This window comes from Motacilla alba, chromosome 1A (assembly GCF_015832195.1).
Source record: "Motacilla alba alba isolate MOTALB_02 chromosome 1A, Motacilla_alba_V1.0_pri, whole genome shotgun sequence".
Taxonomy (NCBI): Eukaryota; Metazoa; Chordata; class Aves; order Passeriformes; family Motacillidae; genus Motacilla; species Motacilla alba.
In genome coordinates, this window is record NC_052031.1 from 41,385,298 (window position 1) to 41,457,386 (window position 72,089).

At 35.4% G+C, this 72,089-nt stretch overlaps 1 long non-coding RNA gene across 1 annotated transcript; it reads right to left on the reverse strand.

Moving 5' to 3' along the window:
- Positions 1–3,210: 3,210 nt before the first annotated feature.
- On the reverse strand, positions 3,211–33,885 carry LOC119708329. The gene is made up of 3 exons (XR_005259052.1): positions 33,750–33,885; positions 6,776–6,831; positions 3,211–5,350 (listed from the first exon to the last, which is right to left on the reverse strand). It is a non-coding gene; the product is annotated as an uncharacterized LOC119708329 (long non-coding RNA).
- Between the last annotated feature and the right edge of the window lie 38,204 nt (positions 33,886–72,089).

Here is a 72,089-nt window from a genome sequence, read left to right on the forward strand (position 1 = left end):
GCTAAAGAAGATGCAAAGCACTATATTGAATTCATATGCTGAGAGTGCTTTCAGAACTGCACAGTTCTAGAAATTAACAATTCACTCCTTTAGATGAATTAAGCTAGTCTAGTAGTCTACTTGCAGTTTCAGAGAAAGGTTCAAATTTCAGGGGTTAATATACCCTGCATTGTCCCCAAAAACTGGGAACGGTTCTGGACAATTATGTATGAAGTTGGAACTATGTAAATGTTATGTAATGAGGCCAAAATAATCAAATATGTCAGTTGTCATGTGATGCAATAGGCGACAGAAAGCACCAGAAGGGTAAAGAATCTCAATGCCAGAGATGAAGTGGCTCAGAGGCACAAAATCTAAATATCTGTACATGACTAAGTAAATTAGCTTGTTCTTTTATTGTTTAAACCACTTGTACTCTATCACTTTATAAAGAATGCAAATGTTTTTCCCTAAATTTTTCTGAAATATGTGAATTTAAAACCATTACTGATTTAAACATATATTTATATATTTAATATTATTATATTTACCTATTACAAAATCTCTGGGAAGTCATTAACAGACTCAAGAATGGGCAGTTACACAGAAGTGTCAACCCATGGGATGGTACATATTCATAATTTCAACCAAAGAAAGAAATCCAGATTTCTACTGTCGTCATGAAACTCCACCTTATGCCCTCAAGCACAGGAAATGCTCTCCATTTTTACTAGTTTGGTAGTAGACCTAAAAGTAGATACTACCCTGTGCAATTTGCTGTGACACACATATCTACCGCTCATAATAGTTTTTTTCAGATTTAACCTCTACCGTAGTCCATACTCCTGTACCTCTGGAGAAGGTTACTGAAAGGTTATTTGCAGGGCTGTAATTTTACTCATTTTGAAAACTTAAACAGATTCAGCATGTAACCAACTTAAATACCCCTTCAATGTCACAGCAACTGTTACTTCTCTGACATCTCCTATGAGCACTCTGAATGTAAGCTTTTTTCCCTAATGTGCTGGGTGTCAAATGACTAGGAATCAGGAAATTAGATACTCACACTTGCCTCATACAAAGCAAATATACTTGCCAGAAGCAGCATCCTAAGCCTGGCAGATCGATTACTCTTTGATTTGAAGAAAGAGTAATGCCAAGGAGTAATGCCACAGAGTAATGCCAAGGAGAAACCATCTGAGTCCAAATGCTACTTCCAAGGACATTGGTTCAAACATTTTTCAGTCAATTTTCTTGTACAGTCTTATTTTTCAGGAAAACCAGATATATGAGAGGAAGTAAATAGGAAATAATTTCAAAATATTTTTTACAACTAGACATTCTGCTTTAATTGCCAATGAAAATGACGTCAGCAAGATATACTTACCAATGAGGTACTGGAGCAAGATTAGAAAAAATGCAAAGATTTTAGGAAAATTATTTTTGAAGAGGAAGAGTCAATGTGCCCACAAACTGATTAAATATTATCATAAAGCAGTATCAGAAAAAAAGTTATTTTCTCTTTGGATTTGAGAATGTTTCTCAAAGATGTCTCAGAAAACTCCACAGCCCTCAGTCTTGTACATCTTCCTCATAGGAACACAGCTAAAAAATGTTGACTCAGTTTTTGCTGCTTGAAGTCACTAAAAAGGTGATGACAGCCTCTTGAAAAATGAAGCCATAGATGAAAATAGGTAACAATAACTTTTATTTATTTATTTATTTGATATGTACATGTAAATAGATTTTACAGATGAAAACCCAACTCGTAAAACCATGCATTCAGTAACATTTGTGGACAATCTCTGTAAAATATAGCAGTCTTTTATTTTAAATTAAATTATCAAAGCTGAAATGAACTCAACAAATTAATGTAGTTTTAATCCATTGTGCCTTTTTATTCAGAACATTATGTCTGAGCAGCTCTGGTCATGTTCTGCTGCAGACAGCCAGAACTACAGTGTACACTGAGAAGACAAATTTTCATTCTGCCCTCATCTAGAATGTACTTGACAGCAATTTAGGAAAAGCAGCAGAGCTTTGAACATTATAATGAGAAAGGAAGATCATTTGTGTAATATTTGTAATGTTGAGCACTACCACTGGGCTCTCACCATTGACATAATTTCTGCACTTTGCAATGAATTGTCACCACCACTGCTCTTTGAGCCATAATTAAGGTAAAGTTACTGTGAAAATGTTGCACTTTCAGATCTTCAGATTTTAATTTCTGAGGTTTATATTTTGATGAAATTCCTTCTTATCAGCCCAAAGCTGTAAGCTAATAGACTATAACAAATCAAAATACCACATATACTGAAAATATAGCAAATGGAAAGCGGGCAAAAAGCACAGCTAGTTCTAACTTCACAAGTACTGAAAGTTAATCAGCCATCCCTGGATTTACAGAACATGTCATTCTATTCCCTTTTCCACAAATTCTCTCTCAGGACCAAGTAGTCCCAGATTCCTAATAAAACGCTAAAGAATTATATCTAGACTAATTTGAAAAAATTCATATTTTATCTCTTCATTTCTACCGTAAATTTAATTTATTTGAAAGTATGATTGTATCAAAAGTTATAAAACCCAACACATTAAAAAAAACTACTAAAACAGATCACAAAATTATCTGCAGCTTTTAAAAGCTAACTTAACTTCTAGTCTAACTTTTTATGCAAAAAAAATTAAGGCTGTCATTGATATTTTAGCAGAATGAATATGATGGTTTTATCCTTAAATTTTCATGCACAGTATGTATTCACATTTCTCATAAATTTTGATTCTTGTAGAACTTTTCTTGTTATGCTTAATAAATAATTTTCCTGTTTTGCTTAAATTTTTCAGCTAACACTATTCTATTTCTATTCTAATAGTAATCTAGTATGGATAAATTTTCTTTACAATATAACAATAATAAATTAGCTATTAAAACTCATACATTCTTGCCAATTCAAATAAAGACTCAATAGAATAAAAACAAACATACAAACCAGACACAAAATAGAAATATTCCATAATATATGCTGTATGAAAAGTTTGTAATAATTTCTGGATCTCCCAATTATTCATCAGATAAAATGGACAGCCACCATGTTCTTTTCCAGCTACTCTGATCCACTTCATGTATATAAAACTACACTTCATGCACTACAATAGTGCATGAAGATGGAAGATTTTTTATTGAAGATGCATTTATACTCCAAAGTACACCACTTGATGTATTTGCAGCATTTAGGTATGCCAGTTGTTTGGAAACAATCAATACTAGATGTGATAAGTGCAATTTTTTTTTTCTATTTACTGATATTATCCAAATCAAAATCCAAATGTACACTGCTCCAGAATAGTCCATCAGCTGAACATTTGAATGCACAGGATTAATGGTTAAATTTTGCACAAATAGTGTTGTCTTGACACTTGTGTTTCTTTTGACAGATAAATTTATCTCTTTAACTATAAAGTTGCCTGTTTCAGCTCTATCCTTTAAGAGAATAACAGAGTGAAATAATAACACTGTAGGCACTACCTGGATGTGAAAGTCTTAGCAAATGTCCTTGGCAATTGTATTCCAACAAGCTCTCTGGAGACAGGTTAATGAACATTAGAAGTTTTCAAAGGACTTGTCTGTAACTATATGAAAAGACATTATGCTTGTTTACATTACCTAAAGATATATACTAATCATATAGGCTGGCAGAATTTTTAGTAAACCATATTAATCTTTTTTTTTGATCATTCTGTGATAGGTGGCCAATTATCTGTGTTGTTTTGTTTTCTTTACATAACTTTCAATTTGATCCCAGAAGATGGACCTGTGACTAATTATTCCTATGGGCATGTGAAAACCCACCTTCCTTATTTCTTCTTAAAAGATTTCTGAGACTAATATTATTTTAATTCTTTGAGGATTTTCAATGACTAGAAAATTAATAACACACAGACAAGGAAATCTAGAATTCTTCATAAATATGTTTTATAAAATGACAAGATCTGAAACTGACTTATCTTTCTGCTAAATAATATAAAGTGTATGGAAATTAAAGAATTTCTGGCTGGATTTTTTTAATGATGTCTGAGCAAACAGACCAACTAAAAATTTTGTCTGAGTGAAATCAAAGGGAATTTGCTGTTAACATCAAGGAAGCCGGAATATAACCCTTTATTTTTATGTTCTAGTTTTCTATCAGTATGAGGAGGCTAAAACCACTCAATTTCCCATTCCATTTGCCTATTTGAATTGCTTGTTCTTCAGCATAAAAATAGTATCTCACTACACGCATCAGAAGGTACTGATCTTGAGCAAAGCTTCTAGTGTTACCCTTATGGATACAGTTCAAAGTATAAAAAGATATAGATTAGTGGATTATATTTTAGTTAACTTCAAAAAGAACATTCTTTGAATTTATTTACTAGTACACATTCACAGTAACAACAATATATGTTTTTGCCTGAAGAAAAAAAAAAAATCAAATATAATGTGTTATATACTTCTCATGCCTTTGCCCTGATCCAAAGCCCCTTTGATATTAATAAATATATGATAGGTCTTGATATTTAAAGAGATTTCTGAAACAGAAAGGAGACCCTATTTATTTTATGAACATTCAAGAATATTTATAGATCTAAATTTATAAAATAACAGATCTGACTTGGGGAAAAAAATTAATTTATTAATCTAAGAGAGTAAAATAATGAGAAATAAGAAAAAAAAACTAAAAAACACCTTGCTCCCACCCCTCCCTTCTTCCCAAGATCAACTTAATTCCCAACATCTCTACCTTGTCATAGAGTAGGACAGGGAATGGGGGTTTTAGCCAAGTCATATTACTTTGTCTCTGTTGCTCCTCCTCTTCATGCTCTTTCCCTGTTCCAACATAGGGTCCCCTTCCACGGGAAACAGTCATTTATTCTAAACTGGATCCTTCCCATGGGCTGCAGCCCTTCACAAACTGCCCCACTGGGTCCTTTCCATGGAGTTCATGGAAATAAACTGCTTCAATCTGAGAACTGCAGAGGTTGCTAGTGCCAGCAAGCCTGCTCCAGTATGGGATCCTTCCTCTTCACAACCTTTGAGGAGCCTTCTCCTGCATGGACTGTCCATGCAGTCATAGCTTCCTTCAGGACAGATTGACCCACTCCAGTATGGAGTTTCCCACAGGCTGCTGATGGATCTCAGTTCCCCTGTGGATCTCCATGGGCTGCAGGCACAGCTGCCTCACCATGGCCTGGACCACCGGCTGCTCCAGTGCCTGAAGCACATTCCATCCTTCTTCCACCTCTACCTTGCTGTCAGCAGAGCTCTTTCTCTTACGTATTTGCAGTCCTCTCTCCAGCTGTGGTTTTCACATGCCCTCTGAACAGAGAGAAGCTGTGAGAGAATTAGAGAAAAGAATGATCAAAACAATTCTTACCTCGTTTGCTGCTCCTGTGTTTGTGACCATGTGGAATGTATTCTGGAGACCCACAAGGTGATCCCGAGGTGATCGCTTGACTGGATTCTGGTGATGGTATTTTGGATTCATTGACCAATTGGATCCATGTATGTGTTTCGGGACTCTCAGACAGAGAGTCACAGGTTTTCTAGTTAGTTAGTGATAATTCCTGTTAGTGTAATATTCTGTAATATAGTTATAGTATAATATAGAGTATAATATAGTATAATAAAGTAATTAATTAGCCTTCTGCACATAATTCTGCTCATCATTCTTCCCAGATGTCATAGCACCAATACTCCAGCTTCTGTGGCCCAAAAGTTTTTTCTCCTTAAATCTGTTACATGGAGGCACTACTGCCATTATTAATGGGCCCAGCCTTGGCCCACAGAGAGTCTGTCTTGGAGTCTGCTGCAAATGGCTCTATCAGACAGATGGGATGTTTCTGGCATTTTTTCATCTCTCCAAGCCACACTTGGAGTCCGCCTGACTACCTAAAACCTTGTAACAATAGATATTAGTTTTGAAATTTGCGTTATTAACATTTTAGAAAGTCAAGATAACACAACTGAAGAAACAACTGATGATTTCTGTATTGTAAATGACATTTTATTTTTGCCCTTATTTTGGAGTACTTCCTTTCTCCTTCTAAATTATAATATAGCTTGATAGTAAGATTTTATGTCTAATGCCAAAGGAAATGCAGACAATTTTAAAGTGGTATTAAGAGCAGAAATTTTTGACCAGCAATGGCTCATACATATTTTGCTTCATCTAAGGTAGACAGACATGCTATTATCATTCTGCATTTTTTTTCTGTCCTTTTTTTATTGTACATTTCTGTTACCTATTTCATACTGCTGTTACAGTCTAATTGATGATGTTTATCAAACTGGAAATCTTTTATTCTTTCTCTGTGCCTCACTTTGGTTTTTATTGCCAGATTTTTCCAGAAATTATGTGTTATTGCTATATAGATGCCCTTCAAATAATGGATTAGATTAAATGATCTGTAAAGTCCTTTCCAGTCCAGTGCATTGTAGTTTTAGGTTTAGAAAAAAATCAGTCATGGTAACAGCTATATGAGGTTTGTGCCTGTGATAGTTGGTCTATGTCAAGCACTCCGGCAATCTTCAGGCTCAGGGAGTATTAGGAGAATGGACATAGGTGCAATTGGATTTGAGTTAAACATGTTCTAAACATGCTTTATTGACACAGCATGAGATTTCTATTCACGTGATAGACATATGCGGGAATACTTTGAAAAAAATCTAGAAAAGGAAACATATATAAAAGATGAGAAATATGATCACTCTAGTAAAGGTTTGTCACTTAAAGCAGTCTTTTAACACCTTCCATACCCAGTAAAAAGAAATAGTCACTTCCACACTGTGAGTCTCCTGAGTGTAAAGTAGATCTGTGAGAAAAAGAAATAAAAAAAAAAGGAAGTCAAAACCTTTAGAGAAACAGACTTCAGTTTAATTAATTAAGATCTAGATTTCCACACTGAAATCACTAAGTAGATCTAGTGAATCTCATGATAGATAAATATCAAAGTATGTCACTTCAAGTCTCAAAATTTACTATCAAGTCCATGTTGGCTGAAGCATGTGAATTTCAGTGTTTAGAATAGAAGACTACTGTTGAACTAGTGTAATTTGGAAAAACTGATATGATTTTCCTTTCTCTTTATATATTATATATTCAAACTATACATGTCACAAAAGCAACTGTAACTAAGATCATGTCATGTCTTTAACTCATTAATAACTGCTTTCCTGACTGAATACTTGAGTTGGGAAGGAATGTTCTTCGTGAATGACTAAATGCCTTTTCAATTTCTGAGCATTGCAGGGAAATAAACCAAACAAATGAACCCATAGACAGTCTTCTAATCTGTAGTTAATTAAAATAGACCTAGACACTTGGTGCAATGCAGTATTTTACAGCAACATTGTTTCACTTTTCAAATGTCTTCCATACACATACAGAGCCACAAAATGAAGTGACCTCACAGACAAGGTCAATTACACAGACAAGAAACAAGCAGTTTCAAAACAAGAATACAAATTTCATTTTTACACCTTTGAAAAGGAAATTATTGCAAGAGTGATGTCTATGGATTTTTAAGCACAATTCAAATATTCACTTTTGAGAATTTTTCCAACGTATAGAATGATGAGGTATTCATATGTTGGGCTAAAAATATTTGCTAGATATCTATTGAAATGCAATAAAGACTGTGCAATAGAGAGAATCAGGATGAGAACAAAACTGAATATATTTTCTGCAGAGAAATAACCTTCCTTTCACACAGATACTTTCCTATTAGCTGCTGCCTCTGACCCTTATCCTTTAAAAATCACCTCCTGTGAGCAATGTGTATAACAAGTCTTATGCTGAAATTACCTCAGAATGTGTACAAGCATGCCAGGAAGTAAAGTATATTACTGACTATAGCTGCAGTATTTATATTCAATAAGCAAATAATAAACATGACATTAAATTTCTAAAATTAAAAAGAGTAGAAGCCATCCATGAAATTGTCAATTATCTGACTCTCCCTGTAGTGTTGAAAGGATAAAGCAAAGGTTCAAATCACACTTTGCTCTGCATCAATCTCCAATTTATACGTTCCCTCTAGCTCAGCCTCTTTAACCTCTCAGAACCAGTTCTCCCCATGCTCATTATCTTTAAGAATAAAATTTGATCTATACACTTAACCCAAATGTAAGTTCATCTCAAATATGCATTTTAGACCAGGTTCCCAACATCTATTGTTCTCTTTCAGAAATATTTTCTAGTATTGTAGGAAATGGTAGGATCAAGGCTACCTAAAACATAAGTATTGCTGTTTACCTTCTCAGATTGATTCTTTCATTCTTATCTGAGTTTATCAATGCTGAAAAGCATGAATATCTGGAGTAAAGGTACAAATATCAAGATACTGAACTTTCTTTCTTTGCCTTGAGTAATAATTATCTGCATACAACTAGTACTTCAGCCCAGACAAAACACTGACTAATTAAGGAGCTAGAATTAGACAGATATTTAGAATTGGTTTTAGAAAACCTCTACTATTTCATCATTCAACAGCTTTTTTTTTTTAAGGAGGGGCAGTGGTAGTCAAAATTTGTTAATTCATCAAGATTAAATTTTGCCGTAATAAATATATCATTCATGAAAGTTGACTTACTGACAAAGAGTCTCTGAAAACAGGCTGGAATTTCTCACCAAAATAGAAGGAAAAAAAGGTGATGTGATACACATTAATTCTATTTTAACCACATTGTCTCCCTTCTTCTTCATCTTTTGGTAAATGACCACATCCCAAAGTAAATTCCACAAGTCCAGCAAAATAGCTGCTTTTCCTGAACTTTTGCAAGTATTTCCTACTTGTGTTTGAAGAGTCGTCACAGTAAGGGAATGTTGAAACATGTAAATCACTCCTTGAAAATGCCATATTGCTGCTAACTGTTTTGCTGCTATTGTGTGTTTACTATTACCAGAGTTAATAATGATTTTTTTTGTTTATAAAGGCTTCATTACAGAAGTCCTTTAGAGAGTATCTGCTAGTCTTTAAAAATAAATAGCATAATCTCAGAGGAATGTGTCTACCTAAGGTTAGATGGACAATGACTAATTATCATTATTAAAAAGACTAATTATCATCCTGAATAACCATTTAGCCATCTGTTATATAAGAAGAGAAATATGACTCATTAAAAAATAATAAGAACCTTGTGAGAAAAGTCTAAATGTGTTTTGATAGAGTACTTAGAGATGTAATAGCAGTTGTATAGTAAACAAATTTAATTTTCAAGCAATGAACATTTTCAAGTTTCTTCTCTAAATGTTTGTAGAAGGAATGTATGGACAGAGATGGGTAGATGGTAAATTATGTCAGTATCATTCCGTATTCATTTCCCCTTGCATAGGAAGACCAGAGGAAATCAAAGCATATGTTAAACACAAAAAGCTTCACAAGAGGCTTGAAAGAAATTACACGGGTTTGATACAAATTATTTTATAGCTTATGAGTTCTGCATTAAGTTGCAAGCATGTATAAACACATTGTGTGGGGTTTTTTTTTCCTATGGAGAATTATATATATTATTTGAAATTTGGGGATCTATGCATATAAACATACATAATATGCACAGCATGGCAGTTATTCACAGTTGATTCAAAATATCCAGCTCATCCAAAACTCTCTTAAGAGAGGTTAGGAACTTCAAGTAATTTACAATATCATCTACAATATTGCAATCAAGAAAATTGTCAAGTTCACATTTTTATTTCCAACAAGAATTTCACTTGTTTTCAATTTTCTTGTTTTTCTGTGTTAGTTATTGACTATCTCTTATCATGTTAAATTTTACATCAAAATGCTGAAATTGGACCAATTTACTCCTTCTGGCAACTGTCTGTGGGGCTGGTGAGAGGGAGTGATGTCCTGTTCCCTGATAGTAATTAAGCATGGTTGAAGAGAATAAGCTCCTGGACTGAGGCTTTGAATGAGAGAATGAAGTAAGAAGCCTGCAGTGCAAAAGGAACAACAAGCAGAGTTTTTTAGGACTGCTGAAAGGCTCTCTTGTTGGAAACTCCTGTTTCTCATGACAAACACCCCAGGCTGTGCCTCCAGTAGCATGGCCCAATAACTGCAGACCTGTAGAGAAAACTGCTGCTAAGGACATGGTGACCGCAGGATACATACTTCATCAGGATTTACTCCAGCTTAAATTTAGTCTGGTTCATGGGCTCAAAGTACCTTAGCAATAGGAGAATACACTTCTGAAATGCATTTTCCAATTTAACATTATTGAAGAAAAAAAAAATACAACTAACTAGTTTGTATGCTTGCTGAGACCACTCTGTGAATAAACCAAAGCATAATAAATAGTGGCACTGGGGAGAGCTGCTCTAAAAATGTAGTCCTGATCCAAATTAAAATGACAATGTAGAAAAAAATCCTTGGAGGTAAATGCAAAGCAATTTTTTTCTTAGAAGATAAAATGTGCAGGTGGTGAAAGTTAACATGACGTAGACAATTGCTGGAGAGATGGAGCCATTCTGCAATAAATGGTAGAACATAGACAGATTTCAGACTTCTCTATTTCTTTTTTGTCTTCTACAAAAGATCCCAGTCTTCTCTGTAGGCAGTGTCACTTCATTGTGGATTGTAAATTAACCCACCTTAACAGGAAGTTGAGATAAGAAAAAGATTATACTGTTGTCCAAGTGTTATCTCAGACCTAGGGGGGAGGTTAACAGGCTGGGGGAGAAGAATCTACAACTGGTAATGGACGCGAAGAATGGAGAATTGATGGAGTTCAAAGAAAGCCATCTCAGCAACTCTGCTGAAATCAGCTCAGACTGGGTAAAAGGTAATTTCAGCAAGAGGAGATAGTGACCAACTCACAGCCCACTGACTCAAGAAACCTACCAACTCAAAAGAAGAGAAAGACTGTGCCTGGGACAAATTAGCATTAGAAGTGAGGGAATAATTTAACCAGGAGATTAAGAGAACTTTGTAGCCAATGAGTATTAATTCTTTTATTTGCTAAAATGTATAAATAGCGAAAACTTTTCAACAACATCGGGACCCTCACCACCTAAAAGCACTGGCTGAAGAAGAACCAACAGGAGCCCACAGAATCCACGGGTGGTGACTAGATTCTTCTTGATTTCTCTCTTCCTCTCTCCCTTTCCACCACTGTTCTTTCTATTTCTCTGGTAAATAATGCCTGTATTATTGACTTCAGCCTATGATCTCATTTGCACAGCAGAGACATCTCTCACAAATCAGATCTTAATACAAGGTTCCCAAAGGTAAAAGTACAGGATGTTAACAGAGTTCTTCAAAATAAAAGCACAGAAAAATATAGAGGCTGCAAGACTATAATCATCATCACAAATGAGTAATTACTTGCCATTAAAAGATTGCAACTTTTTGACGAGGGTGAAACTGATCTTAGGAATCAGACAGAGAAAAGACATCAGATATCCAGGAAATACAAAATACCATGTGTGTAGTAAAACTAGAATGTAAAATGAAAACGTGAATTAATGAAGAGCAAGAGGATTGTGTTTAAAAAAAGAAAAAGAACAAACTCAAGTAGATCCACAAGTGGGGAAAAAACTCCTTCCACAAGCATCGTATCCCTCCTGATGCTCCTGATGACTGCATAAAAGGAATTTAAAGAATAAATATTTGAAATTACAATGTGGTCTCTACATTTCTGTTCCACTTCAGGTTCATCTGTAGTGAAGTTATCTACTTCAGCCACAGATTAGGCTGTACCTTAAAATAACAACCTATACTTGATTCCAGGTTAAGAAAAATTATATAAATCATTCAAACCAGTTCTTTATTAGGGTTTAGTACAAAAGTGTTAAACCAAAGTCTGCAGCGAAACTTAGGTTACTGATAGCCAGATCATCCCAGAGCTGTGTTTATTGTTTGAAAATTGCAGTAGGTCCTGTTACACTGTGCAGACAGAAGGTGCTGAACAAAACAAATCCAGCAATGTATGATAGCTTTTTTTCTGCTTCTCAATTGCTTCAACTTATCCTAGGACTAAAAATTAAAAATCAACCCATTTATAGTATTGTTTGCATCCTGCTTAAAGTACAGCTGAGAATATACTGCTAGGGTTGTTCTTTCAGGAGAAAAAGAGATAATCTCCTGAGTAAAACCCTGATTTTTTCTGATTTGTGAATCTGTAAGAGCAGACAGTGTTTTTCTTAGACGATTAGGATCTGCACTACTGGAAAGTTGTGCCAAGATAGATGAGAGTGACCACTGGAGTGTTCCTATAGTGTGCCTCCTCCTTTTTGCACGACTTTAAGACATCTGTTTCACTGAATATAGTAGAATAAGAATGTTTTATAAAGGTCAGATGAAAGACAATCATGACTGGTTTTTTGCTTTTCCTTGGTTTGTTTGCTTACCAGGTTTTACTGTATGTTTTTATAAAGGAATGATTGGGCAGCTGCTTATTTGTCTTTCCTGGCTGCTGTAATTCAATCAGATAGAAATTTCTATTTTCTGGGAAGATGGAATATTGTTTTTTCTGCAAAAGTCTGAACTTCTCAGGGTGAGTCTTCTGATGGGCATATGAAAAATGAGCCAAAGGATACCATGGGCAAGCAGAGGCTGGGAAACCATTGAAAAGAGGACAGAGGTGACCAGCCAAGTGTGTAAGGTAATAGGCAGAACAGAGATTCAGAGTGCATCAGCTGAAGTCTGGTGCCACTCAGCTGTTGTCTTGTATTGCTGTAAAAGACAAAAAGAATGGAGCAAATACTCATCCTGAAAAGACAGAGTAGAAGAAGTAGAGACTGTGTACAAATCTCCCTACTTTCACTCTCTGAGGCAGCAGGTCTGAGATTTTACAATTTAAAAATATCTGTTTGCCTCAGATTCTAAGAAACCTAGCTTTATAAGTTTAATGTTCTCCTGGTATTTTGCATTTACTCTCTTAAGAGATAGAATTCTCAAAATCCTAGCCAAATTCTGATGTAATTTATGAACGCTGATAAAAAAAAAAAAAAAAAAAAAAAGATGTTCAAGGAGGAAATGATAGGAAAAAAAATTGAATGAAATTTGGAAATTAGAAAAAAATTGTGATGAAAAAGGGAGACAGAACATATGGCAAGAGCAAACCTAAAGTATTCCAGATTGTCTTGTTCACATTTCAAAAAACTGAGAAACCTAATTTGCTCTGAAAGGCCACATTATGTCCTCACGCTCCCCTGCATACATATTAACCATGCAATTTTAGAAAACCACTATGTCACATCATGCCATCATGTTCACCCCATATTCACTATTAGACTAAGTACCTGGGAAGATGAGTGAGCATGATAATTATTACCTTCATCTGACATTTCAGAGGGTCAGTACATTAAGACTGTGGTTGAAAACTGGGCAAACAGCAATTCTTTTTCAGTTCAGGCAACCTCAAAAATGGAAAAGAAGTATTTTTATTATTTTTCAGTGCTCAGTTTTGCTGTATAAAATCAAAGCACAAAAATAAGTCTTTTCACTTTGCTTACTGTTAAATGTACAGATACCAATTTAGTTTCTACCATAAAAATTTCCACAGGCCAAAAAATAACACCAAAAGTTACTCTCCTACACAAGCAATGTTACATGATCTCAATCCTATGATTAGAAACCAATTCAGAGCCTGTACAATAAAGCTTAGCTTCTTTGTAAGTTTTCAGCAGACCCACAATTCTAATTCCCTTGTCATTTCTCAGTCATACTCTTTTTTTTTTTCCCTCATCTCTCAAAAAAACCTCAAATAGTTAAAGTAGCCCTAAGACATTATACCTTGGTTGAGCTACTTGGCTGCATTTATGTCCTCTCATTATTTATAGCACTAGGCTACAAGTACTTGAAGCAGGAATGTCATTATCCAAAAGCCAGTCACAAAAACACTGATAATACTTCTTAGTTTGAGTTCTAAGACATAGACTCTTACGTATTATTGTCTGCTGTTTGCAATTGCCTCAAGATAATGGTTATACTTCATAGGGTCCCCTTCACAATCTTTCTCTTCCTGTTTATAATAAAGCATAACTAAGGATGATTTTGGAATATTAAAAACTTCAAACATTGTTAAGCTGTATTGACTGAGCTAAAAGAAGAATGGAAGAATTCAGAATCATCACATTCTTTTTATTGTTTTAATCTTTTCTGCCCTATTGACACAATAAAGGGCTTCATAACAACTGCTATCTGAACTGCTGTGGCGCTCCAAGCTATGCATTAATCTTCAAAGCTGGAGCATTTTGAGTTGTATTTCCAAGAATGATAGTGTGGTATTAGTAAATCAATGGTTCCAGTTACATAAACACCCTTATATAATACTTTTTATTTTTGTCCATGACAAAGGAACATGGAAAAATTTTTGTTTGTCAGTTTTTTCCTATGCTTCAAGCTTCACCATCATCTGCAAATTGAGATTAAAAAAGATAAGCATCAGATATTTACAGCCTTTTTAAAGTTATAAAACTGAAATAGCTATTGTTTTATAAATAAAAAATTCATGTCATGGTTCAGTACATTTCAATAACTGTTACTTATAATACGTGCAGTACAGTATTAGACTATTCATAATTTAGATTCATGCTTTCCTGACAGGAATAGAATTGAAACTAGCAATAAAACAACAAAACTCACTGCAGGCTGACAGAATAATTTAGTGCAATTTTTTTTAAGCAATAAATATTTTCAATTATTACTCAGATTGCATTAGTAATTAAATGTATCATGATTAAATATGGAGAATAAAACAAAAAATTGGAGATCTTGTCAGCAGAGAAAAAAATGTAAAGAAAGGAAAGTGATTCTATATGAATGTTATTCAAGAAATTATAGTAAAAAAAGAATGGATGACAGAAAACTAGAGAATCACAGCAATGATGACAAAAAAAATGTCGGAATGAAGGTTCTGAAATAGCTCAATATATAGGGTACATATTCCTGTGAATAAGACATTGCTTTCTCTAAAAACAGGGTCAGAAACTTTGTATTAACAATGCAAATACTCAGGACTTTTTTGTTTTTCAGGATTCCCAGAGAATCACAGATTTCTTATAACCAGGTGACAGCTATTGACCTGATATTACCTTTTACTTAGCTTTGTGCAACTATATATTTGAACATTTATTGTTAGAATACTATCTGTGCATTTTTGTATCTATTATATAGCAACTACAGATAATTGTTCTGTGGGAGTGAGTTATCTACGATCTTAGATAAAAGAAGTGATATCTAGAAGTACAGGATATTACTAGTGTTTGAAAATACAAACACGGCATGATGCCAGAGACCCTACGGGCTCTAAAAATAATTTACCAGTAATTGCAGAAAAACAGCCTTGTGAGATGTGTTAAACTTGGTTTAGGGAAGACAACGAAAATAAAGAATTATACATGTGAAATACCATGTACAAAAAAAAAAAACAACAAAAAAATCAGCTTTGTGAGTAAATAAGAAAATAAATAAGACCAGGTCTGATAAATTAGACCATGTCTGCAAACTTACAAGATCAACTCCAGTTAAGGCCACAAGTGAGGGGAAGGAATCTCTTCCATGGATGTCATACCTTTTTCAACAATGATTTCATGACACTGTGGCCATATTTTGGAATGAAGGTCAGCACAAGGCTAGAGAAAGGGGTGGAAGGTCAGTATATAACAATCTTATAGTTTATCTGTTTTTTATATATAATGAGCTGCACTTAACTGGTCCTTAAATGCTTATATCGCTGTAAGGGGACTGTTAGCATCTTCTTGGCAATCTTCTTTGTTTGGGTTTTTAAAAAGAAATTTGATTGTCTAATAATAAAAGTTTGCTGTCTCTGCACATCAATTGTGGGTTTTTTGTTACAAAAATTACAAAAATGTTCCTGGGTGTAGTGCAAGAGGAAGAAAGCAGTTCTGTCTCTCCAGTGGGACTGCATAAGATGGATTTGATATGTTAAGTATTTCTCTCCTTGAGTCATCTGCCTGAAAAAGACTTGCAGGAATTTTAGACACAAGTGAAGTTTTCTCTGTTCTACATGAATAGAAAGGGAAAACAAATTGGTCCTGCTGAGACAAAAAGCATCCCGGTAATCTCTTCCATTCCCACTAGAATTTATGTGTATAGGTGACATAAAAAAGAAGGCACCAGGTTTAATTCTTTCTAATTTGAACTGACCTACAATGATGCCCAGTACACCCACATGCCTTATTAAAAAAACTATCATATGCAACAGCTCTCCTTGTGGATATGCAATGAAATGACCATTCTGACACAACTACCTCATTATTTAAGGCATCCTGAACTTAAAATAAAAACCACAAGAAAACTTCAAAGCCAGCTACAGCAAAACTCCACCAAAACAAAGAACACATACACAAATTAATTCTGTTTCATAGCTCATGGGTGAAGTTCTATGCATGTTGAAGACAGAAAACACAATCCAGGGAAAAAGATGGGGCTTCAAAGCAGTGACAGCAACTAAAATCTTAGCAACCCACTGTGTTTAAATTGATTGAAATTGTTGAAATATTTGAAATATTCATCAGATAAATTTTGAAGACAGTCCTTAGAGTGGAATCTGGAAACCTAGTTGCAGAATCACCTCTAAAGGTGATTCTGCTTCACAAGGGAAGAGTAACAGACTTCAACCAAGGTTTGATGGATAAAAATCAGAAGTTGCTGCTTGTTTTGGACACTCTCTAAGGCTACTTGCTGCTTTGAGCCCTTTAGGCAAGAAAAATGGAAAAGCATGGATTTGGAGAGGTTGATGTAATCTACTTAATATAGGAACGGCTGTGGTGTTTCCAAGTAGTATTGGTTCATAAGTAGTGACTTAGCGGCTTCAGGAAACCATGTCTATAGAATAAAAAATTGAGAATCTGTGCTTAAAACTTCTGGGGCTATATGGCACCTGCAACTCATTTTGGGATTCTCAGTGTGCCTGCCATTCTGAACAATTTATAAAAAGGGACTGATTTAGATTTCAAAAAGGAAAAAAGGTAGGAAATCTGTATGAAAGGATTCTATAGTTACAGAAATAAAGATTAAAAAAGAGGCATAAATAAGTTTTGTATTGAGGATAAGGCTACATATTGTTAATCGTAGTCTTTCTCTCAGCTTTGATCAGGAGCATAGTAGAATATAAGTGGAACTGTGGGAAAATTAATTAAAATGCATATATAGAAATGGATCAAAGAATTTAGTTAACTTTAAATAGAAGTTAGAAGCATATCCTATGATAAAGACTTAAAATATTTAATCAACCAAAATTAAGACTGACTGAAAATGTACTTGTCCTTAACAAATACTCAAGAACTTGAATAGTAGGGAGGCAGGATTTCTATTCAAGTTCAAGGACAAAGTTGTCACAACAAATGGATTTAAGTTGACAGTAAATACCGTTGACCAGAAGTGAGGAGATTTATAATGCTAAAAGAGAAGAGCAACCTTGCCCTCAAAAACAGAGGAAAAACCACAAAAAAAGTTAATTTAGCTACCCTATGAAATAGAGTAATATTATATGGCGTAATTGTGTTTAGGCACTACGCTCTGTTTTAGATGCTCCCTTTCAAATATTTGTACTGTATTCTTAAAAAAAAATCCATTTGCTGATTTCATATATGTCACACTTATGAAATATCTAGATTGCTTCTATTTTTTTCTGTCAATCACTCTTTTACCCTACTTTAGACAGCATTTAACTGATTCCATGTTTTTCAAGGCTTAGAGCTCAGCTTAAAATGAGGTTTTACTGTATTTGAGCTGATGTGTTTGTCACCTTAAAAGCAGGTACTATGTGAATAATTAGCAAAAGTTCTCATTAGGTATCTGAAGCAGATATACTTGGTATATTGTTATGATTATCTGTAAATTTAAAAGGATATTTATACCAGCATTTATAAAAAAATAAACATTTGCCTCAAGATGTATTTAGGGGAAAAGTGTGAGCAGGAATTCACCTTAATATTTATATTGGAATTTAAAAAATACTCTGCACACAGAAGTCATCTCTTTTCTTCCTCTACAAAATTAAGATGCTCAGTTTTCTTGTAAGTAGATTGTCTGGCTATACACACTGATAGCTTTCCTTCACTGAGATGTGTCATCTGTGTGACTGTCCCGCTATCAGTATGCACCAGTTAGTACTGTTGGAAAACATCTGTGTAAGTGTTGTCCTTCCTGGTGCTCCCCTCCTTGAAGGTTAACCATACAGACAGGGCACAGCTTTTCCCTTCCTTTCAGTTTCTCTTAAAACATACAGCAAATTAAGTAATACTTCGGGAGAAAGAGAGCAATGGAAGGGAGTGTTGTAAACATCTTTGAAGCAATTCTCTATATGTTCACTCACACTGTGGGTGACTGAGAAGAGGAGGAACTAACAATTACCTGGAGGAGGACCCTTAGAGTTCTTAATTAAACAAAGATTGAAGGATAACTGCCAAAGGCAGCATGATCACAGAATGCATCAGCAAGTGCATAATGCTTAGTATAAGTGTGAATAGAGCTCCAGGTGGCCTCTGCAAAGGCCAAGTGTGCAATGTTCCACAGAGAAGCTGCTGTCACTGCTTAAAATGGCCAAATGAGCCCTTGCAAAGAAGGGAGGTTCTCTGCCAGCAGTTTGATAGCATTCATTTGCATGTTTATGATATCCAGGATGGTAACTTTTGTGAGGACACTGTCACCCCCTGAGGTCTTTCAGCCTTTACACAAGGACATTGAGAAACATCCTGAAGGAGGTTTTCCAGTGTAAAAAGACAGTGAGAATTTATACTCTAGTGTGCAGAAGGTTGTGTTTACTGAGAAATCATGAGACTCAGGAGAGGCATGGCAGTCAGAAAACTCCTCTGGTAAAGCCTTGAAAAGCCTGTTAAGGGTTTCTTTTTCCTTCTGGAAATGACACAAGGGGAATTAGCCTTAATACCCTGTATCTGATCTAAGCTTTCCTGTAGAAATCATAGCTATAGAAAATTCCTTTAATAGATAAATGAGAAGATATAAAATTTAAGGTTAGCAGAGTCTGCTCTTTTGAACTGAAAGAGCCCGTTGATGTCATACTGGAAAGCACATCTTTAACTGTAATAAAGCCTATTAGAACTTTCAAAAATTTCTCCTGGGGAGTGAGAATGCTGATTAATCTGTTACCTGAGGACATAAAACCACAATGACTGCTAAATTGGCTGTAACAGAAGAAAATTACAAGTTGCAAATCTTTAGTTTTGAATTGGGAAATTCACTGAGTCTGGGAAACACGACTTATGACAGTACCAGTGTGCAACTATTTAATGTGGCAAGTAGATGTACTAAAATTTCTTCTACTGTCTATAAGAGTATTCTTCTCTAGAGAACAGGTATGCTCTAAGAAAAAATTCATCCAGTATTTTACTCTGAAACAAACTAAATTTTTTCTCATGGGAAAGAGGTCTTGGGAAGGACAAAGCCAGGTAGTATCTTAAATACAACAACAACAAAAAAAAAAGGCAGAATCCTTGCCTATGATAGCCATAACTCAGTCACCAGAAATTTTAAATTGGGATTTTTAATCTAAGTTTAACTCTTAGTCACTTGAAAGAGGCTGGGATGAAAAATTTGATAGTGAATCCAAGGGAGGCAACCATTATGCACTTCACCATACTTTCAAAATACTGTCATAATTCCATCAACCCTGTCTCCCAGATGATTCGTGCAAAGACAGGCCTGCAGGTAGAGGGCCTGTGTGTAAAATAAATAGTGTCTGTGTGGACATGGAGTTGAATAAAGACTGAAGCAAATTTAAAGATTTCAAGATGTTCATCAAATGTTTGTGGGATGCAGTTCATGTCAGTACCTACACTAAATACGACCCTTGCCCTTGGAACTACAATTCCTGGGAGATATCTGTGGCCACACCTATGTGCTTTTTCAGGACTGTTCTCATCATTATGGACCTAGCTGTGATATCCAAAGAAGCAGATCCTACATACAACTTTCTCAACTAGGATATTTATATTATATACATTATATATATGTAATTATTTATATTTTCTAGTTGTTCTGCATGGGAAAAAATTCACACATTAAGTTATATCACATTTTAAACTAGCAGTTTTCCAGATTACAACACATAATCCTAGATTCTGTATTATCATCAGTGAATGGAAACAAGGTCAAGGCCTCACAGCTTACTTATTTCCCTTTTGAATGATGTGCATGATGTGCTTCACACTTCTAATAATTATAATCAGGAGTAGAATCATGCCAGCTTTCTCTCACTGCACAGTGGAACAGGAAGTACAATAGTAAATTTTTATTTCTTTCTGCAGAGCAGAATGGTTTCGATGTCTTCACTTTGGGTGAGTCTACATTTCAGCTCAACAGCATGCTTTCAGTAAAAATTTCTGAATTTTTGTGACAATCTCCAGCCCTGGACAATGAGAGATGCATTGTAGCAACATTGATCATAAAACAGAAAAATACTAGCTTAATACAGGTTGAATAAAAAATACTTCTTTAGAAAACAGGGGAAAAAAAGCAGTATGAATAATTTTTTTTTTAAATCATGGATGTACTTTGTCAAGGCTGAAGACATTTGTTTACGGCTAGTGAATGTATATAGATGAAAGCAAGGAAATGAGAATATATTGACTCCCAATGGCAAGTAACGATAGCAGAACTACTCTTTTAATAGTTGCTGTGGTGCAGTGCATTATGAAGGCAACAATAGCTGTTTCTGAATGACTGTTCATTAAAAGTATTTGTACAAACTTCTATTTTCACCCGATGGGTGCAATTGAGGGGAGAAGAACTGATACCTCCCCCAACAGCTGATGTATACTTCTATCTTCCCCATAAAATGTCTATGCCTTCCCTGTCTCCAAGCATTCACAACTGCAAGAGAAAAGCTATAAGTTTTACAAAATATTAATTCTACCGCTGGAAAACAGATGCAGCATACTGGACTAGTGACAGAAATAAAACAATAACCTGCAATCACCACTAAATATCCAGCAGTTTTTATTTGTACTGCTGGCATTGAGCAGACCTAGACTGAATGTGTCATCTTAATACTGACAATAGTTATTGACTTTAACTAATTAAAAATACTTCCACATTTTTTCTAATTTGTATACCATTTCCATTGTCCACAAACTCACTTTGTAAATTTCCCAGAGAATTCAGAAAGTTACTGGCTATCCAAATAGCAAACAAACATGAAGCAAGTCAACTTCAGATTTTCACACATCAATAGACATAAAAAACCTTCCTGTCTCTCCACAACATAAGGGCATACTGTGAGCAGCCCTATGTGAGCAGTAAATGTCAATTGGTGGATCTTTTACTAAATAACTAAAGCCACTTTATCTGTCCAGGAAATTGCAGAGGCTATTTTGTGAGGTAAGACATGCCCCACAGGTTCAGAAAGACAAAATGCAGGATCTTGTACAGAAGTATTTATTTCTGGGTTAATTTGCTGTTTTTATTTTAGGGAAGCTATGATGAAGACTGAGAACTCTATGACATATAAAAATATCATGGAAAAAACTGTTTGATATAGAATTTCAGAGTTGAGTCAGAATTCACTTGTTTGATTCAACATGCCAGATAAATTGAATGTAAAACAAAATACTGCATTTGCTAAAATAAATACTCATTAAAATGAATATAACTATAGATAGCTACAGTGCTTAGAAAAATAAATTGAGCTCAAACTGAAATAAATGTAGCACATTGAAAAAAGCTTGCAACTTTTACAGAACATGATAAATTGAACACTGCACTATTTAAAACTGATTGACAGGTAATGAACTATAAAATCTATACTGAAATGGAAATGACAGAGGAAGAATAGCACAAGGCATCAAAGCAATAGTCACAGAGCTAAAAGATGGGAAAATTTCTGAGACAACAACTCACTGAAATTAAGCAAATTAAAGAATGATGAAAAATCTTCGTGTTCTGATTGAATTAACCAGTTGCTGAGAGACAGAACAGCACCGTAATTTAACAGGACTCTTAAATGGTTTCTCCTGCTCCCAGCAAACATCCTCTACAGCTGAAAATGTGGCACCAGTAAACCACAAAACACATTCCTTCATATCCAGCCTGTCCCTGATTGTAGCAACATATCTTAAACATGTTATCAGTTTACTATCCAAGTATCAATATGACAAGTGCCTAATGAAGCAAACATCAGTTTTCTTCTGGACTTTCAATGCAGGACTAATTTGCTTTGCACCTCTTTTGAATTTGTTTCAAAGCAAATCTCCTGAACTATTTGATAAGCAAAATTCAGACAGTAATATTTACTTGTAACATTTTCTGGGAATCCAGAATGGTTTCTTTGGTTTCTTTTTCCCTAAGGGTTCCTATGGTTCCTCTCCTGCACAGAACATCACCTTTCAATATTTGTAGTTTGCATTCAGTGGACCACAATCCAAAGCAGCAGTCTCCAGCTCTAGTCTCATTAGCAGCCTCTAGCTAATCTGCGGAATATATCACTTCGAAAATGTTTTCCAATAAACACTGTGATAAGAACTCATTGAAATCATGTTAAAATTTGTTACTTAAAAGTGATCTGTACTCAGCTAAAAGTCTGAAGATTACTTTCCAAACCATTCATTTTATTACAACTCTCTGCTTTAAATCAAACAAGGAGCCACTTTTTTGTTTGATTGTTTTTTTTTCTGTCTAAGCAGGAAAAGTATCAATTTGAGAAAAGACCTACCTTCAAGAAAATCAAGGAACATATTTCAAAATTGATCAGTTCTTTAGGCACATTCTTAAAACATCCAATCTGCACACAAGTTGATTTTTACATGAACCATTCTACATCCTAATCCATTCTACATCCCAATATACTCCCTGTAGAGACAGTCAACAAGCAAACAGGAATTTTCCTGAAGTCTAAGCAACAACTGAAAGAATATGAAATATATTCTAGCTATTATATTAGAGGACTTTGATTTCAAGATTTCAGTGACTTTGACACCATTAGCCAGAAAGCTCTATTAGGTTGGATGTTAATAATCTTCATACTAGTTAGTCATTCAATTTTGCCTTGCATTGAGTTTGTTTAAACGGGTTTTCAGTATACAATTTATTCTTGCTTAGAAATCATCAATATATATCCACTGGTTTTTTTAGGGATGTACTATACAATTCCCGGGATTTCTCCCTGTTCATGAATATGCTCAAAGATTTAACCCTTAAGTTTGTCATAAATTAATGGAGAAATTTAGGTGCTCTGTATCTTCTTAACATAGTCTAAAAGTCTCACCCAAATAGGTACACTGACAATTTCAACTTATCAATCATCAAGAGGACTTTTTTAATCACAACCCTAGTGAATTTTTGCCTCTTATATCTCGCTATTTTCTGTTAAGGATTTTTAATGTTCTGTTCTTCAACTTAATGAAGAAGTAAATTTTAAATACCAAAGATCATGATATTCCTTCAAGAGGCACTCTAGATAACACCTGAATATAACAGATTCCCAGTTTTCCTGGCCCTTTTCACCCTGCACAGTATGTGGGTAGCATGAAAAGGAGCTACCTATCCCCATTGTTAAGCTCCTTTTCTCTATTTTTGAAATTCTGAAATTGTGAAACCATCTGGCTATATTCATCTCTGAATCAGATGGTATTTTTTTTTATTTCCTGTATGATTTAATTTTATATTTATTTGTCATGGAACACTCAGTATGATTGCATTTTATGTCACTCTCAGAGCATTTCCCCATTTCCATTCATCCTGCACACATTTAATGCTTTTAATGTCAGGCTTATGATAATTTTTCCACAAGTTTAAAGTTCAAACTAATCTCTACTGTGTTTAAAGTATTTAAGAAAAGTAACTATTTTGAATAATATATACTTCAAATAAGAAAAAAAAATACATTTTCTTCATAACATCTGCTTCAGCGTTAGTCATACTAATTTTTCTTTCAAGAATTTTAATGTATTTCTACTCAGATTATAAAGAGGGGAGTACATTTTCTTGAAGAATAGGACATGACTGTAAGTATGGTGAGAAAGAGTAAAATCCATCTTTCTGTCACTATGCAAGGGATTAGTTTTAACTACCTATGGTTTTTTCCTTGTCATTAGTAGCCTGAAAATACATGTGTCAAATAAACCACTGAATAAGGAGGAATGAAATGGAACAGATCTATTAAAAAGGTATAGTGAAGTGTGTTCACTGCTCTAGTGCACTGAGAAAATTTAGTTTGAATTAGTTTTACTACGCTATTTTGTTGGAATACTAAACACAAGACTGTAGGCGATTTGAAAAAGTAACTGAATAATGCACTGGGAAAAATTGCAGATCTATATGGACAGATCTCCATCTTCAAAACACTCCTCAGAATAATAAGTAACTGGATCTTCAGCTGCTAAAATCTCCAGGTAGAGATATTCCATCAATTACTGAAAAAATAAAGTTATTTTTATCACCATGTGAAATGTAAATTCCTGAAGTTTCTGTGTAACGAAAACTTCACAGTTAGATACAGATCTAAGAATATTGTCAAGAAATGTCAAAATTTGGAATAGCTGAAGTGTTCCTTCAGTGATACAATATATTAAGGCAGTCTGTACAATAGTTTTGTTCAGGAGTAATTTTGTCAAGGACAAAGTATGCGTCTGGTTAGTATAGGAAATTTATAACACAATACTCAAGGAAATCTGAAACATTTAAACTACTTCTAAAGGAAAAAAACAAAGGTATTAAACATATATACACAGCCACACAGCTAAACTACATTTTGATTTTGTACTCTCCAGTATGCAAGGTGAAATTCATCCTAAAGGAGTCACCATAAGAACAGTACACTACCTAAACATTAAGTGATAAAAATTTCAGAAAAAGAAAAAAAAGTCAAATTGGTACAGAGGTGATACCAAAGATATCTAAGAAAGACATTTTTCACAGACTAAGTCTGAGCTAGAATTGTGTGATATGGAACTGAACTGAAATATGCTACATGGAAATTCAGTTGTTTTTTTTTTTTTTTAACAAGCTTTTAAAAAAGAAAAGGAACAAAACCAAGCCTTGCTTATTCATCCAGCTTTAACAAAGAAACTCAAGATACAATGTTAGGATGGCACCTAAAATGCCAATTATTTGGGCTTTTCAATCAGAAATTGACAAAGATTTTGTTAAAGGAAGAAAGAAAGAAAGAAGGAAGATGAACTTCAGACTTTAATATAGGGGTAATGGAATGGTAAAAAAAAGAAGCTCTGATTTCCTATTGTTACTGTTCCATCAGTCATTAACTGCTAGAAAATTATCTAAACAGCATCACATAGGGAGCACGAGATGCAGCAGATGTAGAGAAATAGTGCTTTATATATTCTTAATTTTGCATGATTTATAAATAATGGCCTCTGGGATTATTATTTTCTCACAGTTAATGGCTTTGGGGCAAACTCCTCTGGATTGTCATTAATTGTCAAGAAATGCTGACCTCAGAGGTCATTCTTATGAAAGTGTTGCATAATGTATATAATAGTTATGTAAATTCTGAGTATTACTGCAATAAATATTCAAATTAGGTGCTTACAGAATGATTATAGGTTATTCTTGAGTAAATGCTTTGGCTGGATGTGGGAGGTGGGCAAAGGGAGGTTGTGTGAACACTTACACTCAATGGCAACCAAGCCTAGATGTTTTTATTCTCTGATGAGATGGATCTGGGTTTAAGGTTTGGTACTATCAAAAATAAAGGATACTTAGGCTGCAGGATAAACTCCAGTTTGGAGCTCTGCCCTTTATGGTATTTGGCTGTAATCAGAGGAATTTTGCATTGCACTGCAAAATAAATAGAATCTACTGCCAGATATTCTCAGTGTGTCACAAAGGCACATGTTCAGAATCAGAGCATTTTGTCTTGCTCATCCTCCTTAGATGTGGATGGCTAGTTCAGACACCTCCCTTAGGAGCATAACCATTATTGTCTCTAGTGAAAGCTATGCATCACCAAAGAGTATCCCTGAATTTTAAGCACTGAGCCTCTTTGAGTTTGCCAGTCAGACACTGATGGAGGAGGAAGTTTTCCCTCATGAATTTAGACAGCAAAGAAAGAGGTTGCTATCAAGTGTGTCTACTCTGAATTCAGAGTTCTGGATTCTGTACTGTGGTAGACACATAACTACCACTAGTTATAGTGGGCAGCTGTCACTCTTTTTGAAATTATTATGTCCGCAGTGTCCACTTTTTACAAAATAATGGCCACTAAATATAGAGAGCACATGTTGGAAATCAGTGTTCATGGATCATTTCCTTCCTCAGTATGAGAGGAATTCAAATTACTTTACCCTCTTTGTAAGTATTCTACCTTCTAGATTATAACATAGACAGGACTACAATCGATGTCCACAATTCCTATGGAAGGAGGAATCCTACTTCCTGCATAGGAAAAACCCCCAAGAAATGAGTTCCTAGAATTCAAATACTTAGCAAACTCTTCAAGCTTTTAGGTAGAACATTATTCATGAAAAGAAATGTTTGTTTATCTGATCCACAACCCAGGTTCTGTTATGGTTTCTATGTTCAATCAAACACAAAATAAAAAAGAAAATGCTCAAAAAGATCTCCCTATCTCAAAACCTAAATTATTTAAATGCTACTTCTGTGAAGAAAAATACTGTCCCTCTCTAAGATGTGGGGTGTCTGCTCATAATTTATCTGAAATGCAGTGAAGTTTGAGCAAAAACAATAACACTAACCTCTTACAATGATGCACTTCTGTAAAACATTAGACACTACTGAACATGACAATTGGGTCACTGCATAGGATTAGTTAGAACGCAACTGAATATCCAGTTCTTCAGGATTAGGGTAAAAATATCCAAATCACTAAATTACTTTGATAGGCACCAGAAACCTGTTTTATACATCAAATAACCCACTTCTAGATGACTTAGGGCCAGCTGTCCCAGCTGTGTGCCCTCCCAGCACCTTGTGCACCCCCAGGCTCCTCGCCAGTGGTGTGGAATGAGAGGCAGAAAAGGCCTCGACTCTGTGTGAGAACTGCTCAGCAATAACTAAAACATCCATGTGACATCAATGCCATAGTCACCAAAAATCCAAAACACAGCCCCATACTAGCTACTATGAAGATTAACTCTTAATCAGCCAAAATCATCATATTGTCCTAGATTTCAAAATTTATCCACAGTACACACTAAGAGGGATCAGCCTTAATTACTAGATTATTTGCTTTGCCAGAGTGAAATAACCAAAACTTTAATTGAATCAAACAAGATCTGTATTGATCTTGAGTTCCACAAAATAAAATAGGAAAATAAATGCATTTTTATTTAAACATTTTTAAATTAAAATAAGATTCAAAATTCAGTGTGATGTGTTTAATTGTTATAAATGTAAATCCTTGTAACATTGCCAAAAATTAATAAACCTTATTCATTATTTTATAATTATTGTGTAATCTGCCTAAATATACAGACAGCATGAATACAAAATACAACATATCAATGGAGGTATCTCATTACTAAAAACAATCTAGTACTGTTTTGTTTGAAAGACAAGGTTGTCTGCAAGAGCATAGCCCGTTGATTTATCTCTGGAATTGTAAATCGTGTCACAGAGTAAGAGTCACTCCATGAAAAAAAGCAGTAACAGCATTCCTCCCTTTCCTTCTGACAAATAATTTTCTGCAGCACCATAATTTTAAATGCATCATTGGAAATAATGTTTGATTGTCCCTTAAAATTCACCTCACACAAAAAAAAAAAATAGGAGAAAATAGGACTGGTGTCCTGTCTAACTAAACCATCTTGGAATTTTTGTGAAGAAAAAGCCTTGAATTGCCAGCAAGAAAACAGTTCATTCTCTTTAAAACACTTTTGCTTTTTCTTTATTCGATTTAGAGGATTGAGCAAGATCAACTGACGAGTAGTAGGGCAAGAAACATGGACAAGTTTTGAGAGGAGGTCTTGACTAGAAGTTAGTGATGTCAGATATTACAGAAGTTAACAAGCTTGAAGGGTTAGGGATTGTGTAGATTTATGCAGATGTAAAGGAATCAAGTTACTGATTGAATCACAGGGCAGGTAGGAAGGAGGAAAGATCTCTACAATCATGTTAATCCTGAAGAAGACTTAAAACTTCAAGCTCTTTGGGACAGAATACAACAGAGAGTTCTGGGCTTATAAATCTGTCTTATAAACACAACATTTTAATATAAATCCTTGTCTCTCATGCAGAAGTCATCCATTTTGGTTTTTGACATGAGACAGGAGTTTTTTTCTGTTGGATTAGATTTCTTCCAGTTTGGCATTTTGAATCCATTTACAAAAGGATGAAAAAGCACTAATACTAGTACAAGAAAAAGAGAAGGCACTTGCAGATGGAGGTGGAATTGCACTGGGGAGTGAAAGTAGGAAGCAGCTCAGGCTGGTTCAGACTGTGTTACAAGTAATACTAACTAGCTAGTAAAGATACTGTCTAATTGAAGACAAAGTCTGCCTCTCCTGGCTCCTCAGTCTTAAAAAGTTGCCAGCAAGGCTTTCCTAAAAGCCCCTGAAACCCTCTGACAGGTTTTCTCTCTGGCTGAAAACAAAACTGAAATGCACATTTAACTGAAGTGAGAATTTTAACATTGACTGGTGATATGGTTTTAAACCTCAGTCAGTACCTGTGAGTGCATGAAAAAGAGGGGTAGATAGACCAGACAATTCTGGTAAAATCTTGGTGCTGAACACATGCAAGGATGGTGGAACAAGGCTGCCACGTAAATAATGCATCACACAACCCTGTAACTTTTTTTACAGACTGATATCATCAATATATTAGGTATATTTAATAATTCTTTATTTTTCAAATTCAATTCAAAAATTCGATTTTCTGCCATGAGTGCTGGAAACAATAAATATTTTACTGCATGACTCATGCTGTCTGGAACAAATTTTAATGATTTATATATTAATGCTGCAATTTGAGCACTAAAGTTGTGATTAATAGAATTGCATTTTAACAAAGGAAAAAAGGGTCTATAAGAGAAGAATATAATGTTTATAATTACAATGACAGTGGCATGATAATGATATTGTATCATCAAACATTTTCTAATAATAGAAATGTAGAGAAAATATGTTTTATGGAAGTAGAGCTGAACCACTTTTGAAAAATCATACTTGATGCACTACACAGTAACAAATGTATTAATATTGTCACTGCAATAAAAAGGAGGAACAAATATCTGCACTAAGTACATAGAAGGGCTACTGGCTAAACAAAACACAAATTTTTAGGGCATAATTGAACTATACAGTAATTATTTCAAGATTATCAAATATTTAATATGTTTAAAACTTTTTTTTTGTTTTCAGTGTGAAAACCCAAACCATTAAACCTGATTGTTTCCACTTTTTTTTCATTCAGCCAATGAACCAAAAAAATCAATTAGTTGCACAGCCTTGTTTTGATGGTACTTTTCTTACTTGACTAGTCTCAAGGAGAGTAAACAGCATAATGATCCAAAGAGTATTCTACTATCTAAGCCAAATAAAAGTTCTACAACTAAATATATTAACATATACAGAGAACTCTTACTTCAGACTGGTATCTTCTGAAGATAGTTAATTATGTATATAGGACTATGGATCAACCATAATTAATTTTCTTTTCATCACTTCTAGATACTTTGAAAAGTTCAAACACGAATCAAAGTATATTCCATCTCCAGATTAGAGAAATAATGCAGATTACATTTCCAGAACTTCAATGAAGTATTGTCCTAGGGTGACTTTATGATGCTTGTATCCCCAGCTATCTGTTCTGTTTATGCTGGATATTACATTCTGTGCCTTCAAGACTGGCTCTGAAAAGCTAAGTTTTGTTTTATCAGCCTCCTTGCTCCCCCGCAGTCGGCGGGACACAGACGGGGCAGTACATAGGGCTGCTATTGCTTTTTGCTCTTGCTTTCTCTTTGCTCTTGCTCCTGCTTTTGCTCTTGCTTTTGCTTGTTAATTAGTTTAGCTAGGCAGTCCAAATTTTCCCTGGACTGTTTTTCTTTCCCTTTTCTTGGAACCACTCGAACCTGCTCTGGACTGGGACCTGAGAAACACCGAGAGTTTGCACCCTGTGGCCTGCGGCAGCTATTCCCAGCACTGGAGGGACTGACAGCAGAGCGACCACTCCCAAGAGAGACTTTCTGAATTTGTCATATTTTTCAGAGCGGTGAAAGAGTTTTGTCATCTGGTATTGTTCATTTTGTGTGCTGGGAGGTGCTGTGCCTGTTAAATAAACAGGTTCTTTCCACTTCTCTCCTAGGAATCCTTCCCAAACCAGTTGGGAGAGGGGCTGTGTGGGTTTGCTTTCTGGAGGAGCCACCTTTGGAGGTTTTCTCCCAAATTTGCCCTAAACCAGGACAAGTATCCATACAATTTATTGGTTGTACTGAAGAAAAATAGAGTCATAGAAATGAGATTTGAAGTATTTTATCATTTAGATCTAAAAGACTTCTCAGGTGGGAATTGTGACTTGAGATTTGTGCAAGACATCCTTGAGGTTTAGTTAGTTGTGACCCAAGTAGAAGTGCTTCTCTAATGTGTCCTGGTTTACTCTTTACTTTGTGATTTGGTATCAGTTCTATTGCTGTGAGGGAGTTTGGAGCAGAGTACACACACAAAGACAAAGGCACACTCTTTGAGTCCCAATTTACTTAGCCTATAAATAATTTAACGGTAATTTACTTAATAGCAAAAGATAGTGCTTTTAATTTTACTAATGAGTCTGCAGTAATAAAATATGTTTGATAGCAAATTAAATGCAAGGGTTTTTTTTAATCTAAAGAAGGTGACAGAGATCCTGCTACAAATAAGTAGCGACATTGCTTTTACAGTCATTAGAAAAGTTAAGAAGCAAGAACTAGACTTACTATACTAGAGTTTACCAACTATAAGGCAGGTATTTGCATATTGTTCAAATTAGTATTCACATGAAATAACTGTAGAACAAATTTTGTATTTTAAAGAACTATAAAGAAGATCACAAAGAATTCTTGTTAAATTTAACCATAAACTGTGTAGCCATTTTTCTCAAGAACAGGCCATGATTAACTGCTTTGGTCTTAACAGAGGGTAACAATAACTGAAGATAATTTTTCCTCCCTCCTAGAGTACAATGCTTATTAAAAGCAGTGTATTTTTTTCCATATTAACAAACATAGCTTAAAATCACTGTAAAAATGTACTGAACATTAAATGCATGTAAACAGCTACTTCATTAGTGAAGCAGGTTAAAGGCAGAACCATTTTTGTCTCTAACTAAGCTGTTCAGACACAATGCCCACTCATCATTAGCATATCAGTTTCTGATACCTTAAGGTCCTGACTGTTTCTACGCAGCTGAGCTCAATGCTTGGTGAAGCAAATCAAACTCTAAGATTTTTCATAGATATTTAACACTCATTTTACCCATTTGACAATATTAAAGCAATACATACACCAAACACCATACTCATAGATGGTGTAAACAAACATCTTTTCTGTGTTGCTCTATAAAATAAAAGAATCATCAATCCTGTAAGCCTAAAGTTACATTTACTAGCTAACCTCTGACTTCCTGAGAAAGAAAAAGCTCTTGAAACCACATGTGTATGTGTATATATAGATACACACATACATACAAACAGACATATATTGTTTTAACAGTACAATATGACTCCTAAGGTCTCCAAGACACTACCTGTGGGTATTTTTTGGGGGAAAAAAATGATCCTCTGTTGTGCTCTATGAAAAACATCCTGTTCATGGCCTTTTTTTTGTACACATATTAATTTGTATTTAAAAAGTATTACTATTTTTTTGCAATTCTTACAAATACTTATATCAAATTTCACTCAATCAGAGGATTTTTCATATTTTTACTTTTCTTCTCCTTTTTACTTCTCCTCCAGTCTAAGGCAGAAATCTTGACATAACAATGTAAATTATTTTTTGGTAACTTGACTGAAAAAATTGATACCACACTCATTGCCTCATTTATTCAGATCCTGCAGAACTTTAAGTGCATACCACCACCAAAATTAGAGATCACTTGCTGACTCATTCTTGAAATTACAAAGTAACTTCAGTAAAGTGAACAAAAGCAACACAGTCTTTAATTTTTTTTTGCTTGAAAAAATAAATGGTGGCTGTTAGCTCCACATTGTAACTTCTTTTCATTATTAACACACAGATTTTAAGTATTTTGGATTATTTAACAAAATATGTCAAAAAGAAGACTTTTGCCATCTTGCATTTTCAATTATCCTGAAAGATTGGCATCATAAGCATCAGGACACAGGGAGTTTGCTGTCAAAAACAGACTCAGATTTTTCAAGTATTGCTAAGCTCATAGTCTGAGCTTCAACACAGAACATTTATCAAATCATCCTGCCACACTTGACTTTTCCCAGCAGAAATCTTTAACATGATTAAAATTATAAAAAAGCCAATAAAGAAAAAAAAGAGTCAACCAAACGCATGTTTCTCTCCCAGCTGATATTTTTGCCTCATGATCTACATTTTGCAAACATAGGTTTGTTAAACTTGCCAAGTGATGGATGAATTACTCAACATCTTTAATGCACATATGGCCAAAGAGATGAAAAAAGAGGAGGCAAAAGCATTTGATTTTAAAACATGAATATTTACAACAATCTCTATTTGAATGTATTGCATTTTAATTCAGAGCTTCCTACACTTCGCACAATATATTATCCTTTACCTAAGCTTGTCATTCTTTTTTAAAAATGCTCTCTTAAACCAACCAAAAAAGTTGAGACAAAGCTAAGATGAATGAGGTCATCACTCACATTTCTTTATTTTTTTTAAATTTGGTAAATATACCTGTTGTTACCATTTAAAAAATTTAATTAATGTATACCCATTCACTTAGTTGGACTTTTTAAAGTATCCTAATTTGTATACATTAAAAAGTTACCATTGAGGATAAAACTGTCAGCTCATAATCACATTGTTTCTGTAATAGAAGTATTTTCTATCTCGCATGTCAACACAGTCAATGAAAAATGTTGCCAGACATCCCAAATTAATGCCTTCTTGTATGTTGCCTCCTTTTAAATAAAACACAGACTACATCAAGCAAATAATTCAAATGTTTGAGGATTCCAAACAGATATGGCAGGAGAAACTCAAGAAAAGTTACAAAGCTTCTTTCTATCCTGTCACTTGCAGTTACTCACTGGACTTAGTCATTGCCACGTTACATCAAAATAACTTCAGAAGCAGCCCATATGCTTCATTGCAAAGCAGAAAGATGGAAAAGGTTTCCCAGTTTGTTGGGTTTTTCAATACTCAAGTTCCAGGTGTACCAGCAGGAGCCACAAGTACTGATTTACAAATGTGCCACCAAGACTAGCAAAGACATTTGGGAGTTACCGGCTTTGTGCTGATAGCCATGTGCAGGCTGGAGGCGGCACTTGTTTCTCCCTTCTGCTTGCCTAAACCTCCCATTCCTGCAAAGGTGCATTTTCAGTTTTAATGTTTCCTTGCTCTCCTGGCATTGCTCAGCCTACTTTCCTCACCATCACAAAAGAGGCCCCTCTCACACCACAGCCGTGCTGACCCATCAGAGCGCCCAATACATCCCTGCCTTGGCCTTGATCGCATCTATGGGACAGGTACAGCCAGTCTCAATGTCACTGGAGGTTCCTCAACATTGGCAAATCAATTAATCTGAAGTTACTTTTGTGTACGATAGTTAATTAATACCAAACATACAACTAGTAACTGGCTGGTAAATTCAGGTCAGTGATTGCATTATTATTGTTATTCATGCATTCAAGGTACCTGATCACGTGAAGACAGTCAACCACGCCCTCATGCAGGGTTGCTGTTTTTCCTTGGGCCGGTGCTGCCAGGCTACCTCTTGCTCCAGGAGCGTCTCCTCCACGGTGCCGTCCGGTATCACCCTCAGCCCACCTTCCACCCAAGCCCGGATGTCGTAATATAAAAATGCCTCACCACCGAATGAAGAGCAGGTAGGCTTCTTGCGTGCTTAATCCAGAGAGGTTTATTGAGGGAGGAAATGGAGAGGAACAGCGACACAAGCTTCCCAGAAGAGGAACAGAGGCAAAAAAGCCCCGACCCTGGGAGGGGTCCGGCTATATAAACTCAGGGAGGTGGGCGGGGTTTGGGGAGGAGCTAGGGCGGGGTAACACAACATGAACCAATAGGAAGAGGAGGTGGGAGTGGTTCCACCCTTGGGACCAATGGGGAACAGGGAACCAAGGAACCTTCTAGAACAGGGGAGTGGGGAGTGGGTGACTGACACGGTGATTGACACGGTGATTGACATGGGAGCTTGTGTAACACACATGTTGTCTCCCAAGGCATTCCCAAACTTTCTTCTTTCAGGCTGCCTCCCACACCCTCAGGCAACAGATCAAATACAGGAAAAGGGAAGGTGCTGCCATATTGAAGCAGTTTGCCCTTCAGCACTGTCACCAGTATGTTCTAGACACCTTCATATATAGGAGATTTGAAAAAAAGATTCTTAGCATTGTACAAATGTGTGATGTTAGAAAAAGAAATGAAAATAATTCTCTCTGTTAAATATTTCTCTGTGGTAAATTTTAAAATAATTTGCAGCAAACTTATGTGGTCTTTGCAGGACAGATTTTTTTTTTTTTTTTCAGATTTCTTTTACCACAGAGCTTTGAAAGCCTGGGACCTCTCCAAGATTTATTTGTGCAGTCTACCAGAGTCTACATGTCCCTAGACAAGGACTACCATCTGTCCTTCACTGTATTCAAAAGTTACCCTGGTGGATTAATCTTGCCTGGCTGTCAAGTGCCCACCAAACTGCTCTTACATACCTCCTCAATGGGACTAGAGATTAAAAATCCACATGTGGGTCAAGATAAAGGAAGTTTAATAGGGAAAGGGAGGGAGGAAGGGAAGGAGGGAGGGAAGAAAAGGCTGAAGCAAAGCAAAACCAAAGGAGATTTATTCTCGACCTCCTATCAGGCAGCAATGTCCAGCCAGTTCCTAGGAGGTAGGATCTCAGTATGCATAGTGTTTACTCTGGAAGACAGAGAGAATATTTCTTTGCACGTCCAGTTTAGTACATAGTGATACCAAGAGGAGCTGTGTTTCACTAGGAGCACCTTCTGAAGTGGCTTTAACTCCCTCATGACGTGCTAGTATTTTTTTTTCTGTTAGGGTAGTGGGCTTCAAAATATTCATGCCTGATACTGAAGGAATTGAAAATACATCTTGTGTACCTCTTCCTTTGACAAAATGCCCTAGTGCCCTGAAGTCCCTTTCAATTTTCCTGTGGCTTCATCCTTCAATCTCATCACTACCAACTTGGATAACTAATAGAGAGTAATAGTCAGAGGGCCATATCAGATCAGAGAGTTTCCTAATAAAGTCCCATGACCAGGCCTCAAGGAGGCAGAAAACTTTTCTGTGGATGTGTCCTCTCAGTATGTTGTACCCCTCTGAAGGGAGTTGCCTATGATGATGACCCTTCTTTTTTGCTTTGTAAAGCTAGTTGCAACACATGGGGTTGGCTGACTCACCCTAGGCAACCTCCAAGATGGTCTTTCTCCTACTTTATCATTTTCCTGGCTTCCAGTTTCCAAATCCTCATTGGGCAGCCAGTGTGGAAAGGGAGACCAAGAGGGGATTTGTCTGCTACCCCAAGCAGGGACTTGCCTCTACTCTTCCCTGTCTCTTAGGTCCCCTCCTGCCTGTGAGCTAGAGCATAGGGGATGCTCTGTTTCCCGAGATGCCGTGGGCTGCTACCTTGCCTCAGGGTTTGTACAGAGCAGCTCCAGCAGTCAATCCTCCTCAGATGCCTTCGTACTCCTTAATCTGTCCACTTCCCCATGAAGTTGTATCACCAGGCTGAGTAGACCATCTGCCTGCTCACACTTCACACAGGTATTGTCCCTCCTGCCTTTTGATATCAAATATATATGTAAGAAATATTATATACATAAGAAATAATTGTATACTGAAGAATATCCAAGAATGGACAAGAACCAACTGAACCAACTGTGCTAGAACATCAGAATTCAAATCTTCCATGGGCTTCCATGGGAGCAGGGAGCACAGTGACTAGTCTTTCTGAGAACAGTGTTATGCCACAAAGGGAACTTGACCTTCTGAACTGACCCTCTCAATCTAGGGGAAGCATCTCTGGGACATGGCATTAGGAATCATGAACAGCAAAAATCACCACCAGTGGCAGAAGCCAGCTGCTCACTTATCGATTAAAAGCCTGATGCTAGAGAGGATCAAAAGCACTATTTAAGAACATTTATTTCTTGAAATCTTTATATACTTTGAAACAAGTAAGCAAAACTTTGTCTTCTTTGAATTGCCCAAAGATAGGACAGGAAACATTGGATAAAAATAAGCAGCACAGATCAGGAATCATTTGGTCTGACTGAAGGAAATAAGCAGGTTAAGGATTTTATGAACATATACATCTACCATGTAATTGCTGACAAATTACTTAATTCAGACCATTGGATTTATGTTCCACTAATTTCTTTTCCTTGGGGAAATACTCAGTAAATGTAACACATTATTTATGGAAAACAATTAAATTGTTTAGAGTAAAAACCAAAATATTGCTATTTTGGTTGATTGTTTGGAAATAGTCTTGCTTACAAATTCAAATAGCATTAATCCATGGGTGACATTTGTAAACAATAGTCACTGTTAAGCATTCAAAATAATCATTAGCACTGTTGTGTGGTTTCACGTATAAATAGAATAAAAAGAATGGTGACTTTTCAGCATTTTGTGGAAGAGTAACATTTTATTTATGCCTCCTAAGGACATTTAAAGCTGCATATCACACAATTTAGTCATTAATCAAAGGACACGATTTGTTTTTATTTCTTAGTAAGACATTTCCTGCTCATTAGCAATACAGCACTGAATTATTCTTAGATCATTGTTTCTGTTTACTGAAAGAGATATAAAGGTTACGTCTAACAAATTCCTCTTTAAACTGAGGACAGTAATTTAGTGGTACATGGGACAGATGTAGAAAAGACAAATAATTAGAGCTAGTGACATTGAAACCCAACTGCATAAGCCCTCTTTACTTCAAAGAAACTGAATGTCACTAGAGTAAGGGAGGGAAAAGAAGATGGCAGTCTGCCAAGGCAAGTTTCTGCTGGGTGACAGTGTGAATTCCAAACTAGGAAAATGCTTGTCATTTAAGCAAATTCGACAACGTATTTTTTTTCATTTTTGTCAATATGGTGTAAATTTGACAATATAATCAGGTTAAAAAGGTATCCCTCAGTAAGGTATGCATGTGTCATTTTAGGGGCCATAGCCATTCTCACATTTTTAAAAGAGTTTTCCTGGTTCATAAGCTCAAAAGCTGATATAAAATATTTATATATTTTGGAAAGCAACTTGAACTTTGTTTCTTCTGCAAGTATTTTGAAAGGGAAATGTTGTGCTTCGATTTTATTTTTTTTTAACACTGAGGTTTCTAAGTCTGTTAGAATTGTCTCTTTTTCAGAGTATTTTATGTCTAAAAGTGTATTGGTGGGGAATGCTGCATTAGTGAGACTGCTACCATCTACAACTTCTTCAGAAGCAGCAAGAAAGAAGTCCCAACCCAGAGAGTTCTTCCTCTCCCTTCTCAGCAGACCAAGAAATGCATGGAGCTGAACAGGATCAACACCTACAGAAAGAAGTTTTCTTTTATTAAATAGTAATATTATTAAACAATTAAATAATATTTATTCTTACTATCAAGAGATTTTAAGAAATATCAACTTCATTACACTGTGTTTGACTAGATTAAGGCAACAGAAGGTGCAAAGCCAAAAACCCTTGTGCTTAATAATATTTTTCTCAAAGAAATAAATTAAACTGATTGTTTGGCTTTAGATTTCCCTGGAAAATAGGGACAATTTCTTCCAATTTTGTTACATTTTTCCTTTGGTCCGCTGCACTTTCGATTTCATTGGACCTTAAAAATATTGTATACAGAAATAGAATAAAAAGGAAGAATCTTTCTGTATTATAAAGAGAAATTTTTTCACTTTTACTGTTTTTTCATATTTTTTTTCTGGTTTTTATATGGTATTCAAATCAATCCTATGATGCCCATGACATAACAAAGCAATGTATCAAAGCTTTCAAAGTGACAATTTTATGCTCATATTTACTGAAATATCAAGAACAGCTTAGAAATTAGTCCATTTTTCTTCTTAACTCTGTTGCATATATAGTCATCTAATAATATTATAAGATTATGCTCAATCTGCCTATTTCACTAATCAGCCAGCACATTTTTGAGTGTTGCTTATTTTAGTATTTGAGAACATGCATATTTTACCAATTCAGTTACATATTTCACCAATCCAATTGGATATTGCATGGATCCACCTGCATGTAAAAATCCAGGTAGATGTAGAGCTGATTAGCCTGTAGTAATATTTTAAGGGCTTTATTTAATCAGTATTTTAAGGGCTTTTTTTTTCCTTCAAGTATTATTTACATAAAAAATGCTCTGGGTTTGGACAATTTGTCTCATCCCAACTGCTGCAGAAGTTATCCCTACACATCCTAGGGTGGTCAAGTTGGGTTGGAAGGGACCTTAAAGAGCACATAATTCCAACAATTTCAGTAGCCCAGGTTGCTCAGAGCTCCATCCAACCTGGCCTTGAACACTTCCGGGGATGGGGCATCCAAAACTTCTTCAGAAAACCTATTCCACAAACCTTACAGCAGAGAACTTCTTCCGAATAACTAATCTAAACCTATGCTCTTTCAGTTTGAAGCCATTCTCCTTTGTCCTCACTACAGCGTTTTGTAAATAGTATCTATCTTCCTTGTAGGGTCTCCTCAGGTACTGGAAGGTCACCAGTAGGTCATCCTGAAACCTTCACTATTCCAGGCTGAGCAAGCCAAATTTTCTTAGCCTTTCCTCAGCCTTTCTTAGCCTTTCCTTTCTTAGCTCTACTCCTTGGTATATGTCTCTGGTAGTGTGAGGCTGTCAGTACTGTGCTGTCAAACCTTTGGTGTGTATGATAATTAGTATAAAGGCATCTCAGGGAAATATTTTCTAATTTTTTTATGAAGGCAGTCTAGCCAATCTGAGCCTAAATTACCAAATAGCAGACCACTAACTGAAAAGGTGAAGAACTGAATCAGTTCTGATACTTGTAAAGGAAGAAAGAAAGCAGAAAGAGACTGAGAAATCTGCACAAATTCTCTTAAATAGGATCGCAAACGTTTACTTTTCTTAGGCAGCTTATGTACAGGAAACACTTGGAGATTGCCAAAATGAGAAAGACAGAGGTCAACCACATATTCCCCATCAAACACATTAACAAGAAGGAACTGAAAAGTTTTGAAAAGGCCAACATAATGACGCTGCCCACTGGCTTCTCCTATGAAGGGACAGGATTTTGAGAGTCATTATGCTTTATTGTCTGTACTGCTGTCCTACCAAAGCTGGGAGGAGAGAGGAAAATACAGGCCAAAGACAAAGATGAGGAGAGAGAAGGAACCTCTGTCCAATGAAGGATAAAGAGAACTTCTTGCCTGGAAGAGCAAGGGACTGGAGTACAAAAGGCCAAGGTGACAGTTTGATTTAGATATTGATACACAGCTAGCAACAAAAAGAGATACCAGTACTTGTAGGGATACAATAGAATGGAGATGGTATATAAAGTAATCTTACCCCTAAGGAGTTGCAGCTGGGCTAATTATCAAAATGAGGAGAAGGCCTAACTTCAACAAGCCACAGCTGTAACTAGTAAGAACAATAGGAGCTATAAAAGAGTGGGCTGGCTTGTCAAGAGGCCACGCCTTAAAGCAAGAAGGGAACTGGAGTCAGTCTTTTACCTGGTGAGAGAGAGGAAGGCTGTGCTCAGAGGAGCTGCTCACCAGAAAACACCAAATAGGTATGAAACCTTTGTAAGAAAGAGATGATAGCATAAAATTCCTGTTAAATATATGCATATATGACAAGAAGTGCTAGGTATGTTTCTAAAAGATACAAGGTGGCAAATCTCTGAAGGCTAATAGCACAGGCAAACAGGAGCAATGTGTTGGAAAATTCAGAATGATTTTTTTTCTGTGTAAATACTTGGGTGTTTGAATTCTAAATATTTCTGGTCACGTGTGAAAAGAAGGGTCATTAAAAACCATGCAAGTGTGTAGTTGCTGTACAGCACTAATCACTGTAGTTTTTACAGAAATTACATTTTTTGGTGCTGCATTTTAGTTCATAGTCCTTGAATTATACATCTGGCATCCCACTTTCCTATGGAATATTCCATGGGAATATATTTTGGAAATATGTGGAAATAGCTGCATTTTATTTATACCAGTGCTGAACTGCTACACTATATTAGTTATATCTGAATAGCAAACAGCTATCACACTTTCACTTACCCACACATGTAAATATGTATATTTCTGTAAAAATAAATGCACAGGGAGTTTTGGCTTTTGTTCAGTTTATTCCTCTTTTCTTGACAGTGTTTGTGTTTTCATACTACTTTGGTCTGAGTTCAATAATTCATTACCTGCATCCATTACAAAAGGAATATTTCTGTTAGGTTTGTTATTCAGCACAAAAAAAATCCTGTGAGAAACAGTAAGCTAAAGTATAATCTATTCTCTATAACACTGAAATGAGTGATAAGCAAGTTACTTAAAACTCTACATGAATAAAGTACTGGAAACAGGCCCTAAGGGGAAGCTAAGGTTTATTGGTTATATGTATAATAGTGATACATTTCCTGACACACAGCATTCAAAAGAATAGATTCAATGATGAGTTTTTCTAAAGTGCTAGATTAGTTTGAGCTAAGCAAAAGTTGGTATATTTTTATGACCCTTACTATTTCTTATGGGAAAAAATTCTGCCTTGGAGCTAAGTATTAATCTATGCTCATAGTAACCATCAAACCTGTAAACAAAAAGCAAAGTGAATGGAGACTTAAAAAACCCCATGTCCTTAGTTTCTTTCCACTCTAACTATTATCAAATAATATCCTATAATTTTAATAAATATATTATGAAATTAATTGTTTTTCAAATTATTCTTTGGTGACAAGGATCACCACAGCACTAGATATAATGGAAACTAAGAAAATATAATTTATTTTAAATTTTACTATTGGGTTTTATAGAAAGAAATCTTTCCTTCAAAAAGATTGACTATTAAGTAACTGATCAAAGGCTCCTATTTAACATAAAGCTTCCATTACTCTGGACTTTGAATTTATGCATGTCACACATGTAAATATGTCTCTACCCTAATAATTTAATCTTTAAGTCTTGTTCTATAAAGATACCTCTCTCATACTTTTTTCCCCTACTGTAAGAAAAAATAATAAAAAGCCAAGATTTTTTCACATAAATTGTGATTTCATATAAAGTGTGATTTCATTAACAAAAACTTTATATATATAAGCTTATACTGTTTCAGCATTTGGCTAGTTGAAGTTAATGGAAAAATTCTACTGAGTACAGAAGTGGAAAGGAAATCTTCAAAATATGTTTGAATTCCCCAAATTCTTTCTAAAAATCTAATCTTTAAGTTTTTTGCTAAAAGTACAGGTTTATAATGAATGAATTAAAGAAGTAAAAATATTTGCTGCTTTAAGCTTTAGCAGAATTTATTCAGTAGTCATATTACACTGGTGATAAAATAAAACTTGTCATTTCACTTTTAAATTATGTGATAAACTGTATTAACTTAAAGTTTCAATTCATAGTCATAGAATATCCTGAGTTGGAAGGGATCCATCAAGTTCAGAGTCCAACTCCTGGTCTGCGCAGGACACCCTGAAAATCACACCATGTGCCTGAGGGTGTTGCCAAATGTTTCTTTGAACTCTGTCAGGCTTGGTGCTGTGACCACTTCCCTGGGGAGCCTCTTCCAGTGCCCAATCATCCTCTGGACAAAAAAAAAAAAAAAAAAAAAGATATTTAACATAAATTGCCCCTGACTCAGCTTCATATTATTCTAGGGATTATTATCCTCTCTTAAAAGTTAAATTTTCCTTCAAATATGAATGATTTTGTTAGCATCACCAGGTATAAGTGAAAACTGAGATTACAATATGAGAAACTCAATTAGGAGACAATTTTAAATTACCACTGTACAAGCAAGATATAGTCCCCATTTACTTTTCATTTATGTGCAAAGTCAGTAAATGAAGGACTGTTATTAAAGATGATTCCAAAATGTGATATTATCTCTGTCTCAGCAAGAAACGCTAGAACCAAGAAAACTCACGTGTTTTGACATTAAAAAAGCTGCTGAATTGAATGTGTCCCACTATTTCATCTATTTTGACTGCATGTAGTATACTAATCCACTTTTGTTTACAGATGAAAATAATTCTTACTTATATTAAACCTTCTAAGCCCCAATGCTAGCAGTCTGCTTGTAAATAACCTTTTTTTTCCCATGTTTCCATCTGAACCAGCCAGTATGGTTCCCAAAAAATTTTATAGATAAAGGAGACACAATATGTAGGCATCACCTCAAAAAATCATAAGTGTTTTCCTCTTATTACAGATGAGGTATCAGTGAAGGCCTTTTACAGGTACTGCACAGCAGCATCACAAACTTCCTTTATTATTTTCTGAAAATGAGTCTGTGATAGAAAGAAGTCCAAAATGTGTTGTCAACTTCAGTACCCTTACAATTCCCCTAGACCACTAAGGTAGGGCCATTTTGACCATTTCAAACCATTATGGGTTGAAAAACACACTGTATAAAGAAAGTCCAAGAGAAGCAAGCCAAAGTAGTCATAGTACCTCCCAGCTGCTATGGAAAGCAAGCCAACTTCCAGGTTTAGCATGGAATATCAAAATTTTGCTCCAGATTTAACTCCCCTTCCTCTCTCTCTGCAACATGTTTTCTTCAAGATGCTACCAATAATAGCTCCACACACATTATGCAAATATTCCAATATTAGCAACAAAAACACAGTGTGAAGAACCATCAGTAAGATTTCTTGAACAGTCACTGAAAGAGAGAATCAATCTTACCCTGTGATAAAGGTCTTCACTGTCAGCTTTATTCTGTGATAAACAACAAATAGATTCTTCCTTCTGACCTGAGCACTTAAAGGCCTGTTCTGCAGCACAGTTCAGATGAACCCTCTGTGGGGAATAACATGATGATTCAGTTGTAAGAGCAGAGTAGGTGCTCTCTAATTTATGAATTCCACCTCAATTATGCATTAAAAAATATTCATATTCTGGAAATATATGTTTGCTATTGAGGGACAGGCAAAGAGTGAATTGATAAATATCACCACAACTGGTGGTTTAAGTTAGTTCCGTAATGAATAAAAAGTGAACATTGCAAGGTGTTTGGCGGTTAAGATTTATCAAAGTGAAGGAAAAGCTAATGTAATCCTTTCTACATTTTTTCTTGTGGTCTAGAGCATGGATTCTAATATAAATCTGTTTATAAATGTATCTGTTAATGGATTACAACACTGAAGTATAAAAATTTCCTTAATTTTCCCCAGATTAAATTCTATTTTATGTCTCAATCGGAGAGTTTAACATTTGCTGCTGCTTATTTTACTTCCTTCTTATATCATTTTTCCATTTGCATATTTTTGAAGCTACTCTGGCACTCATCAGTCCTTTTATTGATCTGATCCAACCTATCAGGATAGGAAGAAAATAGCCATTGTCAGGTTCCTTTTTGATCACTTTAGCAAGCTCTTTCAGTGTAGGGTCATAATTCCCCCAGAATAAGGAAAGGAGTCACAATCAGAAAAGACAGAGCAAGGAGAAAATTTTTGATATATCAATAAACTGTCAGATTAAAAAATGGGAAGTAACTTTATCCTGAATCTTTTCTTCAAAATTGTTTTGCACTCTGTAAAACAACTATATCTCTATCTGTCTAAAGAAACAGAATGAATATTGCTAGTGCTTAGGGTACTTACTGGTCCTCAGTTTCTACCTTCTTTCTGATTTTTCTATGCAAATTTTCATGTCTTGTCCTTCATTCTCCTCCTTCCAATACTGTCAGAGTGCTCAGGTACTCCCTCTTTTGATATGCATCATGTCCATTCCTCTGTCTGGTTGTCTGACTCCTAGACCCTGCATCACTGATGAGCCAGAGCCTCAAAGCAGCCACGTAGCAGCTTCCAAGCACAGCCCTGCTTAAGCACAGTGTTCCAGATGACTGCAGCCACTCTAAGGTGGAAAGTTTTAACACATTGCATTGTCTCAAGCTTTGTTTAAACATTAACAGCAGTATTCCAACAAAACGCCAATAGCCAAAGTGATCCCTGAGCACAGACTGCTCCTAGGTTAGCAGCAATAACCACTAACATCACAAGCCTCTTGGAAAACTCAAAGACATACAATGTCTGCTACAGCATAACTTAGAGTGACTCACAATTAGTAAAGTACTGATGATCTAAGACAATGACTGAACAATAAAATACTAATGTGGCCGTTTTGCCTCGGCAACCCATGGTGACGCACCTCTAGCAGAGGAAAGAAGTATAAGTAGAAGTGAATACTGTTCATTAAAAAAAATCAACATTAAATCATCATTATTAAATTGTTTTCTATAAGATTCAGGAAAATTGCAGAGAACAATATACCAAATACAGAATCAATGTTTTATTTTACCATGTTACTTTTTTTTCTCTTCTTCAGTAATATGGCACTGACTAAGAAAGTACTTTCAAAACAGTATTACTACCTTAGGCAGTCTAAGCAGGATTAATTTTCAAGCAAGCTCCTGACTAAGGATTCAAAATGAGCCAATAACCTAAAGAAAAAAAATCCAAAGCTAGAAAAATGTTAAGTATATATAGAACAGCCTCCCTGTTGTTTAATATGAAATGCTGAAAGTTTCTGAGAAAGGAAAAAACTTAATGCCTGGCTTCAGATATGTTCGTCATTTAAAAACCACAAAAAAACAAGTATTAAATAAATTAAACAGTTTGTGTTTCGTCTAGCACAAGGAAACGTCTTCATTATTAGCCACAAGAAAGAGCCAGGAAATTTACACCAGAATTTTTGTTTGTAACAATTTTAGATAGAGCTCTTTTAGAAAGCCAGCCAGAGGGTATGACTTAAATGGAACTGTCTGTCAGCACACTAAAATAAAGAGACAAAAACGGAAAAAAAAAAACAACCAAACACCTGAAATTTGAAATAGTATTCAGCCTCAGGTAAAAGAAAAGGTTGTGTTACCAGGAAAAGAATGTAAAAAAAAAAGGAAACAGCAAATGTAAAATGTGCACATTAGGGCAGATAACTTTGGTAATTGAAAACAAATGAAAACAATCTAGTCTAGTTTTACCAGAAGTTATACAAATCTATATAAGCAAATAAGCACACTTGTAGAAATACTTTTGGTGTCCTTATTTTGCTGCCTTCTGTATTTTAATGTTGTGACTGGTTCTTCCCTCTGCTTCCAAGATTGCTTTGAAACACAGCAATTTGTTAAAAACTTATTTAATATTCCATTGAACTCTTCTGTAAAAGCACATATCCTTACAAAAATGTTATTGTGATGCCAAGATGATTTTCTGCCTTTTCATTTATATATTCTCAGTATTCCTAGCATGCATACTTATAATTCCTTAAGTCTGATAACTTAGCATAGTCCTAGTATTCTGTTAGACCAGGAGGCCAAACATCCTAAAGACCAGGAGGCCAGAAAACTCTATGCTGTCTTTGGAAACAAAGGTACTCACTAGAACAAATCCTGTAAACTAGAGACTTGGCGCATCCAGGGGGGAATTCCACAGATGGGGGAATAGCACACCATTCATCCAGGCCTCCTATTGGGGCATCCTTGTTAGATATGCTAATTTGTAAGGTCTATAAATTGTATACGCCATCTATCATAGGGATTCATTGTGACTCATTCCACCTTGGGGAAATGATGCATCCTTATTGAAATACTGAGGTAAAAAACCCTTATCCCTTAACTGTGTCTGGTTCTCAATTTTTAAGACCAGGAAAAGGCATCAATTGCAATTATTTATATACCTCCAGTAAGTTTTGTCCATATTAATATACTCAGCCATATAAAAGGTGTGGTAGGGATTCTGTGGGGAACTGTATTAACATTCTCAGATGTTATTCAGTAGAAATTAATTTAAGGGTTGACATTTTAGATAGAGTCATTGTGGTACCTACAACTCATAGGAGGAATTTCCTGTCCTTTCACACAGGACAGGTTACCGAGAATGCCTGTATGAACAAAGCCTGGAGGACCCCAAAGAGCTAGAGGGTTACCAGATACTCTATAAGAGAAAAGAGGTCTCAGAGAATATCTTGATCACTGTAAGTTGGATAGTACTGAAAAGCTACTGGTATATGCTCTTACTGTCTGATGCTTGCCCTTTTTCAGGATTTCATCCTTTCAGAAAGAATATTAGTTTGGTTGACAGGTTGCAGATAAGTCCACACCACCTCTTTTAATAATCTCATTAAACTTTAGCATCATATGGATTATTCATTACTTAATTCAAAATTATTTTGAAAAATCACTGACAGGCAATTAGGAGTAAAGGGTTAATATTCTTGGAATGACGATTAGTATACTCAGAAAAAATATGTACTACTTAAGTAGCTCTGTTGGAGACATGGAGATACTGGACAGATTCCAGGAAATGACCACAAAAATGATTAAGACACTAAAGCATCTCTCTTGTGAGGAAAGTTTATCTGAGACTGTTCAGCTTGGAGTAGAGAAGGCTTTGGGAAATCCTATCAGTGCAGAATGGAGGGAAGATGACCTGAGGACTGTCAAGTGTTGCCTAGTGACAGAACAAGGGACAATGGACATGAACTGAAACACAATGCCCTGGTTTTGTCTGAGTAAGAGCTAATTTCCTTCTTAGTAGCTGTGACAGTGCTGTGTTTTGAATTTAGGATGAGAATTATCTTGAATTCACATTAACGTTTTAGTTGCTGCTAAACTGTGCTTACTCTGTGTCAAAGACTTTTCAGCTTCTCATCTGCCCCACCAGCCAGTAGACTAGGGAGCTGAGGAAGCTGCTGGGAGGAGACACAGCTGTAACAGCTGAACTCAGCTGACCAAAAGGATTTTCCATACCATATGGCATCACACTCCTTATATAAACTGGGGAAAAGTTGCCCATAGGGCTGCTACTCTGGGACTGGCTGGGCACAAGCCAGTGAGCAATTACATTGTGCATAATTTGTTTTTTATCTTCTAATTCTTTTATCATTATTATTATTAATATCTTTTTCTTTTCTGTCCTATTAAACTGTATTTATCTAATTCATTAATTTTACTTTTTTTCCTTCCAATTCTCTCCCCTATCCAACTGCATGGAAGAGTGAATGAGCAGATGTGTGGTGTTCTAACTGCCTGCCAGGTTAAATCACTACACAAAGAGGTTCCACCTGAACATCGGGAAATAATTTTTTTTTTCACTGTGAAGGTGACTGAGCATTGGCACAGGTTGCCCAGAGAGAGTATGAGCTCTTTCCTTTTGTTTCAAAAACCATCCAGACACGGTTCTGGGCAACTACTGAGTGACCCTGCCAAACAGAGGAAGTTGGACCAGATGACCTCCTTAATCCCTTCTAAACTCATACATTCTGTAATTCTGTCTTTCTGTTTTATTATCAACTAAGCATATATTAAACCTTGTTTATCATAATTAACCAGCTCTTGTTGTAACCAAAACATTAACTCACCAAAGCATAAATAGTTTATATCAACATAAAATACACCACTACTCTTGTATATCCTAATTCCCGTCGTCCTCCAGCATTTCAATTCACAATTTACTCTTCTGCTGTAAGTTATTTATTTTCATTTATATAAAAAAAAACCATGCTGGATTTCTATCAATAGGAAAACTTCTCCAAAGTATTCTTGAAAGCTATTGCACAAAATACAGTCCTTCAGCACACAAGCTTCAGAAGAAAGGATTGGTTCTTGTACAGCATTTGCCATCAGCAATTAAATTACATTAATCATCCCTAAATGGAAACTAAAATTTCTAATTTGAACAGAAATTATATGAAAGGATAAGTTTATTACAACATGACATTTGAACTATTTCACAGTTTGGGAAACTGAAGTGTCTCTCCAAGTGTCTTGGAGGATGTGGTTATGATCACAGGAGAACATTGACAAACACAGAATAAAAAACTAGTAGATTAACTTGCAGATGTGTTCTGTCTTTATTCAAAGACTGGCCATTACTTAGATTCCACCTTACTTTCCTCCTCTTTTATCACTTGCTAGTCAATGAAATACCAAAAACTATCAGTGACCTGATGCTGAAGAGCAGGTGCACTGGTAGGAAATCTTTATTTTTCCAGAAGAAAAGTGAGTAATGTCATTCTTAGAATTACCAGAACTAGGAATCACAGATTAGTTGAGGTTTCAAGGGACCTCTGTGGGTTATCTGCTCTGTCTTCACTCCTCAAGCAGGGACACATAGAGACAGTTGCTTAGGACTGAGTCCATATGATTTTTAAGTATTTTCAGTGAAGGAATCTTCACAACCTCTTTTGGCAACCTGTTCAAATGTTTAGTCACCCTCAGAGCAAATGAGGATGAACAATTTTCTTAAACTCTAACTTTCACAGAATGAATGTTTCCTGGATATTTTTGGTATTTCAAAATACTTCGAAGAAATGTTACCATTTTTGTCACTCATAAACTTTCTGTGTTCTTTTTATTTTCACCCTTTTCTGTTAATAGCCAACATAGCTTTTCACTATCCAACCTCCCTCTCAAAAGTATCCCACACCCTGACAATTCTAAGTGAAGTTAAATTTGATTTCCAAATCTTAAAGGCACTATTTTCAACTAAGACTCTATTATGTTTCTGACAGAGGCAAGTATTGCAATTTCAGATGGAAAAGAGTTGCAAGTCATATAGAAAAATGTTCAAAATAATTTTTAAAACCTACAAAGTTTATATTGCTGTGGATTAATCATCTGTATAGTCTAAAAAGCCGTGAGATTGTCAGAACAGCAATGCTCAGAACTACAAAGTCTTGCTTTGTTGTGTTTCTTTTTTTTAAGAAATAATCAGCCTGGGAACATATCAGAGGAATTTACTGTTAAAAAGAAAGGGGAGACTTACCAAATAACTGATAGCTGATTACAAAACCAAGATTGGTGGTTTAGGTTTTTTTGGGGTTTGTTTTGTTTTGCTTTGTTTTGTTGTGGGTTTTGGTTTTTTTTGGAAAGGTATTTTGTTTTTATAGTTGAGCCCAGATTTCTAGGCCATTGAGTGATTTCTCTGCACAACACAAAAAATGTTTTTTTTCCTCTCTTTTTTTTTTTTTTGACAGAAATATAGCACCCCTGACTGTTGACAAAGATGATTTCTCAGGCAGCCAAGATCATTGCATTTGTGGCTGTTCCAGTCATGAAAGCAACTAGTTTCCATTATATTTAGAATAAAAGAAAACTGAAAATAACAAGTATCAAAGATTAGCATTTTAAATTCTGGCCACTAAATCAATTGAACATGATTTACATTTCAAATCCTCACCAGTTGTCATGAAAGACACCGTGGTGTTTCTGTTTGGCTTTTTAGTTTGTTTTGGCAAGTAAGAAATAGTTAGATCCACTCCTTTGGTTGAATTCCAGTTTAGCAATTAATTACATTCTGTCCACTTAAATGATCTTAGAAATTTCGTGGGGAAAAACCCCTCCTCCCTTCTTTCCTAAATGTAACATATTGCTGCTTCCTACTGTTCGAATACCAAACTCATTATATCCCAATTCCATGTCTGAGTAAACAGAATGAGTTTTCTAAATGGAACTGTTTCACAGGAAGAGCTTAGGGATTTCTCTGAAAGACAATGTTCTAGACATGCAGCATGAAATTGTTATCACTAGAAAATAAAAAAGCTTTACTTTCAAAGACATCTTTTTTAAATATGTTCAGACTGTCCACTAAAATGTGTCTTATTTATTAAAAGGTGAATAAAGCTTAAAGTATGCTAAAATGAAAAATAAATTTTGCATTCTGACTTTTCTGACTTTACTATTTTCTCTGTAATATGTCAGGTTAACAAAGATGAAGGTGAACATAAACCTACCTAATTGCTCTGGTTCCAGGAAGTGTTTTGTTTTGAGGGGTTTTCTTTTGTAATTTATCAGAAAGATGTCTTTGATTGTCAGTAATCTGAGTATAAAAAAGTCTGGTGAAGGAGATTGAAGGCAACATCCAAACAGATCATTGATACAGTTATATCTTCCTCTCTAAGAGTTTTTTTTGCCCCTTCAAGGATCTTGCTCCTCTACTCTGTTCTGTGTCCCATTCTGAGATGAGCCATCTTCTAGATGTAAAAGATGATACATCTAAGGTATAGCATATTCCCAATATAGAACAACAAATGAAACCTTTCTCATCAATGAGACAAACAGGTTTCAAGGCTACAGAACTGGTTATGCCTTATTTGGAGTTCCAATTTTGGTCTCCACAGTACAACAGAGACATGGACATAATGAGAGAATCCAGCAAAGGACCATGAATGTGATTGAAAGACTAGAGCATCTCTCCATAAGGGGCTTAAAGAGCTGGTACGGTTCAGTATGGAGAAGGATCAAGAATCTCATCAATGTTTCCATTACCTGGAAGGAGGATGTACAGAGGACACAGACAGGTTCTTTTCAGTGTGTCTGTTGTCAGTAGAAGATGCAATGGGCATGAAATGAAACACTGGAGAGAGTCTCTCTAAAAATCAGGAAAAGTGTTTTTACACTGGCACAGGTTGTCCAGAGCAGTTGTGGAGCCTCCTTCCATGGAGATACTCAAAAGCAATCTAGACACTCCTCTGGACAATCAGCTCTGGGTGACCTTGCTTGTGGCATCCATTCCTGCACAGGTGATTTCCAATCTCAGTCATTCTATCATTATTTGGAAGTTTTCACAATAAATAATATATTCTGACAAATCTGAAATACAACATATGAGTTTATACAATGGAAATTATCTTTTCTGAACACTTTATTAGTTGTGATAAAAATTATAAACCAAACCCCTGTAATTTTACTATTTTTCTGTTGTGTAGTATTCACATTAATATTTAACAACACTAAAACACTTATGAATGTCCTTTGCCAATTGTAGACAAAAGAACTCCTCTCATACAACATTCTTTTTGACTCTAAATTCCTTTGGACTGTGCTCTTTCATCCTTTTCTTTCTGTTTCTGTTAGTCTGTTATTGTCCACACTTTTTTCACTGCAAAATTGTTTCAAGTTATTTTATTCCTTTATATTCTCAAGTACTTTTCAGAAAGAGAGAAAAAAATGAATTAGGAGTTTGCTCATCTAAACTCCCAGCTCTTTTAGATAGTCCTACATGCTCTTTAGACATAACTTTATTGCTTCTTAGTCCTTGTTCAGCTGACTAATACACATAGAATAAATGGAAGAGTATAATTATGATATTCAGTTTACTTCTTTTCTTTTTCTATGTGACACAGTGAAACAGTTCACTACATATACTTATATTTATAGATAGACAGATATAGATATTTGTATCATCCACAGGTTTTTTTATCTTTGTTTCTTTGCTGAATACTTCCATATGTGCACATTTTACCTAAGAACACCTTGCTATTCAATTTTCTTCCCTCTATTATACATTTGCAAAGCAATCATACGATAGTTACTCATCCAATATATTCAAACTGTAAATATAGATGCTCTGCTTAGCATTCTCTGTTCATATACATTCCTCTTATTTGACTGGCGTTTCCATTCTTCCTACCTATTTTCCACACTATTTCCCCAGGGTTCTGCTCAACTGATTTTTTTTATCACACACATTTTGCTTGGTCTCTGTTTTCGTACCAAGATAGGAGTCAAACAATCCATTCCTGTGCTGAGCAGGGGATGTAAAGCAAAACAGAGTCCACAAAGGAAGGTCCTGATGGGTGAGTTCCTACTGCTGCCTGAACTAATAGAGAAGAAGAATGTGTTCAGACAAGCAGAGAAGATAAAATGCGGCAGACTTGTTCAAGGATGAAGTAGCACCAAATGACTGCGTCAACTGAAACAGAACAGAATTGAAGCTGCTGGGAGTGAAACAGTGGATGGCCAAGGAACAGAAGCTGATGAGATTTGAAGACATTATTTCCCAAGACAGAATCAAGAGGGCTTTCTTTTAGGGTCCCTTATAAGAGCCACAGTTCTTTTCACTTAAAAAGAACTACTAAAAAACTAATTTCTTCATTTTCAGTACATAATGCAGAGTTGTTGTATCTTTAAAAATATGTAGACTGTGCAACCTGACTGCTGCACATTTTGCTAAATATTATCACCATCATATTTTGTGAAACATTACCATGATCACTTTCAAATACTTGATAAAATCTATGGAATTGAAATAAGGAATGAGTATCTTTGCCAGTTTGGGCAACCAATTAAAATTTGCAGTGTCATTAATGTGCTGCACCTTAAAAAGTACTAAAATAGAGAAAATGAGATTAAATTTTCAACAGTGATTTTTTTTTACAGTGATTTCATCCTCTTCTTGTTTCTGAAACCATGTGAGAGAGAGATCTGTCCCCTGTGCTAGGTGGCTGAATGCCACACCAAAATGGTCCTTAGTCATTTCTGTATGGTGCTGTACTGCAGCAGCACCAATTCACTGCCACCTTAGTACAGTGGCATGGTTTTCCTTTGGAATTGGTTGAGAGCTTGCTCTTATCCACAAAAAGGAAAATCTTAATGACAGCACTCATATGGGCTAACGCAAATAAAAACTGGCAGACTCCCTTGTAAAGTAGCTGAAGTATCCATGTACAAGCTGTATTTTTTTTCCTATATACAGAGATACCAACTGCAACCATTAAATATATTTGACATAACAAGTCAATGTAATTTGTGCCAAGTTACATAAGGGAAATATGAGCAAAGGAAGTGGCACTAGCTAAGACAACTTAGCAGCAAGAAATACAGGAGTACAGTAAAACTTTGGACAAATTACAAGAATAAACATATCCTGGTTGCAGAATAGTTGTACTTGCTAATATTACTGTATTCTAATTATTATAGACTAATATTAATATGTATCTATATGACTCCCTATTAAATCTAAATTTTCAACCTCTAGATATGAAACTCTAAAAAAAGTAACTTTCCAAACTGAAATAAATTTTCTCCTTAGAAAATTATCGCCTATTTGTTTTCTTGGAACATCAAATGACAGAAAATTCAGGTCTAATTTTTTCTACCATTTCCAGAGTCTTTGTACTGCATACGTAATTTGTCTTATGCACCACTGGGATAGTACTATTATAATTTTCTGTATTTTTCATTCAAGATTTCCAACAAATTTATGTTAAACTTGACTTTTCTGAAACATGCAGTTATTTCGTACTTCCTGAATATCCCTTCAACAGTTTATCAAGAAAAGGTGGGTCAACAGTTTAAAAATTATCCATGTTTCTGTTGAATTTGATTTGGAGGGAAAACCTAAGGACACATGTGATGTATCTTTAGCTTGAAATTTACTTCAGTGTGGCTGGTAGTTCAGTAAAAACAGAGATAACTGGAGGTTGTGTTGCCCAGCTACTGAATCTTTTTCACTTGACAGACTGGTTAACTATCAAAATCTTTTCTAGTGTGGTGGAAACTGTTTTATACTTCAGCTGTATCATTTAAGTTTTGGGAAAGAGACAACAAAAAAACCCCACCACTTCTGAATTTTGCCAAATATTATCTGTTTACTCTTAAAAATTCTGCACAAATATTTATATTTCGTATCACGTATGCCCACCAGTTTTAAATTAAAAGTTACATTCAAAAATCTCAGACTGTCTTTACTAGCTGAAATTCTTCATGTTGGCATAACACATGACCTCCACAAGTTCGGCAACTGAAAAAAGATGCATTCTTATGTTCACTTACAACGCTGTTGGAAGTTGCACAGATGCAATCGCTGTTACTAACTTTTTCTTGTTCATGACAGAAGCATTGGTTATGCCAGTCACCTGATAATGCCAGTTTTCTAGAATTCACTATTTTGAAAATGAGTGGAGAGATTGAAGCAGCACATGCTTCAATTCATGCAGCAGCAGCAGAGATGGCCACTGTTCCAAGAAAAAAGGACTGGAATATCATAGCAAATTATCCTCTGAAAAATTAATGGACTCCTCTCAAGAAATTACAAGGAAGAAGTTATTTATAAATTTAAATTGCTTAAGTTGCCAAATATTTGAGAGGAGATGAAATTATTCTATCTGGTCTTCTGCAAAAATGGTCAATGAACTGGGTTTTTACTATATTACAGCTAAAAAAGAGTGAGTTTTGATGTCTACATATTACCAGTTCAGTCACAATGTGAGTGCAAATAAGATCACTCTAAAAACAACATTCATCCCCAAAACATTATAAAACATTTCCTCACAGTCAAAATTTACTTACAAGACCTTTATTTTTCTCACAGTGTGATTTCCTTGGATCAAAGACCAACAGTTTTGAGTGTTTTCAAAAGTTCTTGGATATATCCGCAGTCATGGATGTAGAGACTACTTAAAGTTTTGCATAATTAAAAGCCATGACTAAGAAATAAAACTTTTAACTGCAATGATTCAAGTGTGCTTTAAATCATCATGGGTTTTTATCTGTGGGAGCAGAAGAAGAGATACTACCACCTCTCCATATTTTTTTCCTGCAGTGCCCACAAATGAATTTGATTTTTACCTGGCATTTGCACACAGGCTTAGCAATATAGTATGCCTTTCAATGCTTTTTTGGGGACTCGCAGTAGGAAATGTGTCTGTGCTCCTCATATGTAACTTGGACTATGCCTCCTTTTTATAGAAAGAGACCTTATCCTAATTGTATTCTTTTGGCCTATACCATACCAAAGTAATACAGTTAGTGTCAGTATTTTTAAGAAGTGGAAAATAGTGCACAGCCAAAGTGCATCATTTAGAAAACAATATGAACAAAATAGCTTGCCAATATGTTAGCAAATATTTGGATGTTATACTTTAATATCTCTACCATAAATGTGTCAGCTCAAACTAAAAGTGCTTTGTATACTGCTTCATTGCAAGGACAATGAAAATGAATCCATCTTAATTTTCATTGTCCAAATGTGCAATTAAACCCTGCAGATGTGGTAAATATAAATCTGTTTTGTTGCTTCAATGTGAGTTGGTTATTACAAGGAAGCCTCCCAGTTTGAGTTTAAATGAGAAATCAAATTGATTAGCATGTAATTAGAGATAAACAGGCTCATATAAAAATCTAACCTCATGCAGGCATTGTCTGTTCAGTTAATTAGGGCTCAAACTGAGCTTTCCATTTATAAACATAAATTGGACTTAGTTGAAAATTGCTCTGTCTCCTGGCTTTCAGTGATATGATTCAACATATTTGATAGTCTGTCATTGTGTAATGACATTTAGAACTCTGAATACCAACATGCACTGCACCAAAGACTGCTGAACTTCACATTTGTGATTCAAGTTTAAGCTTCGCATCTGCTGTTTAGGAAGAACCTTGATGGCTTAATGGATAAGATGCTGATCTTCCCCAGTCTACCTTCTAAGCAATGAGCACATGTAAAGTGTTATTTGTGCTTAATCCTACAGAAGCAGAAAGCAGCATCCTGCACAATCAGCAACAACTTTTCAAAGACAGATTGAGTAATGCTTGCACCATGTCCCTCTAAAACTATTTTAATGGATCATAAATTATTTTAACCATATAAGCAAATACAACAAGGTTTATAAGTACACTCAGAAGTGTGTCAAGAAAAAAACAGGAAGATTTCAGACTTTAATTGGAGACTTTTTTTTCCCTAAGTGAACATAACCAAAGAGATGTAAATAGATTTAAGATACATTTACCATTCAGGGGAAGCTACAAACAGAGAAATGGATTTAAACTGTTACAAAGACTGATCTTACCTAATGCACTTGTGACTTATTTTGGAAAACACTTGTTAAAATAGTCTCTGATAGATCTCATTATAATATATTAACAGAACAAGAAATAACATTTCAAGTCAAAATATTTTAAAATAAACTTGTTATTGCTTACATGGATCCCACTAGATTTGCAGTCTTATATTTAGCAATTACAAAGAGGCAGATGAATCATTCAAAATTTTAACTTGACCATTTTAATTCCTTAGATTTAAGACCTGTTGTTTTATTACACCAAGAAGTGGGAAGGAAGATTTTTTTACATTCTCTTTTCCTTAAAAATGCTTCAATGCTTGGCTTGTCAAACTCTGTTACTAGCCTGATGCAGATCATCTCATACTTTTTATCTTTTTTTTTTTAAGGAATTAACTGTAGGAAGTATATAAATATAGCTTGATGTCTCAAGCAAGTAGCCTAAGTACACTGGATTAATACTCAGGGTGGGGAGTCACTACATGAATGACAACTTAAAAAGATGCGGAACATTGCAGACCATTTCCATCACAGGTATTTTACTTGCCAAACACCATGTGCTATGCTAAGTCAGAGTCAAAACTTGCTTGGAAATTGATAAATTGAGTTCAAATTAAAATTGTTTTAGAAAGAGAAATGTAAAGTATAAGGAACACTCTTAAAACCCCTCTGCATAAAAAAATATAAATATATATATATATATTACCCAAGAAAGGGATTGTAGACGGGAAAATATAGGCCTTAAATTGATTTAAATGAAAATATAATATTTTCTTTGCCAAAAAGATTTTTTATTCATACATATTTCACCTAAATCTTTCTTTGTTTTGCAACAGGTTTTTCTGATTCTCCATAAAGCATTTTAACTTTAGTGTCTCTACAGACTGCCCAAAGAGTTTATGCCGTCTCCATTTTTATAGGTATTCAATATCCTAAAGTTCCTTGCAGCCTGAAGGAACACTCCTTTTATGCGTCTGGACAATTCCCTTCTAATCATAGATTGACCTGAAGAGAATTATAGGACAGACCATTAGTGGCGGGAAAAAACTACTCTAATTTCTGTTAGCTTTTAAAAAAATTGTTAAATGTTAAATGAATGACAAAAACTCTTAAACTTTAGGTTTCATTTGATAATTGCTTTTCTGGACAGTCAGGTAATACTGACATCTCCTTGCTTGATCACTTAGACACTTGTGGCAATGCTATCACAAACGTGCAGCCTGAACTTTTTAGCCAGCTAGAAAGGCCAAAAAGCCAGATTCACTGCTGCATCCTTTGGAAAACACCAATTCACTGTGAGATCTCATAACTGAGCCTGCCTTCAAACAAAGAAATACTTGCCTTTCCCTACTTTCGTACTATTGAAGAGAAAGACATTCCCTTGTCTTCCAATCATGTTTCCAGTGTTTTCATCATCTATTACTTGATATTCTATTTCAGGATTTCATTAAATTTCTTTCTAAGTTTTATAAAAAAACCCAAACCAAACAAACAAACAAAAAAAAAAAAAAAAAAAAAAAAAAAAAAAAAAAAAAAAGCCCAATGCAAGTAGATGTCCAAAAGAGCAGGGAAATACAAAAAAAAAAAAAAAAGGCATTTTTCGGTACAACAGTCAAATTGATGGTCTGGGAAGAAAAAATAGCATATGTGCTGCAGGAAATGAAATAAAAAAATATCTCCTTTTGTGAAACTGTTGTTTCCTTCTCAATCACTACAGAAGTTTCTGAAAAAGGCTGGTAGTACAGTGAAAAAAGCTATCTTGTCTGAAAAAGGTGATAATCTTCCTTTCATTGGGAGAATAAATAGCCAGTAAACAACAGGAGACCAATTTCTGAGCTTTTGCCCACTGCCTTCAAAGGCGATTTAGATTCTAAAGGACTGCTTCATAATAGAGAGTGCTGTGCAACACAAGGATAACTGAAGAGAAGGTCTGTGCACAAAGCAGTGCAGCACAGTTTTGAATCACAGTGAAAAGAATCTAGCACTGATACTCTTCAGAATCATTACAGAATCACAGTCACGCTAATAAACCCTGACAAGATCAACCTAGTCCCACCCCTATCAAAGATCTTGCTAGAAAATTCATTCCATGAAAAGGTCCTCATGTAACTAAAATGTTATCTTGATTTCTTCTGGACCAAGCTCTGACATCCAGACATAATTTCCTCTTCTTTTGTAGGCAAGGCTTTGAAACAAATTTCACTTACAGAACTTAGACACCTAAGAATCTTCACATTTAAATAAATTTCCTAGGTATCTGATAAAAAATATTATGCCTTGCAGCTATATATGAGCTGTCACTCAAAATGGAAGAATGTCTATTTTGTTAGTATAAGTGCTTATTTCTCCTTTAGTAATTAATACTTCAGTGGAGCACATAATTGTCCTTTTTCCTTAAATAATTCTCCCTACAGACCTAACTTAAACCAAAACTCATCCTTTCAGTTGACATTTTAGTATGTGTAAATTTTCCCCAGGATACATATTATAAAAATCCACACTTCGTGACAAACGCAACAAAGCAGCTCACCTATGTATTCTGCAACAATTTATCCATTTAAGTTACCTGAGATACAGGGGTCAAAAAGCAATGTCACAGGTCATTCCAAGTTGTGCAACCCTTCCTAATTAAAACCAAACACCTCTCAGTTTTTGTGTGAGTTGCTGCCATGCCTCAAAAGGTACAGGTTAAAGGAATCCAAACAGAGCTGATGTTTTATTCAGCAGAACTGATTATTCAAGTGCAATAGTAAAGATTTAGCCAAAGTCAATTAAAAAGTAAAATACAAAGGTTTAAAAGTTATTTCTTTTCTGACAAACAGAAAAGAAATTCTTTTCTTATTCTTTTCCAACAAAAGAGTTTTGTTGGTTTTTTCTCCTTTCTATTGGGTTTGTTTGTTTTACACTTCCTTGAAAATATGTTGTGATATCCAAGGCATAAATGACAGTAAATAAAACAGTTTTATTTCAGCGAAAAGTGATTACTTAAGTTTTATAGGTGATTTTGAGTCCTCTTTCTCTCCTCCCACCTTCAGTTTTCTGTTTTACCAGAATATGTTTTTAAAAGAAGCAGCACTGAAGAGATGCTCGTTGTTTGAATGCTGTTGTGTTTCAAATAGCCATTACTGAAGTGAGAAAGAGCAAAACAAACCAACTGTTGTCAAGTTTCCACATATCATCAGTCATTCTGCACGCCTAGAATAGAACCAGACATTCTATCACTTTGTTCTCCAAGTCCTCTTTGCAATGACAAAATAATATAATTGTAAAATGTTTGTCACTGGGATGAAGTACTCAAGATGTAATAGCTGAATAAAAATTCAGCACTTCTACACTTATGACAGATGAGTCATTACTGCAAACTCTTTAGGGAAGTACTTACAGAATGTTCATATCCTAAAAAAAAAATCTGTTCCTGAAGTACTTCCCTGACATGCATTATTTCCTCTTTTTTTCTGAACATCCTGTGCAGCCTTTGATATCACTATGTTGCAAGCAAGTGCGGAGAATAAAGTGAAGCAGAAAAAGTCTCCAGACAAGTGTCCACACCCACTAATATCATACTGCAGTATCCATTCTGGTTCTTGTATTAATCCATTTGAAACTGTGCAATTTCTGGTCATTTATTTACAGACAATTGTGCTCTAGGTTATTTACCTAAGCCTGTTGTGCAGGCAAAATTCTTAATCACATAAGATTAATGGCAAACTGAATTACATATTTTTTATGAATTTCAAAAGAAAATGACAAGCCAAAAACCCCCTTTGTTATTTCACAGTACAGATCCATGAATTGCTTACACCTTGAACACTGTGTGCAGTTGTTCTCACTCACCTAAAGAAAGAATATAGCACAGATAAACACAAATTGTTCAAAGAAGGGTGACAAAGACAGTCAAACAGCTTCCACATATTGAAAAGGGTGGTGGTCAAGTGCTTCTTAGTTTAGAAAAGAGAAGACTTATACAGTATGCAAGAGAAGTTGAGAAATGTCAGAAAGGACAAGAGTGAAGGAGACTAACTCCTCATTCTGTGTTACTCATATGTTTTTTTGTCTTCCTTTTGTTCAGACAGATCATTATGCTACTGCTTGAGAAGTTAAAGAAAATATCTTACAGCACAATACTGATGATCTGCTGTTTTCCTCTGAGTAATCACACCACTTTCTAGGCATCCTTCTATATTGAAAATACTGTTCAAGTTTTGTTACATAGTTCTTTAATTCATAGCCCAAAATGGAAGTTTAGGAATTGCCTGTCACAGAAATGGACAGAGAATTACAAGACATAGTCAGATATCACAGGGTCAGAGAAATAAAAATAAGAAAAAAACACTAGTAGTCATGAAAAAATCCATATTTGCATTTTTAATGTAATTGTTAAAACTTGTATACTCTCCCAGAAAAAGTATTCTGCACGTAACATGTTTAACCACACATGTGGAAGGAGATTGCATTGGACAGAAAATAATTTTCTCTAAGAAAACTTGAGGGAAAAGAAAGTCAGACCTTTTATATACCAGTGTTTCAGAGAGAATTTTACTGAAATGTAACTCTCTAGTGAGGACATTTAGGAAGAAAATTATTATTTTTTGGTTGTTCATTTTGTTTCAAGGGTTTTTTTACCTAATAGACTCTACTACCAGCACTTACCACAGACAGATCTGGAGTCACAGAATAACACAATCATTGAGGTTGGAAAAAACCTCCAAGAGCATTGAGACTGATCACCAGCTTGTCAACTAGACCATAGCACTAAGTATCCTATCCAGTAATTTCTTGAATAACTCCAGCCTCCACAACCTCCCTGGCAGGTAATTTCAAAGTTCAACAACACTTCCTGTGAAGAAATTCCTCCTGATGGCCAGCCTGAACCTCCCCTGGCACATCCTGAGGCTGTGTCTTCCTGTCCTGTTCCTGGTTTCTTGAAAGAGGCCAGCTCCCACCTGGCTACAACCTGCTTGCAGGTAGCTGTAGAGAACAATGAGGCTCATGTTTATTATAGAATATCCAGAAGGATCTCATAAGGATCATTCAGTCCAACTTCTGGCCCTACACAGGAAAACTCCAAGAATCATACCATGTGCCTGAGAGCATTATCCAAATGCTTCTAGAACTCTAGAAAGAGTCCAGAGAGATCCCATCTACATTGATCTTGGTTGTGGTTTGCAGCCTGGACCTGAGAGAATGACAATCACCTACAACAGCTAGTGATAAAGGAGTAGTGCAGTCAATCCCTTTGTCCAGTTCATCAGTAAAGATATCAAACACAACTGGGCCCAATACTTTGGGAACTCTAGTGATCATCTGCCCTCTGGATGTAGTTCCATTCACCACTGCTCTCTGGACCTGTCCATCCAGCCTCTTTTTGACCCAGCAAAGACTGCACCTGTCCCACTCATGGGCTGCCAGCTTCTCCAGGAGAATGGCATGGGAAACTCCATCAAAGGCTTTGCTGAAGTCCAGGTAGACAACATCCACAGCCTTTTCCCCCTCCACTGGGTGGGTTATCTGGTCATAAAAGTTCAGGCTAGTTAGGCAGGAACTGCCTTTCCTAAATTCTTGCTGTCTAGGCCTGATCCCCTTGTTCTCTGTGTGTTGTGTGATGGCACTCAAGATGATCTATCTCATAACCTTCCCAAGCACCAAGGTCAGGCTTTCAAGCCTGTAGTTCTCCAGATACTCCTTCCTGTTCTTATAGGTGGACATCACATTGCCTAACCTCCCGTCATCTGAGACCTTCCCAGTGAATCAGGGCTGATGATAAACTATGGAGACCTGCTTGGTGGTCTGGAAGTGAGCTTTTATACCTGTTCCCACGGTATTCTTGGACAAATCCTACCCAGTCCCAAAGACTTGTGAGTGCAGAGAGCTCAGCAGGTCACTAACCACACCCTCCTGGATGGCAGAAGCAGGAGGTATTCTGCTCTCCATCCCTACATATCAGCTCAGGGGGATGTTTGCCCTGATTTATGTTCTTCCATATAAGATACTGGATTAAAACTGTTTCTGGAAGGGTTTTAAGAGAGAACAGGTGGACAACACAGAGATAACTGAAAATTTATGAAGTCTTATTTTCTAATATTATTGTGAAATCACTCTATATATCTCACTAGAATGCTGCATATACCCTGTCTTGTGTGAAACTCTTCTATCATATTTTTTTCATTTTATATTTATTAAAATGCTACAGGCAGCTGCTACACAATAAAGACTGAAAGTTACCTTTTTATTTCCTGCTCACCATGCCTTCAGGAATAGGCTCTGTACAGAGACAGGTACAGAAACCTGTAATTTATGACTCCTACTGCAGTTTAGACAGCAGAGAGCTTCCAAACAGATTAGTGTTGTCAGAATTTCAACTATCTGTTCATACCCTGCAGCAGAAAATTAGATATCTATAGGATTTTGCTGGGAGAAATTTACATGCCCAAGGAATTGAGCTTCTTTCATGCCAGACAAGGATTCTGAGGATCTACATTTTAGATGTTATTGCCCAAATCCCCCAATAAATCTACCCATAAAGCTGAACTGCTATGGTGCTTCTGGGTTTACAAGAAATTCATATCAAGTCAAATTTCCATAATTTTTCAAATTCCAAATTGACTATATAGCTAAATATGAAAGGAGATCTCACTAAAGTTTTGTAAAATACATCAGCGATAATTGGCAGCAGAATATATAATATAATAACTCTTGGCAGATTTTTTTTCTTTATTTTCCTTTTACTACTTAGCCTAAGAGCAGATCCTGGAAAAGACTTTTTCTTACTTAGCAGTTATGGTAAAAAATTATTTAGGAGCTACTGTAAAAATAGCAAGAAATGCAGTAGTTTGTCCCTCAGAAAACACACTGAGATCCATGTTAAGAAAAAAATGCTGATCATTTTCTACAACTCAGAAATGTATTTTAAAGGACAGTGAAATAATTACAACTTCCCGTAAAGAAGGAAACAAAAACACTTAATATAAAGAAGATAGTAGATTTCAATAGAGAAAAATACAAGAAAATTTGACTTACTGTAAGATACAGCTTACATTTGTAACCTACAATTCAATTCCAATTGCTATTCACATGTTAAAATACTTTGAAACTTTTTCTTTTTATGCTTAAATGTTGGAGGATGAAAAAGTAATATGGATGAGTACCTGGTAAGGCACCAAGTTATTTAATATTCAGGAAGAGATGCCTCTGCTGTCATGAAAATATATGTAACTTTCTTTTATTTTCTAAGAATAAATTGAAATTTATGTGCAATTTTCACTCCTAAAAACACCAAAGAATCTCAGCTTCTTCTGAGACACTTGTACACAAAAGTATTATTTCATAGTTATGATAATCTACTATGAAATGCTGAGAACCCCAGGTCAATCAATTCCCTTTCACTTCACACCAAAATAACCAAGCCATTTTAGTAATGGCATGAAGTTTACAAGAAATTTTATCCAATTTTCCCAGTACTGTATATTCAAACTCTTCAATAAAATATGAATTGAAACTGGAGCTTTAGAAAAATAATATTTTTTTACTGTACTTAGACACAGCATGGAAAAGAACTGGAAATACTCAATCTGAAAACAAAGCCCACTGTGTCAAAGGTTTGAGATTCTAAATACTGTGACTTGACATCGTATTTGTAAGGATATTTTACTTACTAGATTTTTTCAAATGAAGGTGTGATATTGCATGTTTCTTTCTGTTGGGGAGGGATTATTTCCTAAAGGGTAAAAAAAGATATTGCGACTAGATGGTTCCTTAAATGTTCTTTTTAAAGGCTGCATAAGGCAGAGACACCGTTGCATCAATCATGAAAATTTGTCTTTACCTTGCAAAGTCTGAACTGCAAAACCTCTGTTAGTTCATTACTTTTAAACCTAACTTCTTTCAACATGTCTGCATGAAAAAGGGAAATTGCTGCAGACCGTGGGTGACTTACCTTAAGTAACTGTCCTCCCGTATCCATAAAATTCTCCCTAATTTTAAAGTGAGGATTGCATAGACTTTCTTTCACAGAGATATTATATATATGTTAGATATTAACACTAGAAAAGCTCAGTATAATTGTTCCATAAAACACTACAAGGCAAATAAACCAATTTAATAAATGCTGTTCTGCCTTAATAAAAAATTTTGACAGTGTTCAATGATTATTAGCATGTGAGAAGGTATTTCAAAATATTTCCTTAAATAAATTCTGTAACTTTAATAAGAATTAGAATTAGGAAAATAAATTTTTCCACATTGTGCAAAGTTTCTTTTTTAACTTCTAAAAGGCAAATTAATCGGTCAGGAATGTAAAATAGCTGTAGTACAAAAATAAAATAAAACTCATAACTGGTGAAATAATTTGAAATGCATTAAAAAAAAATCAATCCTGTCAACAATGTTTACTGCAGAAAAAAGTGAGAAGAAATCAAAATTGCAGAGGTTTATGTCTGGCCAGTTTTATTCTAAGGGACAAGAGGAAGAATGACAATTCACAAATACTGAGAAAATATTAATGCACTCATTAAAGTAGATCAGCTCAGGACAACCTAAAGGTACAACCAGTTACCTGAATAATATTTATATTATTATTTGCAGTATATTTTCTATGGAAGCAAGACAGTGAGCAAGACAGAATTTGTGTGATTATTAAATGAGAAGGGAAAGCCTTGAAAACATTGAGTTTTGCAACCCAAATAAAGAATTTTCCCTTGAATGATCATTTTACAAATCTATCTGACTGCAGAGTGAAATTTCTACATGCAAAACAGTATCTGCTTTAAAACATAGTATTATCTACTTTGTTTGCCATCTCTTTATTAAACCGCCTAAATCAATAGCCAGTCTAGAGGGAACTGGGAAGAATTAGAGGATTTAATAAAGATGAAAGCAAATAAAAAGCTACTGAGAACTATAATTTGTATTCTAGTGGTGTAAATACACAAGCTCAGATGAGTCTTGTAATTTTTCATCCATACTAAGGAAAAGGAAGGAATCTGCACTGTGCCATACTTTCTTACATCTGTATCCTGAGATTCAGGGTGAGATTAGTCACAATATTGATTAAGTGGCTGTTGTTTCTACAGCATAGAATAATACATGTCCCTGTAATCTGCTCAGTGAAGATGGGCCGATTACAGCTGTGCAAGAGCCTCCAATAAATCTGGGATATACCCATTCACAATTTGTCTAACTTTTGACAGCGTGATAACAAGTATAGTTATATAGATATTGTCACTACCCCTCCCCGTTTTTTTATACACACTTTCAAATACCAATATTTTATATTTATTCCAGCATTTGTTTTTTTTATGTATACAAATAAATATATGGTGGATTAAAAGAAAGTTAGGATGACAAAAAGGAAACAAAAACCCTCTGAAAACTTTTTTTATTTCTTTTATAGTGCAATTAAAGCATAATATAGTGTATGAAGGTAATGGATAAATATAAGATGAACCCAGATCTCCTACACATTAATCAAAACGATAAACCCACTCTGACATTTTTAGAATTTAGATCACATCATTCTTCTGTATTTCTTATACTCAAATCTTACACAATAGAGAGTTCTATAAACTTAGAGAATAAGACATAGAAGTAGACAAAAATTTGTATCTAATTTTTAAACCTATTTGCTGGTTCAGAGAAGTCTACTGATTCCAGCATTCTCTATAGTCCATTTATTCAGCTTATGAAATACATAAGCATTTTTGGTAGTGATGTATCTATTTTCTGATGTTGTCATCAGATATGTACTTCTACATCTCATACCAGCCTTTCCATAACTGGAAGTTGGAAATATTTCAAACTGGTATAGAAGTACACCAAAATGAATGCCAATTGTTGTTATCCATTGATCTCAACAAATTAAGGCTTAAAATACCTGACAGCTATCCAGTACTCTTAAGTATGCCACCCAACTGGTCTTTAAAATTAAAGCAAGTAACACTGAAAATCTGTGTTCCTAAACATACAGTTTTTAATTTTCCTAGACTCAATACTCCATTGTTGTGAATGAAACATCAATGGGCAGCTAAGCTCCACACAGCCACTCACTCACTGCCCCACTTGAGATTGCAGGAGAGAATGGGAATGATAAAATTGAGAAAACTTGTGAGTTGAAACAGAAACAGTTTAATAGGCAAGGCAAAATCTCCACACACAAGAAAAAATATAAGGAATTTACTCACCACTCCCCAACACTTGGCCAGTGTTAAGCCATCTTCAGGGAAAACAAGACTGCATCGTGGTTTTATAGTGACTTGGGCTAAGACAATTCAAAGGTCCTCCCACTTCCTTCAACTTTCCCTAGCTTTTGTTGTTGAACAAAAACTGGTTGGTGGGGTCAGCTATCCTAATTGTGTCCCCTCATAACTCCTTGTGCACCCTCAGCCTCCTTGCTGGTAGGGCAGTGTGAGGGGCACAAAGGGCCTTGAAATTGTGTCAGCACTGCTCAGCAACAGCTAAAACATCCCAACAGTGATATAAACACTGCTTTCAGCACAAATCCTACCACAAAGAAAATTATCCAAATCAAAACCTAATCAAAACCATTTTAGTCACTAACATGATCTAATCTGTAAAAACCTGAACAGCTGCAGTTTATAAATTATCCGTGGATGTCATATCATAAACACCTGAATGACTTTAACACTTCAGCATGTCATTGAAGTCCCTCTGATATCATCACAATAACTAATTTATTGAGAAATGCATGAAACAGAGCCTTCTAGAAGCTATGTTAAGGCACATAGAGGACAGGGAGGTAATTTGAGACAGCCAGTATGTCTTCACCAAGGCAAAATCCTGTCTGAATAACCTAGTAGTTTTTTCTATGGTGGAGTAACTACATCAGTCAATAAGAGAAGAGCTACAGATGTTATTTATCTGGACTTCTGTAAAGCTTCTGACATAGTCCCCCACAATATCATTCTCTCCAAAATGGAGAGTCATGGATTCAACAGATACACTGTTAGTGGATAAGGAATTGTTTGGATGGTTGCATCCAGAAGGTAGTGTCAACAACTCACAACTCCAATGGACTTCAGTGACAAGTGGTGTCTCTCGAGGGCCTGAAATGGGACCAGTGTTATTCAATATCTTCAATAAGGACACAAAAAACGGGATCAAGTGCACCCTCACCAAGTTTGTGATGACACCAAGCTGAGTGGTGCCTTTGACACACCTGAAAGATGGGATGCCATCCACAGGGACCTGGACAGGCTTGAGAAATGGGTCCATGGGAATCTCATGAGGTTGCACAAGACCAAGCGCAAGGCGCTGCACCTGCGTCAGGGCAGGCTGGATGATGGACAGATGGAGAGCAGCTCTGCTGAGAAGGACTCGGGGGTGCAGGTGGATGAGAGGCTGGACATGACCAGCAGTGGCACTCACAGCCCAGAAAGCCAAATGTGTCCTGGGCTGCATCCAAAGCAGTGCAGGCAGCAGGGCTGGGGAGGGGACTCTGCCCCTCTGCTCTGCTCCTGTGAGACCCCACCTGCAGGGCTGCATCCAGCTTGGGGATCCCCAGCACAGCAAGGACAGGGGCCTGTCAGTTCAAGCCTAGAGGATGAAAACTCAGTGCATCAGAGGGAGAGAAAACCTCCCCCATGAGGAAATGCTGAGAGAATTGAGATTTTTCAGCCTGGACAAAATAAGGTTTTGAAGTGACCTACCTGTGGCCTTCTAGTACCTGAAGGGAATTTACAAGAAAGATGAGGCAAGACTATTTGCAAGAGCATGTGGTGACAAGAAAAAGGGGAATTTGTTCACATTGAGAGTAGATTTAGATTATTATCAGAAAAAAAATATTTTTGAGGTTGGTGAGGCAATGGAATAAACTAGCCATGGAATTTGTGGATGCCACATTCTGGAAGTGTTCAAGGGCAGATTGGATGGGGCTCTGATAAAACTGGTCTAGTAGATGTGCCTGCCCACAGCAGGGACATTGGAACTAGATGATCTTCATTGTGCCCTTCCAATCCAAACCATTCTATGATTCTATGAAGTTCAATTGTTGCTCACAATTGTTACTGAATATTTTGCAATATCCAGTGTAACGCTGACTTAAATATATTAATACAACCCCAGATACTTCCAGTATCCAGTTTCATGATAGCATTCGTTCTCTGCTTTATTCTACCACAGTTGTAAAAACATAAGGAAAAGCACCCTGGAAATACTTGTGCTAGATTCCATGTGTTATTTAATGGTTTTTTTTCTGTTAATTCCTCATGTTTGGACAAGAAAAATACATTAGATCTTGGCACAGCTTATCTTCATTTTAATTAGCACTGTCTTCCAACCAAATGGCAAGAAAGTCCTGACCTACATATGGAATGACAGTATGAAATATGAAATCAGATATTATCTTCCTGGAGGTAGACAGTTATACAAGCATAAAATAAAACCTCATAACAATTTACCTCTATGATATACTAATTCAAATATTTCTTTCCCCCATGTTTCCTCAGTTTGTTTTTACTGAAAGTTGGATTCCTTTTGAAAGAATAATGTAGGACACCAAACTAGTAATGTGATAGTTGCTGACATGTAATTCCTTTAAACCCATGCAAATGTCATTTTTGCAGGAATAAGAATGAATGTAGGTTTTTACACAGGACTATTGCCATGATCAAGACAGATTTAGTCGCATTTGAAGCCTGCAGAGAAACAGAAGAGCAGAATTTTTTCATTCTTAAAGATAAGCCATAAAACAAAGATAAACTTTTACTTTATCAGAATTCAGATAAATGGAAAAACAGAGCCCTTTATTATTTCAATTTAGTTGTTAACAAAGTACTTAATAAAAAGATCTGATTTGTTTTACCATGTTGCTTGGACAGAAGTAACACTGTATACCTTGCCCATTTGTACACTTTAGTGATGCAGGTAACAGGCAATTGTGGTCTGTTACTACCACCAGGAAAGGTCAAGAATCTTTTCCTGATTTTTAATTTTTTATCAGACTTATTCTGGACCTTAAAACCTCACACTGATGGTATAACATCAGAAATAGTTTTAGAAGTTCATTTTAATATGATACTTTAAAGGACTGCCCTGTTTCAGAAATATCAGTTCTCGAGTGGCTGTTGTATTTTTTGCTGCAGAATCAGCAATATACAGAGAAGGCACTTATAACCATAAGATATGTTTAAACTTATAATATTCATTATTATCTGCATGTCAGTACTGAAACATTACATTGTTGGAATTATTCCAGTTGGACTATATGTGCAGCAAAATTTTAATTTTTTAATTTGATTTGACAGTTGGAACAGATTAATTCCTATGACCAGAAAAACAGGTTTGAAAATTAACTGGTCTCTGCAAAATCTGACTTAACTACAGTTAATTTTTAAGAGACATCAATATTTGCAGCAAATTTTCAAAAATGTAAATGCATCAAGTGTAATTTATTGATTTTGGAAGTATATAATTTTCATTTTCATACTAAAGTATATTTTAAAAGTCACTTATTCAATAACAGTACATCACAGAATCAGTAAATTAAATTTAATATGTTTGAAAAAAAAGTATTCAAAAATAATTTTGAAAAATAAATTATGTTTCCTTGGCTGCTGGATATTCATACTTGTATTTTTGATTAAGGGAGATTTCACCTTCCTAATAAAGTACTTCAATAATTACAAAAATTTGAGTCTCACAGAAGTGTATAAAATCAAGAAGTTTCATAGAGAGACAGTATGGGTTAGAGATAAATTAACTTGACCAGTAGAGATGGAACACTATTTATAATCCCAAATTTACATGGCTTTAAAGCACTCAAAATATTTTGTTTGCTTCAGAGGTTTATGGTGTCAATTTTAAACTACAAAAAATATTTTGTCTATGAATAAGGTTTAGGAAAGTGACAGAGCAATTAATACTTGATAGTATTTTGTACACTTTGGAATTAAAAAAGTGATATTTTGAAGTATCATGGAAATCATGTAGTCTAGTTCCACTCCTGTTCCAGAGGGTAGCCTAAGATTAAGAAAGCCCACAACTTGTGTTGAGAATACTTTAAGCTTTCAGAATGCCTAAACTTAAGCTCTTAGCTAGTGCCCAAAAAACTATTTTAAAGGTAAAGATTTAAGCAACTGACATAATTCATTTAGTATGCAAATCTTTTAGGTGTGGTACATTTTTTATTACTGAAACATTTAATTTTAATTTCCCCCCAATGACATTTTCTACTTTATATTCTTTGTAATAGAACACTGTAACACAGGGAACTGATGGAACTGTTGTTATTAAATGTGCTGTACATGATATTGATTAAACCCATGAGCTTTTTCACATAGTGAGATCAAATTTTAAAATACACAATATACTGAGAATATAGGTGTTAGAATATAGGCTTATAGGCGTTCCTGGTTTGTGGACAGATTACAGCTTGATTACTTCTGCAAACCTATTGGAAATATAGCTTGTGAAAAAATTATTCTTTGTTTTTCTAAATAGAAACTTGAATAGGTAAGACATATTGGAAGCCAGGCTGAATTAGGCATTTTGTAATATTTCAAGCAATAAGAAATGGTTCCTCAGTCATAAAAACTAAGAGAAGAAAGAACTATGGCTTCTGTGCAAGGAGGATAGCCACAGGACAAAATAAAAATAGATACATTGTCATTGTGTTGACCAAATTAGATAAATTTCACCAGATGCAGGATGTTTAAAATAATAAAATATTCCTCTCTGGTTTTGTGTTCCAGATTCCCCAAACTTTCTTCCTATTCTGAGCACAACACATTTTTAGGTGAATTTTCTTTTGCTGCAGATCACACAAACACCTTCTACAGAGTCTGACTCACACAATCTGACTTTCTGAATATTAGTCCTTTCAGAATATAACCCCATTTACTCTGAAAGCCCATAAAAGATAAAACCTGCAGTGAATTGTCTGGTGGCTCAACAAGAGGAAAGTTGGCAGCATTATAAACTTCTTGTTCAACACTTCAAATCAGCAGTCAAGCAGAAAGCTTGAGAAGAAATACAATATTGTAAAGAGAATATTGCATGAGTCGGAAAAAGACACTTTTCTGGTATTTTTTCCTTTTCTATGACTTTGAGCCTCAAAGAATGCAGATCAGTGCTGACACCTTTGATACAGCTACAAACTTGGAGAACTTCTGGCTGTCTAGTGAGGTATTTACATTCAATATTGTTCTGAGTAGGAAAAAAAATGACATAGACACTACTGCAAATACTTGACCATTCCCAGCTGTGAAAACAGCATGATTCTGCTGCATACTACTGCTTTAGTATTTTTCAATCTGTGATTCCTGACAGTGTCTCCCAGTCAAACCAAAATCACAGTTCAAACGAATGCAGTCAGTGGAAGTCTGTTCTTATTCATTAAGCTGATGTTTCTCTAGGTGTCTTTGGACACTTTCATCAAACCCAGTCAAAAAGACTCTGAGAACTGCTAGAGATTAACTGGAATCATTTAGTATGCAAACTGTACACTGACACTTCTAATTGTAGAAAGAATATGAATCAAGACTTATATTCATTAAGAGCTCATAAATGACGCTCCTTAATGTGTCTAGAGCCAGACAGGCAAAGTCCTAAACAAGCACACACACACAAAATCACATTTGTAGGCTAAGAGTAGAATTTGACTAAGACTTTTAACCTAATGAGGAAGCTGACTTCGAATAAGTTAAGGATGTATAATGAGTTGGTAATTTGTCTCTCTGACAAAAAATTCTATCTCCTGCTTTGAAACACCACTAAAGAGATTGCATTAAAACTAGAAGAAAGTTTTTAACAAAGGAAGAAAGATTTTAGCGAAACCTTTTCTTTCTGCATGTGTGTATGATTCATTACAAAGGCATTGCATTCATGGATTAGCTTTTCAACTATTTTTGTATTGTGCATACTGCCCATGAATTTTAGCACTTTAAATAACCTTTAGCTCATTGACTTCTCAGCCAGTTGATGTTTAAAAGTTTAAAAGCTGCAAAATTTATATTAAAAAACTTTATCTTCTCTGGTTAGAAACTGGTTAGCCTTGAACATGTAAAGCACTACAATAAATATAGCACAGAAGACCTGAGTACAATAGTCTCACTATGATTAAAAATTATTTGAGGCATTGCCAATGTAAGATTGTATTTCCAGCTTTGCCAAACCTCCAGGATTTTATGTTAAATTTTTCACAGTAGCTATGCTCTTCAGTACACATTTTTATTTGTGTCTTTGGCATTTAGTATTATCCTAGGGTGAGGAAAACATTTGTTGTTTCCTCTAAAAGTCCTTGAAATT